The sequence below is a fragment of the Neoarius graeffei genome, chromosome 2 (genome assembly GCF_027579695.1).
Source record: "Neoarius graeffei isolate fNeoGra1 chromosome 2, fNeoGra1.pri, whole genome shotgun sequence".
NCBI classification, from domain to species: Eukaryota; Metazoa; Chordata; class Actinopteri; order Siluriformes; family Ariidae; genus Neoarius; species Neoarius graeffei.
In genome coordinates this window covers 74,636,736-74,705,920 of record NC_083570.1, presented here as the reverse complement: position 1 = coordinate 74,705,920, position 69,185 = coordinate 74,636,736, and the positions used below count along the sequence as shown (strand labels likewise).

Here is a 69,185-nt window from a genome sequence, read left to right as displayed (position 1 = left end):
GGTCAGCCCAGCACTGCGCTTTCACACTGGAAATACAGCCAGCACTTTTCATTACTTTAAATAAAAGGCAAGAGTGTTTACGTGCAATGCACATTATGTCGAGGAACAAAGCGTTTGTCCTCGTCAGTGGCCAGTAATTAGTAACAATTTTAATAACTACAAAAATATATTACATTTGATAGATGTCTTATCTCACATTGTCCCACAAAAATATTAATATAGTGTAGATAATGTTACTAATTGGTTCTGTTAAGTGTCCATTTCAGTCATTAAACACATTCAACATTCACTTTTATTATGATTACACTAATTGAATTTGATTTTTTTTTTGAGGGGGAACAAAATGTAACGGAATAATTACTTTCCCTGGTAATTAGTTACTTTTATGACAAAGTAACTCCGTTACTAACTCAGTTACTTTTTGGGAAAAGTAACTATAACTAATTACTTTTTGAAAGTAACGTGCCCAACACTGTTCAAGAGTATAAACAAAGTGACTACAGGCTGAAATTAGCATGTACTGCTATAACCTGGGACAGACATCTGTCCTTACCACAAGGATAATGTTTAATTTGTGCACTGTCCCTTTTAAAAATAAAATAAACTCTAAGAACAGTGTTTGTAGTTTGTATGTACGAACAGAAGTGTTCGTAATAAAGTGGGCGGCTAAGGTGAAGTGTCATGCCGACCGAGGCTGTTTTTTTTTTTTTTTTTCACAAAAAAAAGAAATTCACAAAATTCTTTCACAGTGAGCGCTAGAAGGGTCTCCTGAATAGACGGATGTAATTTTTTGTCTGTAGTGTTAAAACTGAGAGACTTTTCTGTCACTTTTATAATGGGTGTCAATGAGCTAAGACACACAAGGTATGGAGTTTTCTACTGTTTTTTATGAAGGAGCAGGCCTCGAACAATGACAAATAACTCGACAACGGAAGCAGCTATTCACAAAATTCTTTCACAGTGAGCGCTAGAAGGGTCTCCTGAATAAAATGATCTATTTTTTTGTCTGTCGTGTTAAAAATAACGACACTAGAGCGATTTAAAAATGAGTGACTTTTCTCTCACGTTTATAATGGGTGTCAATGAGGCCTGTCAGCTGCCCTGTCCTCAGTTTGACGCTTGTCATTCAAAAACTGTAAATCCTATCGTTTAGGTAGACACATTGTGTGAATCAGGACAAGTTTTCCTACTACTTTTGAGAAAATCATGTCTGTAGAGTGAAATTTGTGGCTGAAAACACAGTTTAAGCGAGAAAGTTTGAGCTTTATTTTCAACCTCTCTCCACTCTAAGTTAACGAGCTTCACTGGTGTGTAACGCAATAGACACCCATTCAAAAGCCGGATTTTCTCCCAGAACCCACATGGCGTTTGAGCTGGGACTGATCCGAAAGTGTAGAACCTAGCAGAAAAGTTGAATGCCAGATCCACAGAGGAGAAGTTTTCCTATGTTTTAGAGTTTGAATCACGTCTCTAGGTTAAAGCATGCCAGAGCAGCAGACGTTTGAAAAACGTTGAAAAAGTGCTTTTTTTTTTTCAATTAATTCCATAGAAATGAATGGGTTTTTTTTCGAGAAAAAACTGTAGAGAAAAGTAATAGCATAGCGAGTCCGATCGAGCCGCACGTTTTGATATATTGTTTGTCTGTGTGCGACGTACGGTTATTGAGTTATTCGAAATCAAAATTTGCGTAGGAATAATAATAAGAAGAAACACGTAGAAGAACAATAGTTGCAGTGCTTTGCACTGCAACCTAATGACTAAATCATAACTGGCTGTTTACTGTTTTTTTTTTAAATTTTGTTCTTTTTTGAGGCATCGTCTATTTGTTTTGTTTTAATATTTTTGTTCTCCACTGTGAGCGTGGTATTAGTAGTAAACTTGTGTAGACATATGGATATACATATATAATTAATTATATGATCTAGTCATAGAGAATTGATATCTGAATAGTTGAATAATTAATATACTGTGTGTGTGTATATATATATAAAATACACACACGTACTGTACGTGTGTGTGTGTGTGTGTATATATATATATATATATATATATATATATATATATATAAAATACACACATTATATATACACATACACACACGTACTGTACGTGTGTGTGTGTATATTTATATATATTTATATATATATTTTATATTTATATATATATTATATATATTTATATATATGTGTATATATGTGTATATATATATATTTTATATTTATATATATATTATATATATTTATATATATATGTGTAGTGTGTGTGTATAATATACACACATACTGTACATATGTACAGTATGTGTGTATATATATATATAAGGAAGCTAGATAATCAATTTACTTCAGCCCACTACTTTACGGACATGTAAACTCAAAACTGCTTAGTGCATCCTTGTTTGTATTTTTTGTTTTGTTTTCTTTTGTTTTGATTTTGATATTTATGGTTTATTTTCTAATTTAGTGGCTTTTTACTTGTTCTTGTTGCAAATGCTGTTTTGCTTGTTTTCTGTTTATTTATTCATTGTTAGTTTATTTCGAACATGTAAACAATCATCATCATCAACTAAAAAGACAACTCATTAACAGGCTATCTCTTGATTCAAAAAATATACATACAAAAATTTACTGTAATAGAAAGTGTTTAACTATACAAAAAATTTTTTTTGGTTTAAATTCAAGTTTTGTATTTCAATAAAATATAAATGAAGTAGTATTGTAAAAGGTTTTTTTTTGTTTGTTTTTGCAGTTTGAGACTTTATTAAATAATTCAACTGTCAATAAAATCTATTTCAACTATATTACTCCTTTTATATAGAACATACCAGGTCCTTTTTATTTCTAAGTTTCTCCCTTTCCCTATTTTATCATTCCAAGCACATATTTCTTCCTACTCCTGTGCATGCCAATCAATAACAGCAATCAGCCATAAAGTGTAATGTGTTTGTCTCATTAGCATTTAGCATCGCCCACAAAACTCCATATAAGGTAAAGCTTCTAGAGAGCTAAAAGTGCAAAATGAGTGCAAAACAGTGAACAAAATGGAATTTCTTGAAGAGAGATGTCATAGCCTCCCATAATTATCCCTTAATTACTCAACATCTGTTAATAATCCTATGCAATTCTTTGCCCACACAATCTAATCCCATCACTTTTGAAAATGGATCTGTCAAGTTTTCTCCACCTCAGAGACAAAGGACAAGAGCGTAAACTTAACACTTTTGGGAATTCTTGAGCACATTCAGCAATTCAGTATCGTTCAAAATCAAATCACACTCTGCTTTGAGAATTTTCAGTAAAGCTTGATTTATAGTTTAGTCACAAAAACTCTAAATACGTTTTTATAATAATAATAAATTTTATTTATAAGCGCCTTTCAAGACACGTTTTTGTATGTTTAAGTCTTCTCATTGTGACACATTAGTGAGTCTTGTTAATGTAAATTTACACAAACTGTAACTGAACATTTTTCCCAACTAATGGTATTTTCACAAATAAAATTTTGCCTTGTGTAAAAGCTTCTATATTTACGACTAAATTTGTTTGTATCCAGTTTGATCAATGAGGCCCATTGTGTGAATGTTTGGGTCTTGTGTCTGCTGCCATTTCTGGCAGCATCTTCATTCTTTTAAACAATATGAGACATGGTGGGAAACGTCTCATATTGTATAAACTACAGTTTCATGTGTCGTTAGGTATTTCTGTGTAGAATATTGACAATTTCTTATGTCATACTAACCTTTTTATTATAAACCATTTTATTATACACCATTGGCATACATGATGAGACTGAACATTACTGACCTTAATGCCTGACTTTGTTTCCTCTTCCTGAAATGTGCCAGAAAGAAAAATGCAAGCACAAAAATCATTAACTACAGAAATGCTGAAAAAGCAGTATCCAAGTGATTACCAGGGGCCCATGACCAAGGCGTTAAACCTTTAATGAGATTACTCCTAAAACAGTTTATACTATACTAGGAGGAAATATTAAAAAGATGTATACAGTTGTGGTCAGAAGTTTACATACAGTGACATAAATGTCATCTTGGATATGAATGTCATGGCAATATTTGGGCTTTCAGTAATTTCTTTGAACTGTTCTTTTTCTGTGGCAGAATGTACATCATACATCTTTAATTAAAAAAAACACGAATTCGGTGCATAAGTTTTAATTTTCTTTGGGTTTTCTGAAATCAACACAGGGTCAAAATTATACATACAGCACACCTAATATTTGGGTAAAATGTCTCTTCGCAAGATTCACCTTGACCAAACATTTTTGTTTACCATGAACAAGCTTCTGGCAGAATTCTGGTTGGATATTTCATGACTCTTCATGGTAGAATTGGTAGAGTTCAATTAAATTTTTTTTCTTGGCATGGACTCGACTTATAAGCACGGTCCATATATTTTCAATAGGGTTGAAGTCGGGACTTGTTTAAAGCTTAATGTTAGCCTGCTTTATCCTCCACAACCAGCTCTGATGCGTGTTCGGGTTCATTTTCCTGTTGTAATTCCCAAGTCATGTTCAAGTTTCTGATGGTTTATGCTGAAGAATTCTGAGGTAGTCCTCCTTCTTCATTATTCCATCCACTTTGTGCAGTGAACCAGTTCCACTGGCAGCAAAACAGCCCCAGAACATGATGATCCTACCACCACCACTAGCAGCTGGTACAGTGTCCCTCTGTACATGGTGGTCATTGTGGCCAAACAACTCAATCTTTGTCTCATCTGACCATACAGCTATCCTCCAGAAGGCTTTTTCTTTGTCCGTGTGGTCAGCTTCAAATTTTAGTTAAGCTTGAAGGTGTCAATTTTGGAGCAGGGGGTTATTTCTTGGATAGCAGCCTCTTAGTCCATGGTGATCTGAACTGTAGACAGTGATCCCTCAGTTTTCAGTTCATGGCAGGGCTGTGCCGTGGTGGTTCCCAGGTTGTTCCTGACCATCCGAACCAATTTCCTTTCAGCTGAGGGTGACAGTTTGGGTTTTCTTGAAGCAAAGTGGCTTGGCAAAGTGACTACACCTCACAAGAACTTGGATACAATTGTTTGAACTGATCTTGGAATTTGCATTTGTTTAGAAATAGCTCCAAGAGACATTCCGGAGTTGTGTACATCTGCGATCCTCTTTCTCAGATCTGCACTGAGCTCCTTGGACTTTCCCTTTTTACTGTGTGTTGGTCAGTCCAATGAGTGCTGTAAACAAACCCTTTTTATGAAGGCACAGAGAAGCTACCAGCTGTAGTCAATCATGATCACTAACAGGAAGTTAAGAGACATTTGGAAGTTTCGGCACCTCTGAATTAATAATCTAAGTATGTAAATTTTTGACCCTGTGTTGATTTCAGAGAACCCAAAGAAAATTAACACTTGTACACCAAATTTTAGTGTTTTTTTTTTTTAAATAATAAAGATGTATGCTGTACAGTCATTCTGCCACAGGAAAAAGAACAGTTCAAAGAAATTACTGAAAGCCCAAATATTGGCATGACATTCATATCCAAGATGACATTCATGTCACTGTATGTAAACTTCTGACCACAACTCTGTGTGTGTGTGTGTGTGTGTATATACACACACGTATATGCATACCCATATACATTCATAATTACACATACTGTATAAATAAATAAAACGTATTACTTAGGGCACAACATCTGCCAACAGCTACCTCTGAGTTAAAGAATTAGTTTTGGATTTTGCCACCAAACTGTACTCCTGTTCAGTCTGTTAGCCATGACAATAAGAGGTGAATACTCTTTCCCCTTCCTTCAGGAATCCTGATGTTATTTCAAATGGCTGAAGTTTTTCCTTCTGTATTCTGATAGGCTTTTGGAACATAATTTCACAATTTGAGTGTAATTCAACTCTAACTATTTGACACTGACTGGAGCAGTTAGTTCCAGTCTACTAATTTGATTGGTCAAGCATCGTTCCAAGAGTAATGATTATATTTATTATAACAGCAGTGGGATGTTTCTCTGTTTGTATCACTCTGCTTGTCTGTGTTCGATACATAAAATTCCAATTTGAGCAATAGTTTATTGCATTTAAACCGTTACTACGCTTACGGGATGTCAGTCAGTCTGTGTGTTGCATTGCAACATACAACCCTCTGTCCAGCTGTGTCTTCTTTGGGAATAAGTTTCATTGACAGAGTCAAAAATAAACAAAATATTGAGCTGTATTGTGTCTGAAATGTCAGTTACTCAATATTACTTTCTTGTTTATAGAACATTATTACTGTTGGTGTCATAATACTGTTATTATTAATATTTTAATATTAGGGTTAATAATATTACTCTCTTTTATTGTGAAACATATTAAAGAAATCTAAAAACACTTTCATTGTTTGCAATTATTTTGTCAAGCTATAGCTATTAATTTCATTTAATATCACTAAAAGTAAAATTCCCCTCCTAGAACTGCCACCTTATTGTGGTGGAGGGGTTTGTGTGCTTGAATGATCCTAGGAGCTATGTTGTCGGGGGCATTATGCCCCTGTTAGGGTTTCCCAAGGCAGACAGGTCCTAGGTGACAGGCCAGACCAAGAGCAGTTCACCAAAAAACCCCTATGGAGAAAAAATCCAGGACCGTGACGTCGCCCGGTAGGACGCAGCCGGGGCCCCACCCTGGAGCCAGGCCCGGGGTTGGGGCTCGTATGCGAGCGCTTGGTGGTCGGGCCTTTGCCCATGGGGCCCGGCCGGGCTCAGCCCGAAGAGGCGACGTGGGCCCGACCTCCTGTGGGTTCACCACCCACAGAGGTAGCAGTAGGGGTTTGGTGCAGTGTGGATTGGGTGGCAGTCGAAGGCAGGGGCCTCGACGACCTGACCCCCGGACACAGCGGCTGGCTGTTGGGACATGGAATGTCACTTCGCTGGGGGGGAAGGAGCCTGAGCTTGTGCGGGAGGTTGAGAGGTACCGGCTAGAGATAGTCGGGCTCACCTCCACGCACAGCTTGGGCTCTGGAACCCAGCTCCTCGAGAGGGGCTGGACTTTCCACTTCTCTGGAGTCGCCCATGGTGAGCGGCGGCGGGCTGGTGTGGGCTTCCTTATAGCTCCCCAGCTCAGCCGCCATGTGTTGGAGTTTACCCCAGTGAACGAGAGGGTCGCCTCTCTGCGCCTTCGGATTGGGGAGAGGGCTCTTGCTGTTGTTTGTGCCTACGGGCCAAATAGCAGTATAGAGTATCCGGCCTTCTTGGAGTCCCTGGGAGAGGTACTGAGGGGTGCTCAGACTGGGGACTCCATTGTGCTACTGGGGGACTTCAATGCTCACGTGGGCGATGACAGTGACACCTGGAGGGGCGTGGTTGGGAGGAACGGCCTCCCCGATCTGAACCCGAGTGGTGTTTTGTTATTGGACTTCTGTGCTAGTCACAGTTTGTCCATAACGAACACCATGTTCGAGCATAGGGGTGTCCATAAGTGCACGTGGCACCAGGACACCTTAGGTCGGAGGTCGATGATCGACTTTGTAGTCGTGTCATCTGATCTCCGACCCTATGTCTTGGACACTCGGGTGAAGAGAGGGGCTGAGTTGTCAACTGATCACCACCTGGTGGTGAGTTGGATCCGCTGGCGGAGGAGGAAGCTGGACAGACCTGGCAGGCCCAAACGTATGGTGAGGGTCTGCTGGGAACGTCTGGCCGAGCACTCTGTTGGGGAGGTCTTTAACTCCCACCTCCGGGAGAGCTTTTCCCAGCTTCCGAGGGAGGTGGGGGACATTGAGTCTGAGTGGACCATGTTCTCTACCTCCATTGTGGACGCAGCTGTTCGGAGCTGTGGCCGCAAGGTCTCCGGTGCCTGTCGTGGCGGCAATCCCCGAACCCGGTGGTGGACACCGGAAGTAAGGGATGCCGTCAAGCTGAAGAAGGAGTCCTATCGGGCCATGTTGACCTCCGGGACTCCTGAGGCAGCCGACGGGTATCGGCAGGCCAGGCGTGCTGCAGCTCGGGCAGTTGCGGAGGCAAAAACTCGGAACTGGGAGGAGTTCGGGGAGGCCATGGAGAAGGACTATCGGTCGGCCTCGAAGAAATTCTGGCAAACCGTCCGGCGCCTCAGGAGGGGGAAGCAGTACTCTGCCAACACTGTTTACAGTGCGGGTGGGGAGCTGTTGACCTCGACTGGGGACATTGTCGGGCGGTGGAAGGAATACTTTGAGGATCTCCTCAATCCCACCGTCATGTCTTCCACTGAGGAGACTGAGGCTGATGACTCAGAGGTGGACTCGTCCATTACCCAAGCCGAAGTCACTGAGGTGGTTTGCAAGCTCCTCGGTGGCAAGGCACCGGGGGTGGATGAGATCCGCCCTGAGTATCTCAAGTCTCTGGATGTTGTGGGGCTGTCTTGGTTGACACGCCTCTGCAACATCGCGTGGCGGTCGGGGACAGTGCCTCTGGAGTGGCAGACTGGGGTGGTGGTCCCTCTTTTTAAGAAAGGGGACCGGAGAGTGTGCTCCAATTATAGGGGAATCACACTTCTCAGCCTCCCAGGGAAAGTTTACTCCAGGGTACTGGAGAGGAGAATTCGACCGATAGTCGAACCTCGGATCCAGGAGGAACAATGCGGTTTTCGTCCTGGTCGCGGAACACTGGACCAGCTCTATACCCTTCATAGGGTGCTCGAGGGTTCATGGGAGTTTGCCCAACCAGTCCACATGTGCTTTGTGGATCTGGAGAAGGCATTCGACCGTGTCCCCCGTGGTATTCTGTGGGGGGTGCTTCGGGAGTATGGGGTTCGGGGCTCTTTGCTAAGGGCTGTCCGGTCCCTGTACGAACGGAGCAGGAGTCTGGTTCGCATTGCCGGCAGTAAGTCAGACCTGTTCCCAGTGCATGTTGGACTCCGTCAGGGCTGCCCTTTGTCACCGGTTCTGTTCATAATTTTTATGGACAGAATTTCTAGGCGCAGCCAGGGGCCGGAAGGAATCCTGTTTGGGAACCACAGGATTTCATCTCTGCTTTTTGCGGATGATGTTGTCCTGTTGGCTTCTTCAAACCAGGACCTTCAGCATGTACTGGGGCGGTTTGCAGTCGAGTGTGAAGCGGCTGGGATGAGAATCAGCACCTCCAAGTCCGAGGCCATGGTTCTCGACCGGAAAAGGGTGGCTTGCCCTCTCCAGGTTGGTGGAGAAGTCCTGCCTCAAGTGGAGGAGTTTAAGTGTCTCGGGATCTTGTTCACGAGTGAGGGAAGGATGGAGCGTGAGATCGACAGGCGGATCGGTGCAGCCTCTGCAGTGATGCGGTCGCTTTACCGGTCCGTCGTGGTGAAGAAGGAGCTGAGCCAAAAGGCGAAGCTCTCAATTTACCGGTCGATCTACGTTCCGACTCTCACCTATGGTCATGAGCTTTGGGTAATGACAGAAAGAAAAAGATCGCGGATACAAGCGGCTGAAATGAGTTTCCTTCGCAGGGTGGCTGGGCGCTCCCTTAGAGATAGGGTGAGAAGCACAGTCACTCGGGAGGAGCTCGGAGTAGAGCCGCTGCTCCTCCACATCGAGAGGAACCAGCTGAGGTGGCTCGGGCATCTTTTTCGGATGCCTCCTGGACGCCTCCCTGGGGAGGTGTTCCAGGCATGTCCCCCCGGGAGGAGGCCCCGGGGAAGACCCAGGACACGCTGGAGGGACTATGTCTCTCGGCTGGCCTGGGAACGCCTCGGTGTTCTTCCCGAGGAGCTGGCCGAGGTGTCTGGGGAAAGGGAAGTTTGGGCTTCCATGCTTAGACTGCTGCCTCCGCGACCCGGTCCTGGATAAGCGGAAGAAGACGAGACGAGATCACTAAAATTTAGGATTATCAAACAATTACAATATTGTCATTATTGTTGGTGTTTATAGGTATTACTACAACCCCGATTCCAAAAAAGTTGGGACAAAGTACAAATTGTAAATAAAAATTGTTAGGACTTGGACTGTTTTGGCCTCTAGAGGCCGCTGTTATTTCCTTTTCGTGTCATATTTATTTTGGCCTCTAGAGGCCGCCACTGTTCCTGTGTTTTGTGGGTTTTTTTTTTTTGTTAATTGCCTGTTAGTTCTAATTATCTTCACCTGTGTCCTTAATTAGTTTGTGTATTTATACCCCTGAGTTCAGTCCTCTTGTCACGGAGTCTTTGTGCTGTTATGTTTATCTCCAGTTTCCTTTGTACTGTGTTTTGTGGATCTTCTGAGCTTTTGCATTTTTGCCTTTTTCTTTTTGAATTATACTCTTTGTTTTTGTTTTTTTTTGTTTTACCCTGGATTGTATATAGTGTACATAGTATAAATAAACCTTTTGTTACTTTTTCTACTTCCGCCTCACGCCTCTGCATTTGAGTCATTCCCCTGGTGGCCTAGTGGGGGTTTGCTGGATCATCACACCAACGAACCAGGTTCGAATCCCAGCAAAACCCTAACAGAAAGACTCCGTCATGACCGACTCAGCAGAGGCTGCTTCAACTGTCTACCCGGCCAACCTTCAGGGAATTATGGCAGCTTTGACACGCTTCGGAGCGACCATGGACGCTCATGGACGTACGCTCACCAGCCAACGTGAGGCCCTTGCTCGCCACGAGGAACTGCTTCAGCAAATTGGGAAAACCCTGGCACAGCTGACATCTCTGCCTGCATCTCCTGCTCCTGATCCAGTTCCTGCTCCTGATCCAGCCCCCACTCCTGCTCCAGTGCCTCCTGCCATGCTGCCTTCTTCACCTCGCGAACCCAGCCTTCCTGCACCACAGAGGTATGACGGCAAGCACAGTGAGTGCCGAGAGTTCCTTACCCAGTGTCAACTCACCTTTGAGCTTCAGCCTACCACCTACACTACGGATCGCCGCAAGATTGCCTTTTTGATCACCTTATTAGCTGGTAAGGCGCGAGCCTGGGCTACTGCTATCTGGCAAAGACAGGGACCTGAGTGCTTTGATTTCCAGCTGTTTTCTGAAGAGATGCTTCGGGTCTTCGATCAGGCAGACATCAGTACCGACGCAGCCCGAAAGCTCATGTCCATCCGGCAAGGAGGAAGCGTCGCAGATTACGCCATCTCGTTCCGAACACTCGCAGCTGTAAGTGGATGGAACGAGACTGCCCTGGTGTCAGCCTTCCACCATGGTCTGTCTGACCCCATCAAGGACGGTCTGGACTCTATTGGATGCCCAAGTGACCTCGAAACCCTCATCTCACATGCTATTCGTCTGGACAACAGGATGAGAGAACGCCACCAAGCCTTGAGCCTCCCCAGCCTCCCTACCTCTACCTGGAGACCGTCTACCTCCTTCAGTGACTGTCCAGAACCCATGCAAGTGGGTCGTACTCGCCTCTCCGCATCTGAGAGGGGGCGCAGAAGGAGGGACAAGTGCTGCATCTACTGTGGCAAGCCTGGTCACTTCCGAGCATCATGTCCCGAACTCTTGGGAAAAGGACCGCCCCGTCCAGCTGAGGGAGGGTTGTGACGGGGCCTACCCTCTCTCCCGGACTCCCTGGCCAAGGAATCTACATCCCGGTCTCCATCTCCTGGGGTGAGTCTGTCCACTCTTGTCAAGCTTTGATAGACTCAGGGGCGGCTGGGAACTTTATGGATATTCACTTCGCCCAAAGCATCAATATACCTACTGCACCTCTTGAAGTCCCTCTGTCTGTGTCTGCCCTCGATGGCCAAGCGTTAGGTGATGGAAGAGTCACTCAAGTTACTTCTCCAGTCTTCCTCCAGTCTCAAGGTCACAAGGAAGAAATATCCCTGCACCTGATTCCTTCACCTGAGTTCCCAGTTATTCTAGGCCTTCCTTGGCTTACTCGCCACAACCCTCGCATAGACTGGGTAACAAGCCAGGTTGTGGAATGGGGCCCTGCATGCCATGCCTCTTGTCTGCTCTCTAGCTCTCCTGTGTCTCCTGCCGAGCCCCCTGATCTCACCGAGTTATCTCAAGTTCCCACAGAGTACTGGGATCTCAAGGAGGTATTCAGCAAGAGCAGGGCCGCCGTTCTTCCTCCGCACCGGGCCTACGACTGTGCCATCGACTTGCTCCCTGGGACTACCCCTCCTCGTGGCAGACTGTTTTCCCTCTCTCAGCCAGAACGCAAGGCTATGGAGGAATACCTCAAAGACGCCCTGGTCTCTGGGTTCATTCGACCCTCCACCTCACCTGCTGGTGCCGGCTTCTTCTTTGTCGGCAAGAAGGATGGGGGGCTTCGACCATGTATTGACTACAGGGGCCTGAACAAGATCACTGTGCGCAACCGATATCCCCTTCCGCTGATGTCCACTGCTTTCGACCTGCTCCAAGGCGCCACCGTCTTCACCAAGTTGGACCTACGGAACGCATACCACCTCATCCGTATCCGACAGGGAGACGAGTGGAAGACTGCCTTTAACACCCCGTCTGGGCACTACGAATACCAGGTGATGCCCTTCGGACTCACCAACGCACCAGCTGTTTTTCAGGCCCTAATCAATGACGTCTTAAGGGACATGATTAACCTGTACGTCTTTGTCTACCTCAATGACATCCTTATCTTTTCCAAGACCGTGCAGGAGCACCGCCACCATGTCCGCCAGGTTCTCCAGAGGCTGCTGCAGAACAATCTGTTCGCCAAGGCCCAGAAATGCGAATTTCATGTTCCCGAGGTCTCCTTTCTGGGATTTATTGTACGGACAGGCCAACTCCAAATGGACCCTGCCAAGACCCTGGCCGTCCGGGACTGGCCTACTCCCAAGTCCGTTAAGGAGGTTCAGCGGTTCTTAGGATTCGCTAACTTCTACCGCAAGTTCATCAGGAACTCCAGTTCTGTGGCAGCACCCATGTCAGACCTCACCAAAGGGACAGGTGGATCTTATGGCTGGTCTCCTCAGGCAGAAAAGGCGTTCAAAGACCTCAAGGCCTGCTTCTGCACGGCACCCATTCTGGTCCTCCCGGACACCTCCCAACCATTCATCGTGGAGGTGGACGCCTCGGACAGTGGTGTCGGCGCGGTACTCTCTCAACGTTCGGAAGGAAAGCTGCACCCCTGCGCTTACTTCTCCCACCGCCTGAGTCCTGCGGAGTCCCGGTACGATGTGGGGGATCGAGAACTGCTAGCGGTCAAACTGGCCCTTGAGGAGTGGAGGCACTGGCTGGAGGGAGCGCAACATCCATTCCTGGTTTGGACTGACCACAAGAACCTGGAGTACCTCCAGCAAGCCAAGAGACTGAACCCTCGACAGGCTAGGTGGGCCCTGTTTTTCAGTCGGTTTGACTTCACCCTCTCGTACCGTCCCGGCTCCAAGAACACCAAACCTGACGCACTGTCCAGGCTGTTCTCTGCCACTAACAGGGAGAATGAAGTCGGGCCTATTATCCCGGTGTCCCGGATTGTGGCCCCTGTCCGCTGGGGTATTGAGGAGGCTGTTCGACGAGCCCAACGCCAGGACCCCGGTCCTGGGACGGGGCCACCGGGCCTCTTGTACGTCCCACATCAAGCCTGGGCCAAGGTTCTCCAGTGGGGTCACTCTTCCCCTCTCACCGCCCACCCGGGAGCTCGGAGGACCCTGGACTTCCTGAAAAGACGCTTCTGGTGGCCTAACATGGAGCAGGAAGTAAGGTCATTTGTCCTGTCCTGTGAGGTTTGCACCAGAACCAAGAACCCATGACAGCGTCCCCAGGGTCTCCTGCATCCTCTGACCATTCCCCGGCGTCCCTGGTCCCACGTGGCAGTCGACTTCATCACGGGTCTCCCTGAGTCACAAGGTAACATGGTCATTTTGGTCATTGTTGACAGATTCTCCAAGGCCTGCTGCTTCATACCTCTGTGCAAACTCCCCTCTGCTCTTGAAACAGCGAAACTTATATTTAATCATGTCTTCCGAGTCTTTGGTCTTCCACAGGACATCGTCTCAGACCGAGGGCCCCAGTTCTCCCGAGTGTGGCACGGGTTCTGCAAGGTCATCGGAGCCACTGCCAGCCTCTCCTCTGGGTTTCACCCACAGTCCAATGGTCAGACGGAGAGGCTCAACCAGGACCTGGAAACCACCCTGCGAGGCCTGGCTATGGATAACCCGACATCGTGGAGCACCTGGCTGCCATGGGCAGAGTATGCCCACAACACCCTGCAGTCATCGGCCACCAAGCTGTCGCCATTCCAGTGCCAATTCGGGTTCCAGCCACCTCTGTTCCCGGACCAGGAGGAGGACGCGGGGGTGCCCTCGGTCAACCAATATGTGAGACGGTGTCGCAAGACCTGGAGCAAGGTCAGGAAGACCCTCATACAGACCTCCAGAACCAACCAGACTCAGGCCAACCGCCACAGAAGACCTGCACACACTTTCCGCCCTGGGCAGCGGGTTTGGCTGTCCACTAAGGACCTTCCGCTGCGGGTGGAGAACCGCAAGCTTGCTCCTCGCTACATTGGCCCCTTCAAGGTGGTCTCCTACCGGCTCCAGTTGCCCCGGACTCTGAGGATCAACCCCACTTTCCATGTTTCCCTGTTGCGGCCTGTACTGACGTCTACGTATGCCCCTGCCCCTAGGAACCCCCCACTCCCCCGCATCTTCCAGGGGCAGACTGTGTTCACTGTGCATCGCCTGCTTGACTCCCACCGGGTCCGCGGCGGGTTGCAATATCTGGTGGACTGGGAGGGCTATGGTCCTGAGGAGCGCTGCTGGGTTCCTGTTCGGGATGTCCTGGATAAAGAACTGTGTCGGGACTTCCATTCGGCCCATCCGGATCGCCCTGGGAACGTCAGGAGATGCTCCTAGACGGGGGGGTCCTGTTAGGACTTGGACTGTTTTGGCCTCTAGAGGCCGCTGTTATTTCCTTTTCGTGTCATATTTATTTTGACCTCTAGAGGCCGCCACTGTTCCTGTGTTTTGTGTTTTTTTTTTGTTAATTGCCTGTTAGTCCTAATTATCTTCACCTGTGTCCTTAATTAGTTTGTGTATTTATACCCCTGAGTTCAGTCCTCTTGTCACGGAGTCTTTGTGCTGTTATGTTTATCTCCAGTTTCCTTTGTACTGTGTTTTGTGGATCTTCTGAGCTTTTGCATTTTTGCCTTTTTCTTTTTGAATTATACTCTTTGTTTTTGTTTTTTTTTGTTTTACCCTGGATTGTATATAGTGTACATAGTATAAATAAACCTTTTGTTACTTTTTCTACTTCCGCCTCACGCCTCTGCATTTGAGTCATTCCCCTGGTGGCCTAGTGGGGGTTTGCTGGATCATCACACCAATGAACCAGGTTTGAATCCCAGCAAAACCCTAACAAAAATGGAATGCAATAATTTACAAATCTCTAAAACTGATATTGTATTCACAATAGAACATAGACAACATATCAGATGTCGAAAGTGAGACATTTTGAAATTTCATGCCAAACATTGGCTCATTTGAAATTTCATGACAGCAACACATCAAAAAAAAGTTGGGACAGGGGCAATAAGAGGCTGGAAAAGTTAAAGGTACAAAAAAGGAACAGCTGGAGGACCAAACTGCAACTCATTAGGTCAATTGGCAATAGGTCATTAACATGACTGGGTATAAAAAGAGCATCTTGGAGTGGCAGCGGCTCTCAGAAGTAAAGATGGGAAGAGGATCACCAATCCCCCTAATTCTGCACCGACAAATAGTGGAGCGATATCAGAAAGGAGTTCGACAGTGTAAAATTCCAAAGAGTTTGAACATATCATCATCTACAGTGCATAATATCATCAAAAGATTCAGAGAATCTGGAAGAATCTCTGTGCGTAAGGGTCAAGGCCGGAAAACCATACTGGGTGCCCGTGACCTTCGGGCCCTTAGACGGCACTGCATCACATACAGGCATGCTTCTGTATTGGAAATCACAAAATGGGCTCAGGAATATTTCCAGAGAACATTATCTGTGAACACAATTCACCGTGCCATCCGCCGTTGCCAGCTAAAACTCTATAGTTCAAAGAAGAAGCCATATCTAAACATGATCCAGAAGCGCAGACGTCTTCTCTGGGCCAAGGCTCATTTAAAATGGACTGCGGCAAAGTGGAAAACTGTTCTGTGGTCAGGCGAATCAAAATTTGAAGTACTTTATGGAAATCAGGGACGCCATGTCATTCAGACTAAAGAGGAGAAGGACGACCCAAGTTGTTATCAGCGCTCAGTTCAGAAGCCTGCATCTCTGATGGTATGGGGTTGCATTAGTGCATGTGGCATGGGCAGCTTACACATCTGGAAAGACACCATCAATGCTGAAAGGTATATCTAGGTTCTAGAGCAACATATGCTCCCATCCAGACGACGCCTCTTTCAGGGAAGACCTTGCATTTTCCAACATAACAATGCCAAACCACATACTGCATCAATTACAGCATTATCGCTGCGTAGAAGAAGGGTCCGGGTACTGAACTGGCCAGCCTGCAGTCCAGATCTTTCACCCATAGAAAACATTTGGCGCATCATAAAACGGAAGATACAACAAAAAAGACCTAAGACAGTTGAGCAACTAGAATCCTACATTAGACAAGAATGGGTTAACATTCCTATCCCTAAACTTGAGCAACTTGTCTCCTCAGTCCCCAGACGTTTACAGACTGTTGTAAAGAGAAAAGGGGATGTCTCACAGTGGTAAACATGGTCTTGTCCCAACTTTTTTGAGATGTGTTGTTGTCATGAAATTTAAAATCACCTAATTTTTCTCTTTAAATGATACATTTTCTCAGTTTAAACATTTGATATGTCATCTATGTTCTATTCTGAATAAAATATGGAATTTTGAAACTTCCACATCATTGCATTCCGTTTTTATTTACAATTTGTACTTTGTCCCAACTTTTTTGGAATCGGGGTTGTATTATTCTTAATTAGGTTGTTTTAATGGTTGTTGATCTACACATTCTTTGCTGTTAATTTCTAAATAAGAGTTACATTTGTGCCACATATTGCTTTTAATTAGCCCGTGTAGTGCATACAACATTCAGACAGAGTACATTTACAGGAAAGAAGATTATCACTGCATTGTTGAGTGCCTCAGTGAGACTGGCCAGAGTAGGCTGAAGTGACACAAAAAGGCTATTTCAAACATTGCCTGGTCTTTTTCACTTATCCAGTGAACGTGTGCCCATTGTAGACTCCGATTCCTGTTCTTGGCTGACAGACGTGGAAACACTTGTGGCCTTCTGCTGTTGTAGCCCATCTGCCTCCACATTTGACACGTTGTGCATTCTGAGATATTTTTCTACTCACTATGGTTGTAACATGCGGTTATTTCAGTTACCATAGCCTTTTTGTCAGCTTGAACCAATCCAGTTAAAGATGGGGGAAATAAACATCACCTGGTCTTTTTAAAATCTTCAACTGCCATTCATTGGATTTTTTAACACCATTCTGTGTAAACTCTTCATACTGTTGTGTGTGAAAATCCCAGGAGATCAGCAGTGTCCGAAATACTCAAAACAGCCCATCCGTCACCAGTATTTAAAAAAAAAAAAAAAAAACTGAGATTACTTTTTTTTTAAATAAACTGTGGGCATCTTTCTACAGTAACTAGCCTTTATATAGATGTATAGATGATCAGTGGAAAATCCATTCTGGTTCAGACAGTTTTTTCTCGAACCATGGCTCTGCAGGTCACACACAATCAGGGAAATTTTTTATTAAAGCTTTAATGCTTTGCCTTATGTCCTGGGCTGACCAAAGAGTATTTAATAATACTCTGTAATACTTTATACATGTATAGGCTTTAGATTATGTAACTGTTCCATTTGCCTGCAATACCCAATTTTGCACAAATGGCTGTCTACATATATTGTGTCTATTCAAAGTAGATTTCATTACTGTAATCACACAGCCTTAATAAAGCACCACACTTCATATAAATATTAATGTTCCACTCCATATTTCTGAGTGTTTACTTGACAGAGTAAAGACTCTCAGCAAGAAAACTAACCTTTAATTCACTTAATTCATACACTTTCTTAAAATATGGTGCTCCTATTCCTAATAGTACAATACAACTAATAGTTGTGTTTCTTCAGCACAATGATAGCCAGTGATGCATCAGATACTGCCAGGGTATAGACAGGAAGTAGAAAAATAACTAAAGTGGAACCGATGTGCTGGAATCAATAATGTAGGGAAAATGAAAATGTGTACAATGAAAAGTAACATCCATCCATCCATTATCTGTAGCCGCTTATGCTGTTCTACAGGGTCGCAGGCAAGCTGGAGCCTATCCCAGCTGACTATGGGCGAGAGGTGGGGTACACCCTGGACAAGTCGCCAGGTAATCGCAGAGACAAACAACCATTCACATTCACACCTACGCTCAATTTAGAGTCACCAGTTAACCTAACCTGCATGTCTTTGGACTGTGGGGGAAACCGGAGCACCTGGAGGAAACCCACGCGAACACGGGGAGAACATGCAAACTCCGCACAGAAAGGCCCTTGCCGGCTGTGAGGCAACAGTGCTAACCAACTGCACCACCGTGCCGCCCCATGAAAAGTAATAGTAAATCATAAATAGATACACAATATGGCCAGAAATATGTGCAGTTCCAAAGGCATATCATAGAGTCCGGAATAGATATAAGCGGTATATCAGCAGGGAAGCAAACCGGAATATCTTTTTTTGAATATACTAAAGTTATCAAAGTTATCATTCTATCCACATTCACTGGATATGAGCAATTGCGCACTCTGATTGGCTACTCTACTACTAGGCTATCAGCTCATATACTGAGAGTAGAGAAAAACAAAATGGCGTTTTGCTGAACCAACCGAGGATGAAATAAAAACTCTACTCAAAAACAAAACCACAAAAAAGCAACAAAATAAGGAATGAAAGTATTTGATGGTAAGAACATATCTTTTTTTTCAAGAATTATTATTATTATTATAGCATTTTTCACAAATTGCTACACCGGTTTGTTTACATTCTTCATCTTTATGCATTAAAAATTGTTGAGCTTTTTTTAGCCTGGTTCAAAAGCTCAAAGAAGTTTGAAAATTACACAACTGAAATGTCCAAGGAAGAATTAAGTAAACATCTAAAGCTGTTTTATCCCTTGGCACGACAGCATGATGGCACTTTCTACAAAAAACAACACCACTAAAGTCAATTCGTTCAGTCATTGATAGACTGACACACAGAAAGGCCCTCGCCAGCCGCTGGGCTCGAACCCAGGACCTTCTTGCTGTGAGTCAACAGTGCTAACCACGACGCCACCCACTTACAGGGTTGCAGGCAAGCTGGAGCCAATTCCAGCTGACTATAGGCGAGAGGTAGGGTACAGATTAGATTAGATTAGATTAGATTAGATTAGATTAGATTAGAACTTTATTGATCCCTTTGGGCGGGTTCCCTCAGGGAAATTAAAATTCCAGAAGCATCATTACAGGATAAACAGAGAATAGAAATAGAGAAAAACTTCTAGATAAATTAAATTAGGTATTTGCATATACAAATATAAAAAAGAATAAGATATGGGGAAGAGGAAGGGGGAAAAAAGTCCAACAGAAGAGGTATTGCACATTATATTGCACATTGTCCAGTATTGTTTATTGTTAGGCTAGGCTACTGCTCCTTCTGGTCCTCTGTCCTCCTGTTCCCCCTCCCCCAGACAGGAGTTGTACAGTCTGATGGCGTGAGGGACAAAGGAGTTTTTAAGTCTGTTAGTCCTGCACTTGGGAAGGAGCATTCTGTCACTGAACAGGCTCCTCTGGTTGCTGATGGTGTGCAGAAGGTGACTGGCATCGTCCATGATGTTCAGCATTTTGTCCATAGTCTTCTTCTCTGCCACCATCACCAGAGAGTCCAGCTTCATGCCGACCACAGAGCCGGCCCGCCAGATCAGTTTGTCCAGCCTGGATGTGTCCTTCTTGGATGTGCTGCCCCCCCAGCACACCACGGTGTAAACCAGGACACTGGCGACCACGGACTGATACAACATCTGCAGGAGTTTCCTGCAGATGTTAAAGGGCCGCAGCCTCCTCAGGAAGTACAGCCTGCTCTGTCCCTTCCTGTACAGGTGGTCGGTGTTGCAAGTCTGGACAAGTTGCCAAGTTATCGCAGGGCTGACACAAAGACAAACAACCATTCACACTTACGGTCAATTTAGAGCCAACAATTAGCCTAACCTGCATGTCTTTGGACTGTGGGGGAAACCGGAGCACCCGGAGGAAACCCACGCAGACACGGGGAGAACAGGCAAACTCCGCACAGAAAGGCCCTCGCCGGCTGCTGGGCTCGAACTCCGGACCTTCTTGCTGTGAGGCGACAGCGCTAACCACTACACCACCGTGCCACCTGCTTTTAAAAGTTGTAATTATCTCATCTCATCTCATTATCTCTAGCCGCTTTATCCTTCTACAGGGTCGCAGGCAAGCTGGAGCCTATCCCAGCTGACTACGGGTGAAAGGCGGGGTACACCCTGGACAAGTCGCCAGGTCATCACAGGGCTGACACATAGACACAGACAACCATTCACACTCACATTCACACCTACGGCCAATTTAGAGTCACCAGTTAACCTAACCTGCATGTCTTTGGACTGTGGGGGAAACCGGAGCACCCGGAGGAAACCCACACGGACACGGGGAGAACATGCAAACTCCACACAGAAAGGCCCTCGCCGGCCACGGGGCTCGAACCCAGGACCTTCTTGCTGTGAGGCGACAGTGCTAACCACTACACCACCGTGCAACCCCTTGCAGGCAAGCTGGAGCCTATCCTAGCTGACTAAGGGCGAAAGGTGGGGTACAGCCTGGACAAGTTGCCAGGTTATCACAGGGCTGACACATAGACACAGACAACCATTCACACTTACGGTCAATTTAAAGCCAACAATTAGCCTAACCTGCATGTCTTTGGACTGTGGGGGAAACCGGAGCACCCGGAGGAAACCCACGTGGACACGGGGAGAACATGCAAACTCCACACAGAAAGGCCCTCGCCGGCTGCTGGGCTCGAACCCAGGACCTTCATGCTCTGAGGTGACAGTGCTAACCACTACACCACCTGCTTTTAAAAGTTGTCTCATCTCATTATCTGTAGCCGCTTTATCCTGTTCTACAGGGTCGCAGGCAAGCTGGAGCCTATCCCAGGTGACTACGGGTGAAAGGTGGGGTACACCCTGGACAAGTCGCCAGGTCATCACAGGGCTGACACATAGACACAGACAACCATTCACACTCACACCTACGGTCAATTTAGAGTCGCCAGTTAACCTAACCTGCATGTCTTTGGACTGTGGGGGAAACCGGAGCACCCGGAGGAAACCCACGGGGAGAACATGCAAACTCCGCACAGAAAGGCCCTCGCCGGCTGCTGGGCTCGAACCCAGGACCTTCATGCTCTGAGGTGACAGTGCTAACCACTACACCACCTGCTTTTAAAAGTTGTAATTATCATAAAAAATAAAGAAGTCTGAACTTTTCATATAATAGTGCCAAGTAGAACTCAGAAAGATTTCCTGGTTTTGTGTACACACAAGAAGACTCTGAGGCCTGAGTATCACTAGGTATCGGATCGAGAGGAGTTGAGCGGTACAGTATCACCCAGCCCTGCGCTGTTGATGTTGAGCTGCGCTTCTCTCTCCCACGTGTCCGCGCGCGCTGTGCCTCTGCTCAGCACAAACATGGCGGACCAGGAGCTGGCGGAGCAGCGGACTCAGGTGGAGATCCTTCAGAACGGAGACTCACACGAGCCGCAAGACGAAACAGATCACGCAGAGGACGCGTCGAAGAAGAAAAAGAAGAAGAAAAAGAAGAGTAAAGCGGCGGTTGTAGGTAAAGAAACTCAAGTGATAGAACAAGCCGTGTTTGCTAACTACCGTCCAGCTCCACTGCTAACTTAGCCTGAGGAGCACTGAGCAGTTTCCCAGCACAGAGCTGACCGACTCTGACTAAAAGTTCGCTTAACTTCAGCAGGAATGCCCTGGGCCCCGTGTGGAGTGGTGTTTAACTTTATTTAGTGTTGTACAAAACACTTGACTGTTTGTTAGAATAGTCAAATATGCTAGCTTAAGCAGCTAATGCTAGTTATAATGTAAAAGATGCTAGCATGCAGTAGTACCGGTAAAAAACTGATACAGGCCGCATTCACCGGGTTCCCAAACCCGAAAACTAGCAAAATAAATAGTACACGACATAAAACTATATCACAGTTACACCCTTTGAGTAGTTACACACACACACACACACACACACAGCTGTAACATGCAGTCAGTTAAGTTTTACTGTCGTGTTTTTATTTACTGCCCCACACTGGTTAGCTCGTATTTTAGATCAGGGATACTCACCTAAACTTTGTGAAGGACTATTTAAATAAAACTCCTGGTTTTATAAAGCTCCAGGTTAACAGATGATATGACAAGGTCAGGGATTCGAACCCCATTAGATTAGATTAGATTAGATAATTTTATTTGTACCCAAAGGTAGATTTGGTGTGCAGCCAAGTGATCTCCACTCCTACAAAACATTTAAAACAAAGGACACGCTTAACATACAAACATTTGAAATATTACAGAAATGTTTAAAATGTGGGCGGCACGGTGGTGTAGTGGTTAGCGCTGTCGCCTCACAGCAAGAAGGTCCTGGGTTCGAGCCCCGTGGCCGGCGAGGGCCTTTCTGTGTGGAGTTTGCATGTTCTCCCCGTGTCCGCGTGGGTTTCCTCCGGGTGCTCCGGTTTCCCCCACAGTCCAAAGACATGCAGGTTAGGTTAACTGGTGACTCTAAATTGAGCGTAGGTGTGAATGTGAGTGTGAATGGTTGTCTGTGTCTATGTGTCAGCCCTGTGATGACCTGGCGACTTGTCCAGGGTGTACCCCGCCTCTCGCCCGTAGTCAGCTGGGATAGGCTCCAGCTTGCCTGCGACCCTGTAGAAGGATAAAGCGGCTAGAGATAATGAGATGAGATGTTTAAAAACAGTAAACATTAGACAATACCAAAGTAGCACATCCTAGAGTGACATAATGTCACATTGTGTAAAAAAAAAAAGACATACCAGCCATGATAGATTGATGAATATGTAATAAAATGAGACTGATAAGATCCTTAAATATATAAAGAAATTAAAAATTAATTATAAAATAAATTGTGCTATTACAGCCTATGTTTAGAAGTTATATTATTAATCTCTCTAATAGCAGAGGGGACAAAACTTCCTCTGAAACGCTTTGTCTTGCAGACAGGTAGGTTGTATCTGTAACCAGATGGAAGGAGCTGAAATTCCTTATACAGTGGGTGAGAGCTAGTCTGGTTAACACCAGACCATATCACAAGTGAAATATGGTCTGGAATCCGCCTATTGAATTTCTCGTAGGGGAGGTGTGGTTTACGATTGTCAATGGCCGTTTATTGGACGTTGCGAATGTCTATCATTTGGCGAATACGTGGCCCATGGCCAATCATGGCAGTTGTACCCGGTGACGTAGTTAGAGCGACGAAGAAGAGAAGACAAAACAAAAATAGGAAAACAATGGCACCAAACGATTACTGCCGTTTGTGCAAGACAAATATGAGAGAAGCTGGTTTGGTTAGTTTGGTTCGTATCGCTCGCCGCCATGTTAAATGTGATCCGTAAACAGTCCCAAATAAACAAGCTTCCGTTTGTCGAGTAGTACGCGTCACCGTCTTTCCACCCCTCCCCACTCTCTGATTGGCTCCCTAACTCAGGCGAGCCTTTAGACCATAGTTTCCATGCTGTCTTTTCAGATCGGAACGATTGTGCAAAGCAGCATGGGATTTCCCAGGCTAGGTGAGAGCTATCTTCCAAGATGGAACCAGCTATCCTCTGCAACTGTCTGGTGTACAGGGTCTCAGGACTAAAGGCCAATTTATGCTGACAACCCAGTCCTCGCAGATGGCATCTGCGAAGCCCCCCCCCCCCCCCCCCCTTTGCAGACGATCTGCGTGCACCTCTGAAAAATTGTGACCACCGCAGACAGCATCGCAGACAAGAGGGCTCTGATTGGTCCACTCTACATCCGCTGTACACGCACTTCTGCTTCCCTACTTTCCCGGTTTTTGTTTTCACGACTGCCATTTTTAAAAACACGAGCGATGATGGAGCAGCACGAAGAGCGGTTGATTGAGGATGTGAGGAAGTACGTACATCTGTACGACTCCAGTTCTAGTCATTATAAGTAACCGGAGGATAAACACTCCACTAACCACACCCACCAACTACTCCTAGCGATTTCGCGACTTCGCGCCTCCTTGCGTTGTGGCGGTGAATAACATCGCGCACGCCTATTACTCCCCGCTCAACGATAAATTACAACTGTCTGCGAAAAGCTATCTGCAAAAGCCTTGTCGCAAGAGCATGCAGAGGCCTTAAGTTGTGGCTCTCCAATCAGCCTGCCAGACCACTTAACTATTTGAAAAAGGGAATTCTTGTTTTTAAAAGACAGGTTGTTGAACCAGCATGCCAAGCAGAAAGATAAGATAGATTCAATAAAAGCACGGTAAAAGAGGGTAAGCAAGGTTCGATCAGTGTGAAAGTAAGACAGTTTCCTCAGACAATGCAGACGCTGGTTGGCCTTTTTAAAAACAGCTTCACAGTTTACCTCAAATGTGAGCTTGTTGTCAATGGTGTCAAGGTATTTGTACTTGTCTACACTCTCCACTTTCTGACCATTAATTTCTGTGGGCATCTGGATCTGGTTGTGTTTTCTAAAATCAATAACCATGTCTTTGGTCTTCGAGATATTTATCTGCAGGAATGATTTGTTACACCACTCTATAAATTCTTCCACTATTGGGCCATGACCTGCCTCCCCGCCTTGCAGTAAGCTCACAATCACTGTATCATCTGCATATTTTAAAATAGATCTGTTCACTGTATTGCATATTTGTATATAAAATAAAAAGGAGAGGGGACAGTACACATCCTTGTGATGACCCAGTGGAGCTGCAGGTCTGGTTAGACAGGGTGCTGTTGATCCTTACGCTCTGTGTTCGATTTATTAAAAAAGTTTAAAATCCACCCCAAAAGGTTGTTACTCAAGTTGAACTGCTCCTCAAGTCTTTCTATTAAAACATGCGGTTGGATTGAGTTAAAAGCAGACATAAAATCAATAAACAAGAGCCGAGCATGGGTGTCTTTCCCTTCTAGATGCTTAAAAATCAAATTTAAAAGGGTGGCTGTGGCGTCCTCAACTCCCCTTCGTGGTCTATAAGCAAACTGCAAAGTGTCCATATTCGGCTGTGTTTTCATCATGACTTCCGATTTTACTAGTTTTTCAAAGGTTTTCATCACTATGGATGTCAAAACAATAGGTCTGAAGTCATTCAGCACTTCAGGGCAGTTGGATTTGGGGACTGGGACTACCACAGCGTCCTTCCAGCATTTTGGCACATGCTGTGTTTCTAGGGACTTATTAAATATGTGATGGAATATTGGGGCCAGTTCTTCAGAGCATGTTTTGAGAAGGCGGCCGCAGATAGCATCCGGTCCTTGGCTCATTTGTGGTCCCCATCCGGTCCCCATCACCACTAAGTTGCCACTGCTGGGCCTTTAATGGGCATATCCTGGACCAATTTAGTGTTTTTTTTTAATATATGAAAGTATGTCCCTTTAGGGTTGTTTTACAATCAGGGTCCGCAAGCTAAAAATCACATTTAACACTTATTATCTTTGATATCAAAAGGCTTGACTAAATAAGCTTGGTTGTTTATTGTAGCCCTGTGATAGCTCTATTTACCATGCAAAAAAAAAAAAACCCTTGGTGATGACGTTATTTTTGGTGAATGTATGGCAATATATGTCATATTTAGCAAAATTACTCGTGTCATTTAGAAAAAGTGCTTTTTTGACCACAGGTAGCTCCAAAAGGGATGCACTTACATCATTCTTTATACCATAAAACACATATTTGGTTCCATATCATTGGAAACATAGTTAAGTTTTAATGTTGAATGCCAGTAAGTTTTCAGACTATTTTGATCAAATTAGTATGTAACTGTGTCAAAAAAATGTCCTCTCCGAGACAGCTAATTTTTCAATATAAAATAACATATCTAAAATGATTATTTTCATCCTAAAATGTGGTCAAGATATTGGGACATAAATATTAGAGACAACTAACACAAAGCTTACAGCCTTATATTTAAAAGCACTATGGAAGTAGTGGATTCTGAATTGTCAAAAAAAAAAGTCCTCTCCGAGAATCACTTCATTTGTTTCTCCCATCTTATTGAGGTTTTTCACCTGACGTCACAGGGTCACGTGACGCCCCGGTGTCCGCCGTTTTGAACGGCAAGCTAGCTAATGTCAACATCATAGTACCTAGTATGTTACTGTAGCAACGTTTACGTTCAGTCATTTGGATGACTGTTAAAACCTTTCAGTCTCAAGTTTTTCCTTTACTGTATTTACTAGTTTACTGAGCCAGCCAGCCCCGGAGCGCAATCCATTGATTAACTTTCTCCTGTATAGCCATGACTGAGTGGAATACTCTGCCATCAGAAATTATTTCTTGTAGAAGCCCACACACCTTTTCACATCTTGTTAAGCGCTGGCTAGTGTCAAGTCAGGAGTGTACACATCCATGAAATGTGTGTGGGTGTGTGTGGGTGTATCTGAGGGTGGGGGGATGTTGGGTAAGTGTGTGTATGTTAATGTTTGTGTTGTGGTTGTGGGTGATTGTGTGTTGGGTGAGTGTGTGTTTGTACAGCATGTGTGTTAACGTCTGTGTGTTATGGTTGGTGGAGATAGTAGTTTAGCTTTACAATCTGTGTTCTGTAATTTTATTTGTTTTTATTATTAATATGTTTTTTTTTTTATTCATTATTCCATCAACCTGCCCAGGGACTGCAGGCGGAAAGTAGCAATCTGCTATAACCTGGCACAAAGCATACTATCTTGTTGTACAGGATTAATGTTTTTTTTGTGCACTGTCCCTGATATGAAATAAATTACAATTACAATCTCCAGTGAGTGTTTGTAAGAATTTCATTATGAAGCTAATTTTTTTTTTTAAACATTTGTATTAAATTTGCATAGTTTTTTTCATTAGTTGTCTCACTATGGGAAAAAAAGGCTTCAATCTGAAACACAAAAGTTATATATTGACATTGTGATTCAGGTCCTAATTTGTTGGTTGGTGTTGTATTTCTTGTTATTCCTGTGAGAAGGTTGTTTGCCATGCTGATGACATTAACACAATTACAGTGCAGTTTAATAGGAGAATAAATTGTCAGGGATCTCAGACATAAGAAACAAGTGTTGCCAGGCAAAACAAACCTCGCCCGGTAGCACTTATGATGAATATGAAGGAAGATATCACGAAAAAAAACAATTTTAACCTTTTTGGTGACCTTGCCCTTGATTTTGACCCTGTGTTTGAACATACTTGGCCAATAAACATGGTTCTGATTCTCTGCTGTTCTCAGTCAGTCAGAACACATTGTACTGCTTACTGCTCTCGGCCAATCAAAACACACTGTACTGCTCTCGGCCAATCAGAACACGCCGTACTGCATGATTGTTACATTCTTATAGCACAATGGCATAGTGGCTGCCGCCTCTATATGAAGCAGTAGCCACAAAAACCTTGATCTTAACCGGATGACCCTCAAAATGTTGGGAGGTTCTATTTGAGACCAATGCCCATCTATCCTGAAAGTTTCATGAAGATTGATCCAGCAATTTTCCCATAATATCATTAACAAAACAAACAAAGAAACCCTACCGAAAACAATACCTCGACCCCTGGTGGACTCCGTCCCGGGCGAGGTAATAATGGTTAGGTTTCTCTGTTAGCTCCTAAAAACTATTATTAAAAAGCAGTTCACTTGAGTCACAAGACTTTTTACATTTGTGTTTGTGATTGCAAGTAACAGGAAATGCAAATGGGGAAGGAGATGCTGACATCAATAAAGTGATAAAACAGTTGGAGCAGCAGGCCTTGGATGACCAAGAGAAGGAAGAGGATGGCGAGGATGGTCTGTTCATTTTTTCCGTGTGATGTCATGCACCATGAATAGTTCTGTCATGATTTTCTGCTTATCGCCACATACTATTGATCCATTATGTGGAGATTGTTTTTTTACATTTGTTAAAACCTTTGCAAAGATGGCGAGGAAACGGAGTCAAGTGGAAAGAAGAAGAAAAAGAAGAAGAAGAAGAAGGGTGGTAAGTTATTTATTATATAGTTTTGTGTATGCAGTGATCTAACAGTGTAAATGCCCAGCAATTCATTATTTACATAATTTGCCCTTTTTAGGCAAGGTTCAAACAGACCCTCCATCTATTCCCATCTGCGATCTTTATCCAAGTGGAGTTTACCCCAAGGGACAAGAATGTGAATACCCACCTTTACAAGATGGGTAAAGATCATCAACACCAAAGCCCTCACCCATTGTAGTTGTCTCATGCTGTATTGTCTAATATTGCGAAATCATGGTGACGTGGTCCTGTGCTCCAATCAGGCGTGATGCTTCGTGGAGAATGAGCAGTGAAGAGAAGCGCGTGTTGAATCAGGCCAGTGAGGAAATGTGGAATGATTTCAGACAAGCCGCCGAGGCGCACCGGCAGGTCAGGAGCTACGTGATGAGCTGGATTAAACCAGGCATGACCATGATCGACATCTGGTAAGTTCACGGGTTTGCTTTCACCCTCTTAATACTTCCACAGTTGAGTACTATTCAAAACGAGTGAAAGCACCCATCAGCCCTGTTTTCGATATTCTGACCTATTGCTGTTATTTTATTATTCTAGTCAGAAGCTGGAGGACTGCTCCAGGAAGCTAATTAAAGAGAACGGGCTGAATGCGGGGCTTGCTTTTCCTACCGGCTGCTCCCTCAATCACTGTGCTGCACACTACACGCCCAACGCTGGCGACCCCACGGTGCTCCAGTACGACGATGTCTGCAAGATTGACTTTGGCACGCACATTAATGGTCTGTAATGTTGCGAATGAGAGAACTGCATCGTTTATCTGCTTGTTCTCATTCTTTTTTTGTTATCTTGTATTTCTTTTTTCATTAAGTTTAATCTGTGACTTTTGTCTTTACAGGTAGAATTATTGACTGTGCCTTTACTGTCACTTTCAACCCAAAGTATGATAAACTGCTGGAAGCTGTTAAAGATGCTACAAATACTGGGATTAAGGTAAATCTTCACAAGGAGATATGTTATTTACCAGCTGGGAGGTCCGTATCGTAAAATACCGTGACCGAGGTATTGAAAGTACTGAGCGAGGCCCTCTGAGCCGAGGTCACGGTATTTCACCATACGGACCGACCTTAAGCTGGTAAATAATTTATTTTTTTCTTTACCAAATTCTAACAGAAAACGAGAGCACCCGAAAGGGAAAATAGAGCCGGGGCGAGCCGCCATTTTGAATCCTCATTCACGGCTGTAATGCAAATGGCTTCCTCCTCGGTATACAAGTGCACTTCCATGGCAGGGGAAAAAACTACATTTTGCCACCTATGTAGTTCCCTATTTATACAAATAGGAGTCATTCAGGATTCAGCCATGTTTTTGCTCGGCGTTAGCAACAGTTACAGGTTTTAGCTTTCTACTGAAATGTTTTATTTCTTCTTCCTCAGGGTAGTAAAAGTCGCTTTTGCTGTGAAGACTGTCTTTATCGCTATCCGTGATGTAAAATTAATGCTATTTTCCTGAGAAATGCGAAAATAAATGTTGACAAAAATTGCTACTGTGTTGTGAATGAGTGAGTCGCCAGAGGTCCGTAACCGTGGTCCGTAAAGTAGGATACGGACCCACTCGCCAGCCAATCAGAGCGCAGGATTTGATGGAAACCGGACTGCGAAAAAAACAATCAAGTTTATTCCACGAAATCGAGTAGTACATGAGCTGATAAGCCATGTGTGACAAGATTGAGTAGAATACTGGTTTTATTCTATTCACATTCACTGGATTTTGAGAAACGGAGCATTTTTATTTTTTGCAAATTCAATAAATAAAAACGTTATACAAAACGTCCGACAAAATCATTTCTACTTAGAATGTAAACAGACCGATGAAATGACAGTAGCAATTTGTGAAAAATGCAAAAAAAAAAAAAAAATTGAAGAAAAATCATTCTTACCATCAAATACTTTAATTCCATATTTTGTTGCTTTGTATTTTTGGTGATTTGTTTCATCCTCGGTTGGTTCAGCAACATGCTCTGCCATTTTGTTTTTCTCTACTCATGGTATATGAGCTGATAGCCTAGCAGTAGAGTTGCCAATCAGAGTATGCGATTGCTCATATCCAGTGAATGCGGATAGAATAATTACAGTTTTTATATAGATCATAGTTTGTAGTAGTTTGTATTGAGACAAATAGCTTTCTTCAACACAGTAAATATTGTGCTATTTGATATGTGTATTTTAATTTCTAATTGCGCGTCTGGGTGTATCAGTGTGCAGGAATTGACGTCCGTCTTTGTGACATTGGAGAATCCATTCAGGAAGTTATGGAGTCTTATGAAGTGGAGTTAGATGGGAAAACATACCAAGGTATCTTTTTCTGTGCTTCAGTACAAATGATTGCCAGTAAAAGTAGGCATAATTGCAGGTTAGTAATGTTTTGTTGCATTGTGTTTCCCCTCCCTTCCCCCCAATAGTAAAGCCAATCCGCAATCTCAACGGCCACTCAATTGGACAGTACAGAATACATGCAGGAAAGACCGTGCCGATTGTCAAGGGTGGAGAAGCAACCAGAATGGAGGTTAGTGTCACCATTACCTCATTAATTTCTTACGATTGGATAATTTGAAAATGACCTTCCACTAAAAAAATTCATAGTCTTAAGAGTAAGCTTTAATAAGAACTGTATACACATTCGTTCCTACGTGATAGAATGGTGCATGAATGTGGGGGGGGGGAAGCCTTCATATAAATGGGTAACTTTATATTAGTGTATTGATTTATTTGTGATATTAGCTTCAGGCCTGCCCACTGATTTTAGCACATCTCACTCAGGTGGGGCTGGATAATATATTTATAATATTATTGTCTTACTGTATAATACAACATTGTGATAAATTACTCCCAAGTTTATAATTGTCAGAATATTTTATAGCCCTGATGACTTGGTTGTTCAAGCAGTAGTGCCCCTTCTGCTGTGTCATAAACAACATGCAACGTAAAGAATGAGCTATTCAACTATCGTTAGCTACGGTAGCTGGTTAAAATACAAAGCTTTGAAACTGAAGGATTCACTGGACTGCATGCTGAATATGAGCTTTCATGGAGACTCTGCCTGCCAAATCTGGCCTGGCACTCCTGACAAAGCGCTGACTCTGAATTATTATTACATGGCTGTCACGGTGACTCACAGCAGCTCGGGAGCGTTGGGTTCTAAAGGATTTTTCTCCTCGTTATCACACTCCTCCATCACATTTCTTTTCAAATGTTAAAAAAAAAAGGGCTGTAGCTTTAATACTACTTTTAATTATTTCACTTTTTAGTTATTTCATGCTGAGGCCTCTGAGCATTTTCATTATTTAAGCAAAAATGTAGTGGGTGTGTTTTATTTATTTATTTATTTATTTATCTTTAATTTTTAATCCCCTGCTGGCCGAAAGGCCCGAAGGGGGATTATGTCGTGGCGATGTCCCGGGAAGGGCTCTCACCTTCTGAAATCAACTCCTCTCACAAATTTTGGAGGAATTTCACGAAACTTGGCAGGATTCTTTGTTATATGTTGGTAATACGCATATTGTAATTGCGTTAAATTGGGTCACGTTTTACGAGAGTTACAGCCCTTGATTAACAAAATTGTAATTTGACAATGTCATGAGTGTTTTTTCTCCTTCTGAAATCAACTCCTCTCACAATTTTTGGAAGAATTTCACAAAACTTGGCAAGGGTTTGTTATATGTTGGTAGTGTGCATATTGTTGTTCAATTTGGTTGCATTTTACCAGAGTTGTAGCCCTTGATTAACAACCTTGTACTTTGACAATTTCATGAAGGTGTGCTCACCTTCTGACATCAACTCCTCTCACAATTTTTGGACAAATTTCTCTAAGCTTGGCAAAAGGCCTTATTATATGACGGTAATGCGCATATTGCGATTTAATTTCGTTCGTGAAAATTTTACCAGAGTTGTGGCCCTTGATTAAACAATTTGTACTTTGACAGTTTCATGAGGGAGTACGTTCTTCTGAAATCAACTCCTCTCGCAATTTGTGGAGGAATTTCACCAAACTTTGCAAAAGGCCTTGTTATATGACAGTTATACGCATATTGAAATTTCATTTAATTTGGGCAAATTTTACCAGAGTTATGCCCTTGATTATTAGCAAACTTGTACTTTGGCAATTTCATCAAGGTGTGCTTGCTTTCTGAAATCAACTTCCCTCGCAATTTTTATCCCCCGCTGGCTGAAAGGCCCGAAGGGGGATTACGTCGTGGTGATGTCCGTCCCAGGAAGGGTACTCACCTTCTGAAATCAGATCCTCTCACAATTTTTGGAGGAATTTCACGAAACTTGACAGGATTCTTTGTTATATATCAGTAATGCGCATATTGCAATTTCGTTCAATTCAATCACGAGTTGCCAGCAGGGGATATTGTGCTCTCAGAGCACTCTTGTCCTAAATATGAATGTGCCCGTGTTGTTGGAGAGGATCTTTATCAGCACAGGCAGGTTACTGAAATTATCTGTGATGTATCATAAGTGCAGTAAATAGTCTATGTCCAGCCTTTTTGCATCCTTCCAGATTCTCTATGATACTGTAGAGATTGATACTGGTGAGTGCCAGACTAAACCCCTAGAACAAAAAGCTAAACCTTTTTTGAGGGTGTGTCTAAACATTTATTATCTTCTTTACACTTGTTTATCGGCTTCAGGCAGCTTGTTAGAACTAAGGTGTGCCTAAAACCTGCTCTTAACCCTCCTTCAAGTAACTATTCAATTTGACACGAAACACGTGTGTGCACAGGAAATGAAACAAATGTGCACTTTACACAGACAAATCCAATAAAATCTTGGGAACTGTAATCCTTTAACCATCAGTTATGTATGTTTTGTGTGTTAAGTCTCACTGCTTGACTGTTTACAGGAGGGAGAGGTGTATGCCATCGAGACTTTTGGAAGCACTGGGAAGGGCATGGTGCACGATGACATGGAGTGTTCACATTACATGAAAAACTTTGAAGTTGGACATGTGCCCATCAGGCAAGTTTTCAGACTTTCTCAAATTATGAGAAAACAAAGCTGCCTTGCGAATAAAGAAATGGAAAATAACAAGGAGTGTTTTATCACAAATAACAATGCAGCCATGATCTTATTCTGTAAAGAGTGCAAAGAAACCCCAAACATTTTTCCATATTAGTTTTTAATATTGATATTTTCCACAACTAGAATGTTGCTATACAACGGTCACAATGCCGCATTCAACAAAATTTTAACCTAACCATAGAAATTCACTCTTACAGATAGTTGGATGGCCACAGCAACTTATTAATAGTGTTGTTTAAGGATATTTTGATAGCTGGGGACAAATATTCTAGAACGCATCCTAAAATGTGTGCTGTAGATATTCTTATTTCAGTTTTACAGTTTAATTTCCATGAAAACTATTAAATAAGTCAGGACATGTCCTCATTTATGTCTAAACAAATGCTCAATAGTATGCAAAGACCTTGCCCTGTAAACACTGCAGTAGCAGATGGAGATGTGGAATTGTGAGAAAGAGAGTGAGTTGTCAGTAAAATCAATTTCTCAATAGTTTTATTTCACTTCCTTGTGTTCAACAGTAGTATTTTCCTCTTCCTCATTGGGAAACCTAATGCCATTTCTTCCGCATGAGACATACCATGGGCGAGAGGGAAGAGACTGCCATGGCCTGGTACTGATCTAAGGCGAGGTGGTTGAAAACCCCTGTTCTAAGAAACTGAAAAGAACAAATTTGCAAATGATCAAATTGATACTTAGAAATTGTACATACAGTGCCTTGCAAAAGTATTCATACCCCTTGAACTTTTTCACATTTTTCCACCTTACAACCACGAACTTAAAAGTTTTTTATTGAGATTTTATGTGATAGACCAACACAGAGTAGCACATAATTGTGACGTGAAACGAAAATGATAAATGGTCTTCAAAATTTTAAACAAATAAAAATCTGAAAAATGTGGTGTGCATTAGTATTCAGCCCCCTGTCTTCTGATACCTCTAAATACAATCCAGTGCAATCAATTGCCTTCAGAAGTCATCTAATTAGTTAATGGAGTCCTACTGTGTGTAATTTACTCTCAGTATAAATACACTTGTTCTGTGAAGGCCTCAGTGGTTTGTTAGAGAACACTGAAGAACAAACAGCATCATGAAGACCAAAGAACTCACCAGACAGGTCAGGGATAAAGTTCTGGAGAAGTTTAAAGCAGGGTTAGGTTATAAAAAAATATCCCAAGCTCTGAACATCTCAAGAAGCACTGTTCAATCCATCATTCAAAAGTGGAAAAAGTATGGCACAACTGCAAACCTACCAAGACATGGCCGTCCACCTAAACTGACAGAGCGAGCAAGGAGAGCACTGGTCAGAGAAGCAGCCAAGAGGCCCATGATCACTCTGGAGGAGCTGCAGAAATCCACAGCTCAGGTGGGAGAATCTCTGCACAGGACAACTATAAGTCGTACACTCCACAAATCTGGCCTTTTTGGAAGAGGAGTGGCAAGAAGAAAGCCATTGTTGAAAGACAGGCATAAGAAGCCATGTAGGGGACACAGCAAACATGTGGAAGAAGGTGCTTTGGTCAGATGAGACCAAAGTTGAACTTTTTGGCCTAAATGCAAAGCGCTATGTGTGGCGGAAAACTAACACTGCTCATCACCCTGCACACACCATCCCCACTGTGAAACATGGTGGTGGCAGCATCATGCTATGGGGATGCTTTTCTTCAGCAGGGACAGGGAAGCTGGTCAGGGTTGATGGGAAGATGGATGGAGCTAAATACAGGGCAATCCTGGACGAAAACCTGTTGGAGGCTGCAAAAGACTTGAGACTGGGAAGGAGATTCACCTTCCAGCAAGACAATGACCCTAAACATACAGCCAGAGCTACAATGGAATGGTTTAGATCAAAGAATATTCATGTGTTAGAATGGCCCAGTCAAAGTCCAGACCTAAATCCCATTGAGCATCTGTGGCAAGACTTGAAAATTGCTGTTCACAGACGCTCTCCATCCGATCTGGCTGAGCTTGAGCTATTTTGCAAAGAAGAATGGGCAAAAATTTCAGTGTCTAGATGTGCAAAGCTGGTAGAGACATACCACAAAAGACCTGCAGCAAAAGGTGGCTCTACAAAGTATTGATGCAGGGGGGTTGAATACTAATGCACATCACATTTTTCAGATTTTTATTTGTTTAAAATTTTGAAGACCATTTATCATTTTCATTTCACTTCACAATTATGTGCTACTCTGTGTTGGTCTGTCACATAAAATCTCAATAAAAAATTTTTAAGTTTGTGGTTGTAAGGTGGAAAAATGTGAAAAAGTTCAAGGGATATGAATACTTTTGCAAGGCACTGTACTTGAGCCCTTTTTACACAGATATTCCGTATTATTAGTCTATCCATGTTCACTGGATATGAGCAATCGTGCGCTCTGATTGGCTATTCTACTACTAGGCTATCAGCTTGTATACCGTGAGTAGAGGCGAACAAAATGGCGGAGTGTGTTGCTGAACCAACCGAGGATGAAATAAAAGCTACTTGAAAACAAAACCCCCAGAAATACAAAAAACCCAACAAAATATGGAATAAAAGTATTTGATGGTAAGAACGTGTCTTTTTTTTTTCCCGCCCCCCAAGAATTATTATTATAGCATTTTTCACAAATTGCTACTGTCATTTCGCTGATTTGTTTACATTTTAAGCGGAAGTTATTTTGTCGGACATTTTGTACAAAATTTTTATTTCTTGAATTTGCAAAAATTAAAAATGTTCTGTTTCTCAAAATGCAGCGAATGTGACTAGAATAAAAGTTGTTCCACTCAATCTCGTCATACGTGGCTTATAGCCAACTTGGTGCTATGTGCCTCGTTGGTTATCAGCTCATGCACAACACGATTTCGTGGAATAACTGTTAAATACTGATGTAAAGAAGATACTTCAAAAATCTGGCTTTAGTGATTTACACCGAACCAAATAAAGCCGGCATGAAGCTGCGCTAGTGGTGTGTTGTGGTTATTTTTTATTTTATTTTTTTTATTAAGGTGTTAGATTTGTGAGCGGGCGTCCCAGAGGTGTGATGTTAGAATGGAGCGTCGGCATCTAGAGTGACACATCTCCGTGTCAGAAATATGAATACCCTGATCATACCAGCTCTGCTTTAAAAATGACGGCAGGTGAACTCAGCGTTGAGGTGCTTTTGTTCGCTGTGCACATTTATACCGCTCTTCAAACACAAGCAAAGTGACTGAGTGTCCTATGCAACATGTCATCACTGCGATTAAATAATTCACATTTAAGGGATGTAACAACATCCATCCATCCATCCATAAAAACATGTTTGTGTCCTTTAGCCAAGCTGGCTTTTCGAGGGGGGGGCTGTCTGTTTCAGAAAACTACATGCGCGCACACACGGGGAGAGAGAGAGAGAGAGAGCACCCTGTCCTACCATGCCACCTGTCCATTTTACACAGATGTCAATTCCAGCTCTGTTACTACCAATCAGTCTGGCCCAGAAACAGAATAACACAGATCCCCATTTCGCATTTGGGCATTTTATACAGAACGCGAAGCAGAATAAAGATTCCTGCCTTGAACAGGTCGTGTAAAAGGGGCTTTGAAAGCACAAACTCTTTTTAAAATTCTCGGCTGCGTTTAGCCTGTTTACCAAACCACTGTAGAGTTTCTTTAGATTCAGCAGGAGTTCTGGAACTCAGTTACTATGTTTCCTCCCACACCTCCTGTTTCAAAAGGAAAATACGGGTGTTGTAGTACTATCCATTGTTTTCAGTAGCCCCTTCTACTGCTACCTTAAACATGATGTACTTTGTGGCACTTAATTGCAGTAAACAATGCAAAACAAAGGTGTTTTTTTTTTTTTTAAATATCCCTGCTCTAAGGGGGGGGGGTTACCTCTGTCCAGCCGTCCATATTTCTGTCTGTCTGAAACACCCTTTTTCTCAGCAACCACAAATCATTGCCACTTGGTACTAAACTTCAGCTTGGGGTTCTGTGCCGTGTATACCGTTTTCAGGTTTGTCGCACATCAACTTCCTGTTTACCAACTTGATGTATTTACGAAACGTATGAAAATTTTGTAAATCCATCCTATATGTTTCGTAAATACATCAAGTCGGTAAACAGGAAGTTGGTGTGCGACAAACCTGAAAACGGTATACACGGTATAGAACCCCAAGCTGAAGCTCAGTACCAAATATCAAGCAGGTGTGATTTTGTAGTTGCTGAGAAAAGTGTTATGAAAATTTTGTAAATCCATCCTATAACACTTTTCTCAGCAACTACAAATCACACCTGCTTGATATTTAGTACCAAGCTTCAGCTAAAGGATAAAGATGTTATTTACCAGCTGGGAGGTCCGTATCATGAAATACCGTGACCGAGGTCTTGAAAGTACTGAGCGAGGCCCTCTGGGCCGAGGTCACAGTATTTCACCATACGGACCGACCTTAAGCTGGTAAATAATATATTTATTTTTTTCTTTACCAAATTCTAACAGAAAACGAGAGCGCCCGAAAGGGAAAATAGAGCCGAGGCGAGCCGCCATTTTGAATCCTCATTCACGGCTGTAATGCAAATGGCTTCCTCCTCGGTATACAAGTGCACTTCCATGGCAGGAAAAAAACTACATTTTGCCGCCTATATCGTCCCCTGTTTATACAAAATTGAGTCATTCAGGATTCAGCCATGTTTTTATTCGGCGTTAGCAACAGTTACAGGTTTTAGCTTTCTCATGAAATCTTTGTTTATTTCTTCTTCCTCAGGGTAGTAAAACTGGCTTTCGCTGTGAACACTCGTTATCACTATCCATGCTGTAAAATTAATGCTATTCTCCTGAGAAATGTGAAAATAAATGTTGACAAAAATTGCTACTATGTTTGTTGTTGCTGTGAACGAACGAGTCGCCAGAGGTCCATATCCGGGGTCCGTATCGTAGGATACAGACCCACTCGCCAGCCAATCAGAGTGCAGGATTTGATGGAAACCGCACCGTGAAAAAAATAGTCAGTTAATTGTCCTTTGATGTTACTATATTTGTGCAAAATGACCTGTTTCTGCACTTGGACTAGCAGATTAATACGGACACCTTTTTCTCTTGGATGTGATGGTATTTAATTGTGTAAATGACTGTTTCTGTCATTGGAACCAGTGGATTCAGATAAGCATTTTATTCCCGTGTTTCTTTCCAAACGACATGTTAATCAACAAATGGTTGAAAAGATAGATTTGTGAATGGTTTGTACTCATATGTAAGTATTCAGACAGTGAGGCACAACAAATTCTCCCCAGGGCCTTATCGCATCATGGTATAGATATAATGCTATATTGTCTGAATATGATGCTATCTGTGTTAATTTTATAATAGATTATACAGTGATTTTGACGCTATTTCAAGAAGCAAAATGCTGTTTCAAAATGACCGTTTACTAGGATGCTATTTGAAATCCCTGGGGAGAAAACTGCTCTTTATTTACTTGTTTCAGGGTTAATTATTTGTTGAAGTCAACATTCATAATAAGTGTCCTATTCCTTCGATTCCTTGCATTCTGATATAAGTGAGAGCGGGGGGGGATGCGTAAGTGAGCAGTAGCTCACAGTTGATCTTGTTTGACTTACCTTTTAATGTACATCCATTTCATTATTTTATATTTGGAAATATGATGTATAACAGCACACGCAGAACGCATTTCAGCCAACCTCTCTGACTGTGTGGCTAAAACTGTTGGGTTACTTGGTCCCTGTGTACAACTATGCAGATATTTTTGAAAACGTAGCCGTTTCTCTGCGTTTTGGCTCTGGTCCGCATGAAAATTAGTCTGGTTAACACCAGACCATATCACAAGTGAAATATGGTCTGGAATCCGCCTATTGAATTTCTCGTAGGGGAGGTGTGGTTTACGATTGTCAACGGCCGTTTATTGGACGTTGCGAACGTCTATCATTCGTAGCCCATGACCAATCATGGCAGTTGTACCCGGTGACGTAGTTAGAGCGATGAAGAGGCGAAGAAAGACTGAAACGCCAAACGCTGTTCTTTTTTTAAAACAAACTTTCGCTCTAAACTATTCGGAACAGTGTCTAAAGCTTGATCGAAAGTTTGGTTCGTATCGCTCGCCGCCATGTTAAATGTGATCCGTAAACAGTCCCAAATAAACTACAAGCTTCTGTTTGTCGAGTAGTACGCGTCACCGTCTTTCCACCCCTCCCCACTCTCTGATTGGCTCCCTAACTCAGGCGAGCCTTTAGACCATAGTTTCCATGCTGTCTTTTCGGATCGGAACGATTGTGCAAAGCAGCATGGGATTTCCCAGGCTACATGAAAATAGTGCGTTTTGTCAGTTAGGAAAATCCCCTCTATTTTCAGTTTGCATGTGGGCTGGAAAAAGTCAGCATCAAAAATGTCATGACAGTGCCTAACTGCACTTACCTGTTGCAGATTTGCACAGTTATGAACTGTTTCTAGTTGTTTTATTACTACACCCTCATGTGGACATGCCAGAATATGATGCATCCTGTACGCTGCTCCTGAATCCACACTCCAGCAGTATAAACCACACTGCAGACACAGATTTCAGATAAGATCTGAGAAGTCGTTCCCCTTCTGTGGTGTAGTGGTTAGCACTGTCGCCTCACAGCAAGAAGGTTCGGGGTTCGAGGCCGACGAGGGCCTTTCTGTGTGGAGTTTGCATGTTCTCCCCGTGTCTGCGTGGGTTTCCTCCGGGTGCTCCGGTTTCCCCCACAGTCCAAAGACATGCAGTTAGGTTAACGTGGGGCTGCCTTGGGCTGAGGTGCCCTTGAGCAAGGTACCTGACCCCTGACTGCTCCCCGGGCGCTCTAGTGTGGCTGCCCACTGCTCTGTGTGTGTGTGTGTGTGTGTGTGTGTGTGTGTGTGTGTGTTCACTGCTTCAGATGGGTTAAATGCAGAGGATGAATTTCACTGTGCTTGAAGTGTGCATGTGACAAAGGTTTCTTCTTCATGTCACACATTTATACCTGTTTGTTGTTTTTGTTTCAAACTTTTGGCCGCCCGTGACCCTGAAGAGAATAAAGCAGTTACTGAAGATGAATGAAGGTTAAAAGTTTTAACCATGTTTAACCATCCCCCCCCCCCCCCCCCCCCCCCCACACACACACACACACACGCACGCGCACACACTCCTCATTGTCTTCTGATCTGTACACATCTCTCCATCTTATTCTTGAGTTGTTTGACGTGACCTTTTGGGTTAAGTCAAATGAAACTTCATGTGCACCGGGGTATAAAGAAATACTTAATTGCTTATAATTCCTCAAGACGACACGTAATGCAGACGTATTTACAACTATGGATAGAATAAAATAATCTAGTCACCTTATTGGCTGGCATGCTCATGTGAGTGGTTTCAAAACGCTTTTGTGTGTTTATGTAAATGGAGATATTTTCAGAAACGGTGTTCGTGTGGGCAGAGTTTTTAAAACGGAGAGGTGAAAATACGCTTTCAAAAATATCTGTATACATGTGGACAGGGCCGCAGTAATATATGAAACTTTTGTGTGTTCTGTAATTATGAACTGTGTTATATGGAATGTTCAAGTAGCCATTCTTAATCAGCATGGTCCTGTTTTCTTTACCCTCACAGGCTGCCAAGGGCCAAGCATTTGCTGAATGTTGTCAATGAGAACTTTGGCACATTGGCATTCTGCCGTCGCTGGCTTGACCGTCTGGGTGAAACCAAATACCTGATGGCACTGAAGAACCTGTGTGACCTGGGCATCATCGACCCGTACCCACCTCTGTGCGACACTAAAGGCTGTTACACGGCTCAGTTTGAACACACCATCCTACTGAAGCCAACCTGTAAGGAGGTGGTCAGCAGAGGCAACGATTACTAAAACTAGTGCTCACCAATTTCTCAAAATTTCACTGATACACATGTTCATGTTGTTGTTCAAGTTGCTTAAGGGGCTAAATGCATAGCGGGCCTGTGTCAGAGCTTTAAATCTTCTGGAAACATTGTATGGAAATACAGTGCTTTTTGGTGCTGGCATTCTGAAAGCCATTTGCATTTGCCACGAAAACAGTCCAGTGCTCTCATTCCTCACCTACTGAGCAGCCTCACGATGAGGACATGTCAAATTTTGAAAAATTGGTGGACTTCTCTTAACATATAGCATGTGTATGTTAGCCCAGGGAAGACTACGATTGACCCATATTATTAAACCATAATGCAAAAAAGTATTTAGAAAGGGTGTGGAGAACATCATATTCACTGATATATATATGTATGTTTCTTTTATTTGTAGCCATATTTGATTGCATTCTTTATTAGAACCATGCACAGAGTAATAAGACCCTGTAGAAATTGGATTGCTGAAATTGTTTATTCGTAAAACAATGTACATACAGCTTATACATGCATTCATGCTTTTTGCATCTAGGGAAAAATAATCCTTGCTTCACTTGGACTAGAACAAAAGATGATGGCTATGGATAATAGCCTTGAATGTTTTGGCTAAACTTTTTTTCAGACTGAAAACAGTCACACCTCTCTGGGTAACGCACAATGCTGTTTTATTTTGAATTACAAATAAAATTTGTAAGAAATTAGTCATTCTCAGCTTTTGTAAGTAAACTAAAATTTAAAAGTGAAGTTTTTTTCTTTAATTCAATCTATACAATAAAAATAACTAATGTCATCGCACGGTGTTTATTAACTTAAACAAAAGTTAAGAACCATTAAAATCATTGTAAATAGACTGCATATTTAATATTTTAGGCATACAAGTTATTTGTATGCATCTTGAATATGAAACACCATTATTATCAACCAAACAGTCAACAGAACAACTCGGTTCCATTAAAGGGTGATACAAATTAAAAATAAGATGAATAGAATAAATGCTGAAATTATAGTAAGCACATATTTGTCTGATGTTGACTGAATTGACCTGTATAGTGGCAGGTTTTTTGTTGCTGCTTCTTCAGCTGTTCCCAGTGACACCTTTCTGTTTTAGCCAGCATTAACTTTTTTCAGCAGTTTGTGCTACAGTAGCTCTTTTGTGGGATTGGACCATATTGGCTAACCTTCGTGCCCCATGCGAATCAATGAGCCTTTAACACCCATGACCCTATCGCTGGTTCACTGGTTGTCCTTCCTTGGACCACTTTTGGTAGGTACTAACCACTGCATACCGGAACACCCCACAAGATGGGCCATTTTGGAGATGCTCAGACCCAGTCATCTAGCCATCACAATTTAGCCCTTGTCAAAGTCACTCAGATCCTTACACTTGCCCATTTTTCCTGCTTCCAACACATCAACTTCAAGGACTGTCTGTTCTCTTGCTTCCTAATATATCCCACCCTTTGACAGGTGCCATTGTAATGAGATAATCAATGTTATTCACTTCAGCTGTCCGTGATCATAATGTTGTGGCTGATCTGTGTATATTCAATCGAATACAAAGACAAGATATTTAATGTTCAAACTGATCAACATGATTAATTTTTTTGTAAATATACACTTACTCGGGGTGGCACGGTGGTGTAGTGGTTAGCGCTGTCGCCTCTCAACAAGAAGGTCTGGGTTCGAGCCCCGTGGCCGGCGAGGGCCTTTCTGTGCGGAGTTTGCATGTTCTCCTCGTGTCCACGTGGGTTTCCTCCGGGTGCTCTGGTTTCCCCCACAGTCCAAAGACGTGCAGGTTAGGTTAACTGGTGACTCTAAATTGACCGTAGGTGTGAGTGTGAATGGTTGTCTGTGTCTATGTGATGACCTGGCGACTTGTCCAGGGTGTACCCCGCCTTTCGCCCGTAGTCAGCTGGGATAGGCTCTAGCTTGCCTGCGACCCTGTAGAACAGGATAAAGCGGCTAGAGATAATGAGATGAGATATACACTTTTAATTTGGTGCCTGGAGAACATTCCCAAAAAGTTGGGACAGGGACATTTTTACGACTGTGTTACATCATCTTTTCTTTTAACAACTCCATAAGTATTTGGGAACTGAGGGCACTAATTGTTGAAGTTTTGAAAGTGAAATTCTTTCCTGTTCTTCCTTGATATAGGACTTCAGTTGCTTAACAGTCCGGGTTCTCTGTTGTATTTTGCACTTCAGAATGCAGCACGCATTTTCAATGGGAGGTAGACAGGCCAGTTTAGCACCTGCACTCTTTTGCTATGAAACCATGCTGTTGTAACATGCAGAATGTGTCTTGGCATTGTCTTGCTGGAATAAGCAGGAATGTCTGCCTTTGGATGGCAGTATGTACCTTTCAGTATTAATGTTGCCTTCACTGATGTGCAGGTTATCTAGGTCATGGAACTAACACACCCCCATGCCATCACAGATGCTGACTATGGCCAAGTTTATATTAGACCGTATCTCTCTCGTTTTCTTCACGGATGCACTGTCCGTTTACATTAAAACGCCGGGAAACGGGAATCCGCCAGGGTCCACGTATTCAATCCAGATCGTGTCTGGTCCGGTGCTGTGTAAACATTGAGAATACGCGGATACGCTGTGCTGAGCTCTAGCTGGCGTCGTCATTGGACAACGTCACTGTGACATCCACCTTCCTGATTCGCTGGCGTTGGTCATGTGACGTGACTGCTGAAAAACGGCGCGGACTTCCGCCTTGTATCACCTTTCATTAAAGAGTATAAAAGTATGAAAATACTGATGCAAATACTGCCCATTGTGTAGTTATGATTGTCTTTAGGCTTGCCATCCTTCCACTTGCAAGTGGTGAGTGACTTGCGCACAGCGGCTCAGTCCCGAATCACTGCTAATGTGCTTCACTCGCGCGCTCTGTGAGCTGCGCAGGGCCGGAGTGCGCACCCTCCAGAGGGCACTCGCTGTTCAGGGCGGAGTGATTTGGAGTGCAGCCGCTGAGGAGGAAGCGATGAGCCGCACTGACACATTTCAACTTGCGTGCCGAATTAGTCATGTGATTAGCGTATCCGTGTATTGGCGTTGCTGTGTGCACGCGAATCATGTATTGGCGTTGCTGTGTGCACGCTAATCATTTTTAAAAACGTTAATCTGATGATCCGCTGATACGGTCTAATGTAAACCCCACCTTATGGTCTTTGTGCTGGTAACAGTCTGGATGGCCCATTTCCTCTTTTGGACAGAGGACATAACGTCCATTATTTCCAAAAACAATTTGAAATGATGACTCGTTAGACACAACACACTTTTCCACTTTACGTTTGTCCATCTCGGATGAGCTCAGGCCCAGAGAATTCAGCAGTGTTTCTGGATATTGTTGACATTTGGCTTTTGGTTGCATGGTAGGTGCAGCGACAAACTATGTTTATCTGAAGTGTTCCTGAGCCCATTTAGTAATATAGTTTATACAGTCATACCAATTTTTAATGCAATGTTGCCTCAAGGAACGAAGGTCACAGTCATTCAGTGTTGGTTTTCGGCCTTGCCCTTACGTGCAGAGATTTCTCTGGATTCTCTGAATCTTTTGATGATGACATGGGTTGTTGATGGTGAAATCCCTAAGTCCCTTGCAATTGTATATTGAGATGTTCTTTAAATCAGTGTTTCTTAACTGGTGGGTCGCGGAGGGGTCCTGGGTGGGTTGTGGAGCTGTGGTGTAAAAAAATGCTAATTCATTGATTCACTAAAAAAAAAGTGCAACTTTTTTCTGCGACAAATTACAACTCTTATTTTGATAGACGATTCCAGCTTCGTGTCATCTGTTGCCATAGACGCAGAATGTTTATGCGACATAACGTGCGTGCTAGTCATTTGAGTGGTGAACATCATGTCGAAACGACGGTACGACCCCGAATATTTGAAATATGGATTTAGTTGTGTTGAGGACAAAATGGTACAGAAACCCATCTGTGTGGTATGTGGTGAGACACTTGCACATGAGAGCATGAAGCCGTTGAAACTAAAACGTCACCTGGACACAAAACACCCGACGGTCAAAGATAAACCAGTTGAGTATTTTGAAAGACGGCGCCAAGAACTGAGGGCTTCGCAAATGCGGCTAACAACAACATGCTCCACACAAATGCAGGCACTCCGTGCGTCTTACCACGTAGCTCATCGGATAGCGAAGGCCAAGAAACCTCACACCATAGCAGAAGACCTCATTTTACCTGCTGCTATGGATATGGTCAGGGAGATGGTCAATGAAGCAGCGGCAAATAAGTTGACAATACCGCTATCGAATGATACTATAAGTAAGCGCATTGAAGACATGTCTGAGAACATAAAAGAACAGGTTACAAGTCGTATCCAGACAAGCACCCACTTCGCATTGCAAATGGATGAATCCACAGATATTGCCAATCATGCAATATTACTCGTTTATGTGAGACACGTTTGGGAAGGAGACATACAAAAACAGTTTCTCTGCAGCCGAGATCTGCCCACCACAACAACTGCGGATGAAATTTTCAACTCGGTGGATTTGTACTTGGGCTCAGTGGGTTTGACCTGGGGCAACTGCGTTGGGATCATGACTGATGGTGCAGCCTGTATGACAGACAGGCATTCGGGAGTGGTGAAAATGCTCTGAAGAGCACCATCTCTGCACATCTCAACAAACTGCAAACGCAGTTTAATGACTACTTCCCGGAGAGTGCACAGAGCAGAGAGGAAGAATGGGTGCGTGATCCCTTTGAAACCGATGTTGAAAATGCTGCGCTGCCAAGTGAGGAAGAGAACCAGCTGATCGAACTGTCGTGTGACCAGTCAATGAAAACAAAATTCGGCAAAGTCACTCTGTGTCAGTTCTGGTGCAGTGTGACAGCTGAGTATTCCACGTTGGCAAGCCGGGCAATTAAAATCTTATTGCCCTTCAGCACCACCTATCTTTGTGAAAGTGGCTTCTCCACTCTTGTCCAACTGAAATCAAAACAGAGGAACAGGTTGGACACTGAACACGATCTACGAGTTGCTCTGTCTACCATCCTACCTGATTTTGAAACCCTGGTACTTAGTAAAAAACATCCCCAACACACTCATTAAAGGTGTTCCTCATTGTACAGGCATACATGGCATACGTGAGAATATAGGCAAGTGTTATTTTGCTAATTGCTGCGTTCATACTTGCTATTCATTACAAACCAGAATGGGAATCTTCCCAACCCTGTATTGAAAGCCCAATACCTGGTCTTTTTAATGTCAAGAAATAGTTGTTGTAGCTCAAATTCATGTTGCAATGTTCATACAGCCTACTATGTTAAATGTATAAAGTTAACGTCTTGATTAAATGAATTAAAAATGTAAATATTTTGCCTATGTTTATTGATCAGACATACAGCATATAATGGCCATGCAGATGCAAACACAGGTATAATAATAATAATAATAATGTTATTACATATGGTTATATTTTGAGAATTACATTAAATTGACTTGAACGCTAAAAAAATTGGGTCGCGACCTAATGACCATGGAAAATTGTGGGTCCCAAGACTGTTCCAGTTAAGAACCACTGCTTTAAATTGTTGGACTATTTGCCTTATCCTTGCTTGTAAACAACTGGACCTCATAACAATTAACCTGTGTTTTTCTCTCTCTCTGGCATATCACTGCAGTGACATGGCTGCTCTGACGGCTTTAACGAGGTTTCAAGGGAAGAATTGCACTAGTGGTTTCCTGTTGCCTTCTACTGGATGATTAGAGGTTTTCTCCTCTCAAGCATTCACACCTATGGGCAATTTAGGCCAAGTTTACATTAGACCGTATCTGTCTCGTTTTCTTCGCGGATGCACTGTCCGTTTACATTAAAACGCCTGGAAACGTCGGGAAACAGGAATCCGCCAGGGTCCACGTATTCAATCCAGATCGTGTCTGGTCCGGTGCTGTGTAAACATTGAGAATACGCGGATACGCTGTGCTGAGCTCTAGCTGGCGTCGTCATTGGACAACGTCACGGTGACATCCACCTTCCTGATTCGCTGGCGTTGGTCATGTGACGCGACTGCTGAAAAACGGCGCGGACTTCCGCCTTGTATCACCTTTCATTAAAGAGTATAAAAATATGAAAATACTGCAAATACTGATGCAAATACTGCCCATTGTGTAGTTATGATTGTCTTTAGGCTTGCCATCCTTCCACTTGCAAGTGGTAAGTGATATGCGCTGGGATCACACACACAGCGGCTCAGTCCCGAATCACAGCTTGTGCACTTCACTCGCGCGCTCTGTGAGCTGCGCAGGGCCGGAGTGCGCACCCTCCAGAGGGCACTCGCTGTTCAGGGCAGAGTGATTTGGAGCGCAGGATGCCTGCGGAGCCGAGCGTATCCATGTATTGGTGTTGCTGTGTGCACTCAAATCGTGTATTGGTGTTGCTGTGTGCACACTAATCGTTTTAAAAATGTTAATCTGATGATCCGCTGATACGGTCTAATGTAAACCCCACCTTAGAGTAGCCAGTTAACCTAATTGCATGTCTTTGGACTTTAGAGGATACCAGAGCACCTGGAGGAAACCCATGCAGACATGGGGAGAACATGCAAACTCCACACAGAAAGGGTCCCCCCTCAGCCACTGGGCTTGAACCCAGAACATTCTTGCTGCGAGGCGATATTGCTAACCACTATGCCACCAATTAACCTGTTTACCTGTATAATGTTCCAAATACGTGTGTTTTGAGCACTCCACAACGTTCCGAGTCTTTTGTTGCCCCTGTCCCTCCATTTTTTTGGAATGTATTGCAGGCATCAAAATGAGTGTATATTTATTGAAAAAAAGTCAATTAGCTTGAACATTAAATATCTTTGTATTATATTCAGTTTAATTTAGTTTGAAAATTATTTGAAAATCATGGTATTCTGTTTTTATGTTTCACACAGCATCCCAGCTTTTCTGGTATCAGGGTTTTATTTGGTCATCACACCCATTATGTGGGTCTTCCCCAAACTGTTGCCATGGAGTTGGAAGTATGGCAATAATTTTTGTGCTGCAGCATTAATCATACTTTACTGAATCTAACTGGCCCAAACCTGTTCCAACGTGACGATGCCCCTGTGCATAAAACAAGGTCCATGAAGATTTGTTTTGCCAAGGTTGGGGTGAAAGAACTCGAGTAACAGCAAAGGGGGCTATATATGGAATGGAATGTTCACAAAGCACGTGTGGGTGTGATGGTCAAGTGTCCACATACTTTTGGTCATATTCCTGATACTGACATCACCGTCTCTAACGTAGTTGTGTATCAAATCTGGGTCTGTAGTCAGGAATGTACACTGATTGATAAACACCTAGTACACTGAAGATTGAAACAAAATTATGCATGGAAAAGTTAGCTATAGCTTTTTTTTTTAAATATCACCTAGTCTTTCAAGGTGGAACAAAAAAGGAGCGAGTGTCTAAGCACAATATTTTAGTCAGTACATCTAATACACTCATACCAGCTACATACACACTGCCATGCTGCTGCTAAATCAGGATAACAGATGTACGGCTATCACCCAAATAATAATAATGAGGTCCATTGTGGTCCCTTTCCATTGATGGAGGTAGAGGTGAGCTAAAAGTGTGCGTAGAAACAGATTAGCTGCAATCAGTGATTTGTATAGGTACACAGAGCCCATGGTAAGTGAGTGTACTATAAGGCAGACTTGCACAGTAAATGAACAACTGAATGTTCTTTGTGGTACTAAAGATTCCAGAAAGCTTGTAAACCATCTTGGGTCCAATGAAACAAATCCTGTTCATTTAATACATGGTTGATATCTTCTTTACTTAATTTCACTGATCAGTTTTTTTGGTCTTTAACTTCATGCCAGTAGTTTTGTATACATCCAGTTTAAGTTTTTTTTTTCCTGCATGTTTGGGATTCGTTTCTGTTGCTCTTTGTTTTAAAATTTTTGGATGTATGAATAGTTTTGTTTTTCCATTTCTGTCAGAACACCTGCTTGTGATCAGACAAAAAAAAGCACTCTGGGCACTTCGCCCCAGAACAGAGAACAGCTAGTTTAGTGTTAAACTCAGCTTATTATCTATGAGATTGGCTGCCACTCTATAAGAAGGTCTATATTGGACTATTTCACATACGACTAATTAAATTTTATCCTGAAACCATCTGTGAGCCACACAATATTCTGAGGGTGGCTGAGATGTTTTCCGTCCTCCTCCAACTAGTCAAATGTTATTGCCATTGTGCTTCACTAGGGGGTGCTGCAGCCCCCTTAGCGCCCCACTTCCCACACTTCTGCTTTTTTTCCATAAACCTCTGAGTTGAATCACTGAAATCATATAGTATCAAACATTTCCCAAGCCCAATTATTTAACAATTATTCGCCGAAGGCAAAGTGAATATCGGTGAATCATAACCGAGATGAAGTCAAGGTTATTATTCACCAATATTCACGGAGTCTGAGACAGATAATTGTTTTAGTATAAATACACAAGTGATATATATATATATATATATTTTTTTTTTAAATGATTTATTTCAGTCTTCAAAAGTGGTATGCAAATGTAAGGGTACTATCTCACTGGGCTGCGACTAGTTGGAGACACAACAATTGCGATAAAATATGCGAATTAGCGACAATTTTCACTTGGAATCACACTGAATTGATATTCGCTTATTTTATCGCAATTGTTGTGTCTCCAACTAGTCGCAGGCTGTTGCAGCCTAGTGAGATACACTCGCACTTCCTGTCTCACGGAAACTGACTTGAGAAGGGTTCGTGACGGCTTTGCGACACCAGCGACGCATTTGCGGCTATTTTGAGAGAAATTTTGTCGCACAAATTTTTTTGAACATGTTCAAAATTTCAGCGACGAAGGAGCGACACTTTGCGACTCGTGCGAGGAAATTGAGAAGCCCCGCGAATGTTTCAAGACACTTTTGAAACTCTCTCGCGAACAACGGTTACAATTTGTCGCAAGCTGTCGCAGCCCAGTGAGATACTGGCTTAATGCACGCAGGGTTGTGTCACTTATAGACACCGACTTGCATGAAATACTTTGTTTTGAAATCGATAAAATAAATCACAATTCCACCTTACCTTTGAATAGTTTTAGACCAAATTTCATAGCAATTTTAGTGCTTTTAGGAACAGGATTTTCTTTCATAATTTGTAATTCCTCCTCACTTATGGTAACAAAGCAATTGGCCGCCATTTTGCCGATTCGCTTGAGATGATTATCGAGAAATAGTCTGAATTTCTCAACCAATCAGCGCATGCAATTTTCTGTAATCACCTGCATATTTTATAATAAAACCTAATAATTATCAGTGAGAGTGATACAATTTTTGGTTGGTTTGTTTGGACAGCTGTAATTTTTGAACGGTGGTGTAGTGGTTAGCGCTGTCGCCTCACAGCAAGAAGGTTCCGGGTTCGAGCCCCATGGCCGGCGAGGGCCTTTCTGTGTGGAGTTTGCATGTTCTCCCTGTGTCTGTGTGGGTTTCCTCTGGGTGCTCCGGTTTCCCCCACAGTCCAAAGACATGCAGGTTAGGTTAACTGGCGACTCTAAATTGACCGTAGGTGTGAATGTGAGTGTGAATGGTTGTCTGTGTCTATGTGTCAGCCCTGTGATCACCTGGCGACTTGTCCAGGGTGTACCCCGCCTTTCGCCTGTAGTCACCTGGGATAGGCTCCAGCTTGCCTGCGACCCTGCACAAGATATGTGGTTACGGATAATGGATGGATGTAATTTTTGAACATTAATGCTTGTATCAGTTAGTACAACATAGGTAACAGGAAGTAGTATCGTAAATAATGATTTAATAAAGTATCTTAGCTTGGATTTAAAAAAACAAAACAGAAATGCACCTTGGGGGTGGGGTAGAGTTGGAGAAAAATCCAAAACATCTATACTATTGTAAATACAAGCACAAGAGCATACCTATAGAGATCTTGCATGTGACGTCACAGCCGATCCAGATTGTAACAGACGCCATCTTGTCGGTCAAACGCCATATTTCCGCCTTCTACTTCTCGTTCTACTTCTGCTTCTACTGCTACCTTTTCTTCTGGAAAACCCTACTATATACAATTCTACTACAACGGCTGCGGCTACAAGCTCTCCCTACCTGTGCAAGTTTTTTAATGTTTTTTGTGTGTATTTTTGCGTGTTGATTGTCTGTACCGGACTTCAATATCCACTACAACCGTATGGACTTACTGGACATTGGTTTCCAGCAGAAAATGACAGTTTGTAGCGATTTCCATCACATGCACAACATTCCGGATGAGATAGCGAGACCAGCAGGGTCTCCGTGGATTGTTATCGGGTCTGGCAGGCAAAGGAGGTGGCGTCGGGAGAGGAAGCAAAAGCGAGGCTGCAGAGCCGGCCTGTTGACTAAGCTCAGAAAACAGCCACTCAAATCTCCACTGCCGCCTCTACCTCTCCAACGCCAGATCCATGGTAAACAAGACGGATGATTTGGAATTACAGCTGGAATTACCTTATTCTATTCTATAATCGGCTGGTCAGTGCTATACTAGATACTACTGATATATCTAGTATCAGTACTAGTAATACTTAAGTGACTTACCCGTCCAATGAGGATTGTTATTTTCTTGTTTACAAGATGCCACATCTGAGGGCAGCTGACAAATCCTGAATTTCTGTAAAGATAACTCCAGAGATTTATAAGCACGCAGTGCTTCACCACTGAACAGGGAGGGAAAGTTAATGAGGTAATTATACACATCTGGGTATTCCACCTCTGGCAGTTCAATATCCACTGACACGGTCGTGAAAACTACGTCCGGTAAAGGCCCGGTCCCACTGGCCGATGGACACAAAACGTATGCAAAAAGGACACAGCGGACGAGCAAAATTTCGGGGGTGGTGCTATCCGTTTCCATCCGCTCCAGAAATGGACAAAATTGGCGAAAATTTGCGAAAACAGAACGGAAAAGAACGGACGTGGGTAGTATATAGCGGGGATGTTAAACGCATGTTCATAGGAAGCCTAGCGGATGAAAGCGGATGGAAGTGGATGACAGCTCCGAAGGGGTTACCGGTGATAACTGAGAAGCGGATGCAGAGCAGAAAGAGCGGATGCATAGCAGATGAAGGGAATGCATCACGTACGCCTAACGGAAACAAAGGGGATGTTGCGCGGATGTATATCGGATGCAGACCGTTCACTGCGCATGCGGGGGGTATGAATTGCGTCTGCTCTGCGGATATAAAGGGATGCAGCACGCACGCCGTCAGCATAAAGCGGAAAGACGTGCTGGTGGCTACATCGATACATCTCTACTACTAGATGATTTTCTCCCCCTTTTTATACAAAATATCGATTGTCCGCTAGGTGTCCTCCTACATACTCTAGACATACTCCAGACATCCTAAATATACGAGATACATCCCAGATATAAACGCTTTGTCCGTTTTGAATACTTTATATACGAGATGCATACGCTTACATCCTTTCTATTTCCGTGCTACTAACGATGAATCGACGTTTCATGTACCTTATCTTTCCTCCCTCTTTCCGTTTTCAGCTGCAGCGGATGTGAGTTGCGAGGATGCCCAGAGGATGCAGAGAGGATACAGCAGACGTTTAACGGATGATAACGGACATAGAACGTTTGTTGCTCGTATATGTCGCGGACTGACATCGTACACGGCGGAAAGTTCATCCGTTCTAAAAGTTTTGTGCAGCTCAAAACTTTTTGCGCGGATGAAATCACAGTGGACGGATGCTCGATGGATAGAGCGTATGAAGCACGTATGCAATGAGTACACAACGGATGCATAGCGTTTTCCAACGGATGGCAAAGATTTTTTTACGTTTTACATCCTCTTTGCATCCGTAAGTGCAGTGGGACCGGGCCTTAAGCGATAAGGGTCACTAATCTGTAGGTCATTTATTTTAGACATGTATCTAGTTATCTGTTCATTAGAAAAATGAGCCATGTAGTCCGTCGGTTGAAATTGATCCATTCTGTACACGAGTGCAGCAGTATTCAGCTGTGTTTTTTACCGACAAGATAGCGGCTATGTACTTTCTGGTCACATGACTGCAAGATCTCTATAAGCTACAGTAGCATCCATAGAAATAATTCACAGCTTGTAAACCTACTGAACACTCCAGAGTGCTGACAGCTGTCCGTGCCTAATTTGATTATTTAAGATCAGTTAACGTCATCTACATGGAGTTTACACACTGATTTTGTTATAGGTGCTGAATTTTCCACTATCTAACTTAAGCTGTCACTTTTAGAGTTAATAATTAATCGATTACAATGGCAACTTTTGTAATTTTAAAATAACACAATTTGGGTGAATATTTGATGAAATTTAGACTACGGCACATTATTCATGACTAACTGGATAAATATATGAAATAACTGGTTCTTAATTGGACAAGACTCTTACTATTTAATTGCATTTGCTGAATGAGGGTGGTGGGTTTTTTTTGTATTCAATAAGTCATTGAACTAGTTCATGTCATTTTAATGCTTTTTCTTTTACCTTCATGAAGGAGGCAGCATCTCAGAGAGGAAAATTTTTTATGAACATCTCAGTCCATAACAGACAGTAATTATGCCATTCCTTTTTTATATTCATATGTGTTTCAACAGTTAAAAGTACAGGTCAGTTCAGGCTCTGTGTGACCTGTAACGTGATGCAGAGCTGAAAGACTGAGGGAGAACAAAGAGGTTGTAGGGCACTGAAGAAAAAAAAAACAGCCAGTAACATACGAATGTGTTTTTCAAATCTAGTAGATTTACACAATCCAGTCACTGAAAATGTACAGTTATCAATCCACTTTCCAGAAACTTATATTTTAAAGTGATAGTTTGTTGGAGTCAAAAGCAGAACCTTTTTAGAAAAGTTCAGAAGCTTTCAGTCACACTAGTAACCTGCGGGTGCACCCTTTTGCGATTGCATTGAAGGAGCCAGGCTCCCCGCATTCCCCGGTAGCGCTTAGCCAGCAACACATAAAGCACTGGATTGACACACGGGTGCAGGTACTGTAGCACTGTGCAGGTAAAATAGAACATTTCCCAAGCTTGGCCATGCCTGTAGAGACCCAAATACACACACAGCTCCAGGACATATCCAGGCAGCCAGCATACAGAGAATGTCCCAGCTGCCAGGAACACCATGAGTGAAGCTCGCCTTGTATTCCGCGCACTAGCCATAGACATCACTGGGCTCTTGTGGAGAAACCGAGCCAACCGCATGTAATTTACAGCAATAACCAGCATTGGTACAAAGTAATACAAAACAAACTGGCTTAGTATGACTTGATAGTGGTGCTCTTGGATGGTGGGCAGGCAGAAGGCAAAGTTGGTGAGCCCAGGGCCGAGACGTTCTTTAGTGGCAAATATACGCAATGGCAAGCTGATAAAGAAACTCAGACCCCAGGCCAGGATGAGCATCAGCACAACGAGGTCTGTAGTAGGTGGTTGGTAAGGGTTGGTGATGATCATGGCTCGGGCCACCGAGACAGCACATAGTGAGTAAGTGCTGGCAGCCAGAGAGAAAGCCAGCAGGAACTGGTAAATCTTACAAGATGTGTCACTTAGAGGCCAGGAGAAACTGACAGCCGAGTGCAGAGTGAAGGGGATGAGGAGCAGCGTGAGGAAGTCAGCCAAAGCTATGCTGAGGATCAGCACGTCCAGACGATTCTTGCGCAGGGTGTTGTGTTTGGCAAAGAGGGTGAACACTAGTAAGTTAGCACCGAAGCCCACACCCAGGATCACACCACAGGTACAGGCGAAAATCACACCATAGAGATTCCTGAAAACCTGCAAGTCAATAGCTTAAGTGTTTAACTGACTTATTAAAACTTTTTTTTTTTCTGGACCACTTATTTTCATGCAAAGTGCTTTACATGATTATTAACATTAAGATTAACATAATTTATCCAAATTACTCACCATACTTGCTCAGTATGAAGTACAGAAGCCTGTATTTCACCAAATATCCTTGCCCACTGAAGAACAAAGCTCAAAAAGTACCATCACAATAAAATGAAATGTGCTTTTGTGCTGTGAAACTGGTCTCATCAGCTCAGATCTCAATGGTAAGAGATGAGACTGCCCATCAGGAAGTTCAGGCAGTTAGTCGCAACTGATCTAGGCATGTTTAAAGAGGCAGAAGCAGATTTATGCCACAAGGGCGATAGTACATACGCAGGCCCAAAAGTCTCATGTATGCTTTAATGCTTTCAGTAGATAAGTATACATGTTAAATAAAAAGATACACTAAACACCTACCTTCAAGATAATACATATGCTGGTTTTCTTTCAAATGTTCAGACATAAGTTGTAGAATATATTTTCTGGTATCATATAATCAATTCTTCTGCTAGGACAAATTGATTTGGATGAATCAATATCCTTTCCAGTGACAGACGGTTATCACTCTCTGCTCTTTATTACAACTTCTCCTAAAACACTCAGGATGTTGACATAAGGACACACAATCTTTTGCTTCCATTAACATGTATTTTAGTGCATGACTGTTACCACTTTATTTTCACATTAACACCAATATGTGGTTGGAGGCACCGTGTGAAATGGAAAATACATATTTGCAGCTATACAAAAGAAAATACAGTACAAGGGGTTATGGATTAGAAATCACTGATGTTTTGAGGACTTCCATTGCCATGGACACTTTTTTGTTTAGGAATCATCACATATCTCTTCATCACATTATGCTCATGCATTTTATTGATGATGCTGAAAATGGAAAGCATAGCAGGAGCTATTTTTGTCACAGAATTGGAGAAAAACTCGTATCAAAAGAATACTGACATACAGGAGCATAGCACAGCTTTCTAAAGTGCATTGTTGGAAACTTGTAGAAAAGAGCAGCATTGTGATACCTTTATAGAATAAATACACAGTCCTAATCAAATAAATAAAAAAAATATGATTGATTAGTGTAGTACATGAAAAAAAATGCAGATGACTTTTTTATCATATCAAATATGGACTTCTAGCAGACGGCACAATGGCACAGCAGGTATTTCTGCTGCCTCACGGCTCCAGGGTCCCCAGTTTGATCCTGAGCTGGAGTTACTGTCTCTGTGGATTTTAGCCGGGTTCTCCAATTTCCTCCCACTTCCCAAAAACATGCCCAAAGGCAAATTAGTTAAGGCAAATTGCTCCTATATGTGAATGTGTGTGCATGGTGCCTCGTGATTGTACCAGCGTCCCATTACATTTTCCTACCTCGCATTCCCTGGATAGGCTCCGGATCCACTGGGACCCTGATCAGGATAAAGCAGTTAGTGAAGAATGAATGTATGAAAATACAGACTTATCACCAGTAAAAATAACAGCCTTAAAGACTCAATACACCGTCAAAAATAGGGGTACAGTAGGAGTCCATTTCTGTCCCCCAAAGTACAATCTACACTAATGTACCCCCTAGGGTTCATTATTGGACTTCAAGGTAACTATATGTACCTTTTTAGGTCTAAAAAGGTACATATATGTTCCCAGTCAGTATAAAAATGGTAGAAATAAATACCTTAGAGGGTACTGCCCCAGTGACAAGCCGTTGTACCCCTAAAGGTACAATGAAGTACTTTGTCTTCTGAGAGTGAAGTAAATTTATGTAACTGTGAGTCAGACAGTACACGGAACAATGAATTATACCTATGCGGCATTGTGTGTTATACTGACAAGAGACACTAATCTATGGTAAAAAAAATATGAATTTTAGTGTCTGATGGTGTCATCGTCTCTCGTTTCACAGTCGTCTCCTCACGTACTATCAGTTATTAATGAGCTCTTAATGCTACTTGGGCATGTATTGGGCATGACCATCCTCTTCGTTTATTGATCTCTCTCCACTTCCCCAAACATACTCTCTTCTTTCTCTTAGTGGCAGCTGGCTGCTCTTTGTTGGTCTCCTGTGGCAGGGTATCGATTGTGCCTGTGCTCTCAAGCTGAAAGTCCAAAAGAAAGTCTTTGGTGCTGCTGGCAGCTTTGGGAGCTTGGGCACCCCAAGTTACAGGCTGGAGGTTGGATCCACTGCTGGATGGAGTGTCCCACACATTGGCAGTGTGTACCTGTTCAAAAAGCTCCTGCAGCCAGAGTCGTCTCTTCCTGTCCTGCAGATAGCGCCCTCGGTCATGCATAAGTTGGGCTTGACTCACTGACCGTCTCCTAAAATATTAAAAACAAACCCACTTATTATAGACATTTGCTTGAGCTTTATCTTTTTCCATACAGTATATCCATATAGTATGAGGTACATACAGTGCCTTGCAAAAGTATTCATACCCCTTGAACTTTTTCACATTTTTCCACCTTACAACCACGAACTTAAAAGTTTTTTATTGAGATTTTATGTGATAGACCAACACAGAGTAGCACATAGTTGTGAAGTGAAACGAAAATGATAAATGGTCTTCAAAATTTTAAACAAATAAAAATCTGAAAAATGTGGTGTGCATTGGTATTCAGCCCCCTGTCCTCTGATACCTCTAAATACAATCCAGTGCAATCAATTGCTTTCAGAAGTCATCTAATTAGTTAATAGAGTCCTACTGTGTGTAATTTACTCTCAGCATAAATACACTTGTTCTGTGAAGGCCTCAGTGGTTTGTTAGAGAACACTGAAGAACAAACAGCATCATGAAGACCAAAGAACTCACCAGACAGGTCAGGGATAAAGTTCTGGAGAAGTTTAAAGCAGGGTTAGGTTATAAAAAAAATCCCAAGCTCTGAACATCTCAAGAAGCACTGTTCAATCCATTATTCAAAAATGGAAAAAGTATGGCACAACTGCAAACCTACCAAGACATGGCCGTCCACCTAAACTGACAGAGCGAGCAAGGAGAGCACTGGTCAGAGAAGCAGCCAAGAGGCCCATGATCACTCTGGAGGAGCTGCAGAAATCCACAGCTCAGGTGGGAGAATCTGTGCACAGGACAACTATAAGTCGTACACTCCACAAATCTGGCCTTTTTGGAAGAGGAGTGGCAAGAAGAAAGCCATTGTTGAAAGACAGGCATAAGAAGCCATGTAGGGGACACAGCAAACATGTGGAAGAAGGTGCTTTGGTTAGATGAGATCAAAGTTGAACTTTTTGGCCTAAATGCAAAGCGCTATGTGTGGCGGAAAACTAACACTGCTCATCACCCTGCACACACCATCCCCACTGTGAAACATGGTGGTGGCAGCATCATGCTATGGGGATGCTTTTCTTCAGCAGGGACAGGGAAGCTGGTCAGAGTTGATGGGAAGATGGATGGAGCTAAATACAGGGCAATCCTGGAAGAAAACCTGTTGGAGGCTGCAAAAGACTTGAGACTGGGAAGGAGATTCACCTTCCAGCAAGACAATGACCCTAAACATACAGCCAGAGCTACAATGGAATGGTTTAGATCAAAGAATATTCATGTGTTAGAATGGCCCAGTCAAAGTCCAGACCTAAATCCCATTGAGCATCTGTGGCAAGACTTGAAAATTGCTGTTCACAGACGCTCTCCATCCGATCTGGCTGAGCTTGAGCTATTTTGCAAAGAAGAATGGGCAAAAATTTCAGTGTCTAGATGTGCAAAGCTGGTAGAGACATACCACAAAAGACTTGCAGCTGTAATTGCAGCAAAAGGTGGCTCTACAAAGTATTGACGCAGGGGGGTTGAATACTAATGCACATCACATTTTTCAGATTTTTATTTGTTTAAAATTTTGAAGACCATTTATCATTTTCGTTTCACTTCACAATTATGTGCTACTCTGTGTTGGTCTATCACATAAAATCTCAATAAAAAACTTTTAAGTTCGTGGTTGTAAGGTGGAAAAGTGTGAAAAAGTTCAAGGGGTATGAATACTTTTGCAAGGCACTGTAAGGTTATTCTCAGCTGTTAGTTTAGTCTTGCTGCTCATCTGATTTTTATGAGGTTCTCTGCTCTAGTCCTGAGGTATCTCTTTCTTGAGTCTCAGAATTTCCCAGCTACCAACATACTGTGCTTAATACTTACTGATTATTTTTTTATGATAGGTTTTTTTGGACATGTTTTTGGAGAGTTATGTTTTCTTAGCCCTTTCTAAGGTTTCCTTCAGAGAAACGTTCAAAGAACCATTAAAAGGTCTAAGAGGCTTTTTTTAAGTTTCGATAGATAAAATATAGTAATTTTAAATTATACAACCAGATCTCTGTCACTTTTCCCATGTAAGAACTGACTCTCCAGTCTTATTCAGCCACCTGTAGGATAGTCATTCTAGTGCTAGCTGAAATTTTTCCAAAGTTCCAGTCCAGACCATCCATCAGGGAGCAGATTAAGAGCTCAGTGGAGCAGAGAAAATTTTTGAAACTGTGCAGAGCAGTTGGTCTCCTGTTCTGGAGTTGAAAACCCCACGGTTTGAGTAATTCATGTCAAATGAATGCTCCCCTTGGAATCAGAATTTAAAGTGTAAATATTGTGTTAGGTGTGGTCAGTCCTCTCAACAATCATGTTTATTTTTAATCAACAGTGTTTAGGGGGCATCAACACGTACATTCTGTTGCTGAGGGCATGTATGGGTTGTCCTTGGACAGGTAGAGGGATGCTTAGTAAGAGCACTGCAAAACTCCACTGCCTTAGCATCATGCTCGTCCACAAAGCTCTTTCATCTGGAAAAGAATCAGACGACAGATAAATATGTTTTTATTTTTAAAGTGCTTTTACTGATTTAAGATTATGCTCATAAATCATCTATATATCAGTTTCGAGATGCATTTTGTAGTTCAATCCTGGTTGTTTTCTTCAAACATATTTAAGTGATCTTTTTATGATACAGTGCTTCATTTATTATGCACTATATCACAAGGACGAGATAAGATCTGCTAATTACCATAAATGTAAACGCTTCAATTACTGCAGATATACTTTATTAATGATAAAATGGTAAAATGCTACATCATAATATATGTCTCGTAAATATAATCACAGTAAGAAACTAGTTTATGTAAACTAATCTATTTAGTGTAATATCTAATATCTAAACTTATCTATGTTGTATAAATTGCTATACTGAAAACAATAATAGTGATTTCCAGGGTTTGAATTTTAGTTGATTAGGCAGCATGATTTTTTTTTTTTCATGGAAAACATACTTACATGTACTCCAGCAGAGTAGTTCAACATGTACTGTGTCTCATGGCCATTTTGCTGTACCCCATACATGTAGCCGTGTTCCAACTAAACCATGTCTGGATCACATTAGCTCTTGGCTGAACAACGGTATATCCAAGTGTAGAACGTCCAGCAATCAGTAAGCCAATCTCAGCTGAAGTGTTTTTGCCTCCAGATGCGTGGTGGAGAACCTGCTGGCTGGTCACGCTGCTGAATGGGATTTATGGCACTCACTCTAAGATGTGGGCGTCTCTGATGCTCTCCAATGGTCCACCAAACAAGTCTAACAGAATGAGCAGGGAAAATGAGAGAGAGAGAGAGAGAGAGAGTGCTGTATACGCCACTGACTGTGTGTGTGTGTGTGTGTGTGTGTGTGTGTGTGTGTGCGTGCGCCAAAACGTATACCAGACTGACACCACACACACTCTGAGAAACTCGCAGGCACACACCTTCAATGGAAAGAGGTTGGCTCGCAGGCTCCCAGAGAGGGGGATAGGGGAACACTAAATAATGGACAGAAGAGGGCACAGTAGCTTAGACCTGTTCCATTAAAGTTTTAGCGGTTAGACTAACTTTTTTTAAGTGTTTATTTGATTTCTGGTTAACCAGGGTTTCATGATTACTATGGCAACTGAATTTATTACAGCCGTGATTAAGGTCAGTACCATTTCAGTTCAGGAAATCAGACTGTAGTCATGTCATAAATAAGCTGAACAGAACAGAAGTGGAATTTTGGAGCCAGAGCTGGTAGAAAGGTGTACTCACTGAGCAGAGAGAACAGAGACCCTCCCTTCCCAATAGATGTGCAGAACTGGGTGAAAAAAGCAAACAGTGTTGGCTGACCACTGTCCCAAGAGATCCTAACCATAACCTCAGTGAAACCCAGCCTGTGGGTAGGTCTCCTGCCCTACTAAGCAAACCTCATAGCCATTTAATGGTTAAGGTGGTTTTTGAAAAACACGCAATTCAGTAACACTTCATTTACTTATTTATATAATGTGTTAATATACATTAACTTGTTAATTGATATTAATGGACTCTTTAGAAATGCTGAATTTTGTTTCTGTGTCATATAACTTTTGTTATTTGATGATGGCATGTCCCATAAAAAGCATGTCTCCAAATCAATCTTTCTTTCTTTCTTTCTTTCTTTCTTTCTTTCTTTCTTTCTTTCTTTCTTTCTTTCTTTCTTTCTTTCTTTCTTTCTTTCTTTCTTTCTTTCCCAATTCCTGCCTGCCAACTGTGATAGCGTTCTCTATTCTACCTTTTAACAAAAATATAAAATATTATCAACACTAGCTACAATATAACCAGGTAAGAAAAATAAAATAATCCATCCATTATCTCTAGCCGCTTGTCCTGTCCTACAGGCAAGCTGGAGCCTATCCCAGCTGACTACGGGCGAAAGGCAGGGTACACCCTGGACAAGTCGCCAGGTCATCACAGGGCTGACACATAGACACAGACAACCATTCACACTCACATTCACACTTACGGTCAATTTAGAGTCACCAGTTAACCTAACCTGCATGTCTTTGGACTGTGGGGGAAACCGGAGCACCCGGAGGAAACCCACGCGGACACGGGGAGAACATGCAAACTCCGCACAGAAAGGCCCCGTCAGCCACTGGGCTCGAACCCAGGACCTTCTTGCTGAGGGCGGCAAAAAATAAAATAATATCTTAATATAACTATTTGAGGAGAATTGCTGTTCCTTTTACATGTTTGTTCTGTCTTTTGTGTGTCTCTGGTTCTTTTTATACTACTGTCACCTATATCTTCTATAAGCGTCTCTGAATAAAACATCAGTGAAAATGGCATAAATGTAAATGTATCCTAACTGGTGGAGGACCTTATCTTCTGTTTAGTTACAGTATAGGATGAAAACAACCCTTCAGTGAAACAATAAATTGAAAGTAAGTGACTATTACTGGCGAAGATATTTTTGTTAAGTGGTAAATGTCACTTTTGTCATCTCTAAGCAAGAATAACGTCTAACAAGTGTCAAATATGTTTGTCTCCATCACATCTCATTATATCCATTCTTGTGCAATTTGGCCAATTGTAGCTTGCTCTGTTCTATAAACACGCAAATAAGTAACCGAAAGATTTGCTCTTGGCAGTGTAATATGCAAAGAGCATTTTGGCTTCGGTGAATCCATAGAGCTCCAAGTATAACCACAGGTAATTGAACTCTGTTACCAAGAAAAGCCTTTTTTGTAGGAGAAAAACTTTGTGGTCTGCTAACTGAGACAAGTAAATGAATAAAATGTGTCATTTAACACTCTCTGTGTTACCCCATTGACCACTGGCACTTGACCCTCTCAGCACTTGGACAAACTCTGATACAGCACCTGCACTGGATTGATTCGTTTCTATAACCAACTTTAAGTGAATGATATGTCACTTGAGAAAGAGCATAGCGTTGGTCAACCAAACCACCCAGTATGCAATCTTGCTGTGAAATTATTAAGACTGATGTCCCCAGCAAGGCCAATATTTTTTGTTCTACCACTGAACGTCGGCAATTTATCATTCAAACATCCCACTGGTTTGTGTTGTGTAGGTACTTTTGGACCTCAGTTCAGTGGGTTTGATTTTGTGCCAGAGACAACATGGCCACCTTGCCAACAGACCGTTTAGAGCCCAAGCTGTGAATGCTTGTCTGAGAGTTACAGTAAATCCTTCTGCTAGCAGCACTAAGAAGTTTGGAAACCTACAAGGCTGCTGTGCCCACCCTCCCCAAACCTCCCACCACCTTTTTGCTGCTTGAATCTCACTTCTATATTCTAACTATTTTGCTCTTTACTGGACACTTACATTATCAATTAGCTTCAGATGGGCATACTGTTGTTCTACATAAAACATGGTGAGTCAAGTGAGTTTTTTAATGGGCACTGGGATTCAAAATTTGGGGTGTAATTTCCGAACAAGAACTTTGCAGCCAGTGGTCATAAATTAGTCTTTTGAATCAAGTAGCAAGCATTATGTCTGTTTCTTGCATGGGGAGAGTTGTAAATTTGATTAAAGGCACCAGCAAAAACAGTATATCACACATCAAGACATTGTTTTTCTCTCAAGGTGAGTGAGCAATAATCAACTACATGAATTATTACATATTAAATATACTGAATTAGAGGTTTTGAATTGAAAGCTGACTGTGGTACTTTGCTGTACTCCAAATGTGACTAATATAATTATTGACAACTTTTAATGAGTTCTTCAGACCGAGTATTAATGGTAGATGAGGACATGGCATTAGAAAAAAAGTCAATTTTTTTTTCACTTGTTTCAGAAAAGAAAAGCAGGTGGCATCCTATGTGGTCTATCAAAAATTCTGTGGTGAGTGAAACTCATGCACAAACATGTCTTGATTTTATCTAATCATCCAGAGGGAAAACTCTTCCAGTAAACGGTTGGTTTGTTTAGCAGCTTGCCACCCAACCATACGTAAACTACACAAATATTTACTCCATAATGAAGTACCTCATCTCTACTAATTAATTCAGTCCAATAACAGAACACGACACAATGAATGTGAAAGAAGAAGAAGAGCTTTCTTAGAGCATGTATAATAATAATAATATCCAAAGTTGAAAGCTGATAGCTGAGGTAATTAGCCTGATTTTGGGGGATCATACATCATAGGTGTTACAGGTTCTCGACCTCGTCTTCTGTTGTCGAGAGGGGGGCCTGAGGAGAAGTCTGGGACACGGCACACCGGAGCTGTGTGTGCTGCCGCACAGTAAGGCCTTTTGCTGGCTGCCATGGCGTTGGCGACCGCAGAATTGCAGTGTTTACTTTAAAGCTGGTGCATAAGAGAACAGCAGACCACCGGCACTCGCCACCCGCTGGGCCCTGGGCAAATCCTACGGCTCATCTTTGTTGAAAATGGCTCAGGAACCTGTCGCTTGAACAGGGCCAAGCTAAATTTAGCAACAAACTGAAAAACCTTCCTCATTCTTAAAAAGTAGTTTAAGTTTCCATTGAGAGAAGCGTTCAGTAAAGCAATACAACAGGCTAACAGAGGCTCTTTTTCCTGATTATCTCTAATCACTATGCCTTCTTATGGGTGAGGTAATTTTTTATTTTATTTTATTAATCAATTCTTATATACCATCTCTGTTTCACAGAACAAAGCACCTAGTCTAAGACTGATCAAGTTCTGTTATTCCCACTCGCCATTTTTCTCCTATGTATGCGAGAGGTAAAATATCAAATCCTAATGTGTGTTTGCTCCATGCCAATGACACTTAAATGAACCTGATTCTGAAATAGCATGTGGTTATTTTTATGGAATGGGTTTTAAGATTTGTCTAAGTCAGCAACAGTTGAGAAATAATGTTAGCAACTGTATTCAAGCATAATGGTTCCTGTAATCATGGCATGTTGAATCAATCAACTAAGTTGACTGTTGCTGTGTAGTCTTTATAAGCTAGATCCTGTTTCTTACGAAAGTAGGACGGTTCTGCTGGTAAAGGTAATTGTGCTTGGCATCATGAATGAACACTTTGTGCCAAGCTCGGTACATTGGATCTCCAATGTGGAATTCCAGCGATAACAAGCAGTAGTTACAAAAATGGAAAACGGCAAGGTAACACAGTAGGTGGGCAAAGGCATGGGCTTGCACCTATTCAAGGTCTGCTAAAGTGATCTGACAAAGTTCACACTGCTTTTGAATGCAACCCTATATTGACATGAGTTGACCTTTATCAATATCTGCCAAACAAAACAGCACGATGGCTCAAATAATAATTGGACAAATAAATGGAGAAGTTGCTTGGCACACGATTCATAAGGAGGTGGGCTGCCAGGGTTCGGGAAGGGGCGTCTCACTTTCCTGCAGTGAGAGATGTTGACATCGAGGTGTGTGTCCTATAAGTACAGTTTGGACTGTCAACAGGGGAATATACTGTGCAAAGGCTGCAGGATAGGTTTTTCCATGCCAGGACAAACCTATTCAACTCATGTGAAAAGCTACCATCTTAGTCTGGCCTGACACCAATAGCCTGATGGTAATTAGTTATGAATAACATCCTTTGAGGAGCCTGTTGCTTTAGGGTTTGTCAAGAATAATGTCCTCACTTCTCATTTTGCACCATAGTAGAGCTGTCCTTAAGAGAGTATTTAGTACCACTGATACTTTAGTTTCCAGCCAACAACCTGAACAACTTCACATAAGAGGTGAAACTGAAATTTATATCATGTCACCACCATGAGATGATGGTCATTACATACAACCTGACTTCTGGAGAAGTTTCACAATTGAGTATTAATAGTTTTTAAGAAAAACTGCAACAAAAAAGATTTCCCTTATTTAAAAATTGGATATGAAATACTAAAACCAAAATGTGAAGATTTCAAATTAAAATGGTTGATTTAATTCATTTGATGCTGATTTCATTGCTTTTAAAAGTCATATGATAGACAATGATGATACTCAGGATAAATATATAGCCAACTGATCAGTGCTTGTGACCGAAACTCCTTCCATCTGTGCACCAATAATGAACACTTACGATTTATAATATTTTTTGCTCTTCCTAGCTTGATCCAAAATCAAGGTCAAATGGGCCTGTTCAGGATTTTTATACATGCCACATGCATATTATATGTGGCAGGGTGGAATCATGTAATCAGGTTTTTCTTTTAATTTGTCGCTCATGTGTGTCTTATAACATCATGATTTAGCTGAATGCAGCTAAAATTTCATTGAATGCTGTGATAATTTGTGTTGTATTGCTGAATAACACCAGAAGAACTATTTTTCTTCTTTGCAAGTAAAATCTATTCCAGTATTTGCACAAAATGCAAGGGACTATCATGTAGCAACTTTGTACAAAATATTTATTTATCAGTTCTTTTGACAGATGAACACCATCCTGATTATGCTGTACAGACTTTTGTACCATATTGTTTTCTCATCTCATCTCATTATCTCTAGCCGCTTTATCCTGTTCTACAGGGTTGCAGGCAAGCTGGAGCCTATCCCAGCTGACTACGGGCGAAAGGCGGGGTACACCCTGGACAAGTCGCCAGATCATCACAGGGCTGACACATAGACACAGACAACCATTCACACTCACATTCACACCTACGGTCAATTTAGAGTCACCAGTTAACCTAACCTGCATGTCTTTGGACTGTGGGGGAAACCGGAGCACCTGGAGGAAACCCACGTGGACACGTGGAGAACATGCAAACTCCGCACAGAAAGGCCCTCGCCGGCCACAGGGCTCGAACCCGGACCTTCTTGCTGTGAGGCGACAGCGCTAACCACTACACCACCGTGCCGCCCATATTGTTTTATTTAATGAAAACCCACAAACACAAAAAATGTAAAAGGGACATTTATAAATCTGTCATCAACTCTGTAATTTATACTGCTTTTCTTTTTTTTAACAACTTTTATACACACAATTATTAATAATTGCTTTGTGTGTCTCAGATCCTTTTCCTTAGGGCCCCACTGTTATGCTTTGAAAGACATTTTTTTGTGATTTTTGGCTCATTAGGTATTTTCTGTATAAATGAAATACAGTAAAGGCTGAGGAGGTGTTTCTTAGAAGCTTGACACTTTTAAAGCAGTACTGCCACCACGTTACTGGCAACACCATGTCAGAGAACCTGGGGAAGATTAAGCGCTGAATTTTATGTGGTTTGAAGCAGAATACAGCAGCAGTTCTATAAGCTATAGTGCTACCATGAATACATATGTCAGGTCAGAAAGGTGTTCCACCTCAAACCACTCTTATAACCACAGTGCACTGGAATGCAAAAACACCAGACAGTGGTCAGAATCAACACCCAGACACACACATATACTCTTGGTTCATTGAGTATGTGTAGGCTGTGAAAGTGAGCTGTGAGGAATCGAGCCAGCAAAGTGTACTATTTGGTCAAAGACAGGCAGTGGAATTAAAAAAAAAAAACTGTCCAGAGCCCAGTGACAACTCTGCTCAGACCCACATGTAACCTTTCAGTGTTATGTTCAAACATTAAATATTTATAACTAGGCTATACATAGGAATGCATTTATGACTGTCATATGGCTCATTATTTCTTCCAAGCCCAATTTATGAAATGCCCAAAAAAAGTCAACAGTTTTTTTAAAAAGTAGTTTTTAAAAAATTCTTATGATAATCATGGCTACTCTTAAGCTCTTCAGACTGTTTCAAAGACTTGATTTCTGTGCAACACCTAGTAAGATCAATGATGTAAAAATGTATGACATCCATTATCTGTAGCCACTTATCCTGTTCTACAGGGTCGCAGGCAAGCTGGAGTCTATCCCAGCTGACTATGGGCGAGATACACCCTGGACAAGTCGCCAGGTCATCGCAGGGCTGACACAGACAATCATTCACACTCACAATCAATTTAGAGCCACCAATTAGCCTAACCTGCATGCCTTTGGAGGAAACCAGAGCACCTGGAGAAAACCCACGCAGACACAGGGAGAACATGCAAACTCCGCACAGAAAGGCCCTCGTCGGCCACTGGGCTCGAACCCAGGACCTTCTTGCTGTGAGGCAACAGCGCTAACCACTACACCACCATGCCGCCCCTGTATGACATTTGTTCTTTTTTTATTTTTGCATAATATCCTTTTGGTTTTTCTCTCATTTCCTTCGGCATACTCTATATAAAATAAATAAATATATGGTTAATACACTTGACATAAAACATGAAAAAAACATCTTGGAATGTTAAAAAAACCGTACTAAATCTCAACTCTAATATAATATTTGTATGAATGCCAGCTCATTTATATATATTTTTGCTTATGAGCAATTTTCACTTCTCTGTGGTATGAAGCATGGATTCATCTACAGTAACTGTTTTACAACATTGGATCTGGATACTATCATGGTGGGAATACACCCTGGTTGGGGGAAGGAAATCAGAAAACCCAGAGGAAATCCATACATCCAGAACATGCAAACCTCCATATAGATAGTAACTTGAGCTCAGATTCAAACCTGGAGCTATGAGGTGGCAATACTACCTGCTGTGCCAGCAAGCATGGTCTGAAGCACATGCAATTTATTACATTTAACGCAAACATGTTTTTTTTTCCTGAATAGAATGGTCTCTTTTATATTGCAGGCATTTATTATATCATGTTGTTGTTGTTGGTGGTGGTGTTTTTTTTTTTTAATTCATATCGTATGAAATTCCTGTCCAGAGCTTGTTTTCATTACTGAGCTTCATCATGTGCGGTTGGATCAGTCAACCTCTTTTTATTCTGTGCTGCTGTCTGAATTTCGGTTAATTTGAATTAAGCTTAGTATTATAAACTTGTATCTGGGTGAAAAAATAAATGGGAGAACCTTATAATACTAATGTCACAATTTGTTATTTTGTGTGGTGCACAGCTAGAGTTCTCATTCATACCAAGCACTCCATTCACATCACCCCTATCCTCTCTCAACCACACTGGTTACTGGTTCAGTCCCATATTAAGTTGAAAATTTTCCTTCTCGGGCGGCACGGTGGTGTAGTGGTTAGTGCTGTCACCTCACAGCAAGAAGGTCCGGGTTGGAGCCCCGTGGCCGGCGAGGGCCTTTCTGTGTGGAGTTTGCATGTTCTCCCCGTGTCCGCGTGGGTTTCCTCCGGGTGCTCCGGTTTCCCCCACAGTCCAAAGACATGCAGGTCAGGTTAACTGGTGACTCTAAATTGACCGTAGGTGTGAATGTGAGTGTGAATGGTTGTCTGTGTCTATGTGTCAGCCCTGTGATGACCTGGCGACTTGTCCAGGGTGTACCCCGCCTTTCGCCCGTAGTCAGCTGGGATAGGCTCCAGCTTGCCTGCGACCCTGTAGAACAGGATAAAGCGGCTAGAGATAATGAGATGAGATGAGACATTCAAAGCTCTACATAACCTTGCTCCTCTCTACCTTAGCAAGCTCCTAACCCCTTACTGCCCCTCTCACTCTCTCAGGTCTTCGACTAATCATCATCTTGTTGTCCCATGCACCAGAGTTTCCATCCTGGGAGGCAGGTGCCATGGCCCCCAATTTCTCCATGTCAAGTCCATGTATTTGTATCGTGCTTTTAACAAACATTGTCGCAAAGCAGCTTTACAGAAAAATAAAGACT

General features: G+C 42.6%; 3 protein-coding genes across 4 annotated transcripts; 1 reads left to right on the top strand and 2 right to left on the bottom strand.

The window, feature by feature from the left end:
- The first annotated feature begins 21,510 nt into the window (after positions 1 to 21,510).
- Positions 21,511 to 41,657, top strand: metap2b (methionyl aminopeptidase 2b). 2 transcript variants are annotated; one of them, XM_060914975.1, is made up of 11 exons: positions 21,511 to 21,699; positions 27,757 to 27,858; positions 27,989 to 28,048; positions 28,140 to 28,242; positions 28,345 to 28,506; positions 28,634 to 28,815; positions 28,932 to 29,026; positions 30,291 to 30,387; positions 30,495 to 30,598; positions 32,939 to 33,054; positions 40,690 to 41,657. In XM_060914975.1, the coding sequence occupies exons 1-11, from the start codon at positions 21,549 to 21,551 to the stop codon at positions 40,940 to 40,942; spliced, it is 1,425 nt and encodes a 474-aa protein (XP_060770958.1). In that variant the 5' UTR covers positions 21,511 to 21,548; the 3' UTR covers positions 40,943 to 41,657. The 2 variants fall into 2 exon arrangements, with proteins under 2 accessions (XP_060770958.1, XP_060770957.1); XM_060914974.1 differs by having other exon boundaries at positions 27,751 to 27,858.
- A 12,176-nt stretch (positions 41,658 to 53,833) lies between these two features.
- On the bottom strand, positions 53,834 to 54,971 carry LOC132873896 (galanin receptor 2a). Its single transcript, XM_060909733.1, has 2 exons — positions 54,884 to 54,971; positions 53,834 to 54,751 (listed from the first exon to the last, which is right to left on the bottom strand). The coding sequence occupies exons 1-2, from the start codon at positions 54,884 to 54,886 to the stop codon at positions 53,834 to 53,836; spliced, it is 921 nt and encodes a 306-aa protein (XP_060765716.1). The 5' UTR covers positions 54,887 to 54,971.
- Positions 54,972 to 56,739: 1,768 nt separating this feature from the next.
- On the bottom strand, positions 56,740 to 59,577 carry pthlhb (parathyroid hormone-like hormone b). The gene is made up of 2 exons (XM_060903407.1): positions 59,468 to 59,577; positions 56,740 to 57,127 (listed from the first exon to the last, which is right to left on the bottom strand). The coding sequence occupies exons 1-2, from the start codon at positions 59,557 to 59,559 to the stop codon at positions 56,740 to 56,742; spliced, it is 480 nt and encodes a 159-aa protein (XP_060759390.1). The 5' UTR covers positions 59,560 to 59,577.
- Between the last annotated feature and the right edge of the window lie 9,608 nt (positions 59,578 to 69,185).

Coding starts and splice junctions, on each gene's coding strand:
- pthlhb (XM_060903407.1), bottom strand. CDS start 59,559: ATGATGCTAAGGCAGTGGAGTTTTGCAGTGCTCTTACTAAGCATCCCT. Junction 57,128..59,467: donor CATGCCCTCAGCAACAGAAT/GTACGTGTTGAT, acceptor TTAATATTTTAG/GAGACGGTCAGTGAGTCAAG.
- metap2b (XM_060914974.1), top strand. CDS start 21,549: ATGGCGGACCAGGAGCTGGCGGAGCAGCGGACTCAGGTGGAGATCCTT. Junction 28,243..28,344: donor TACCCACCTTTACAAGATGG/GTAAAGATCATC, acceptor TGCTCCAATCAG/GCGTGATGCTTCGTGGAGAA. Junction 29,027..30,290: donor CTACAAATACTGGGATTAAG/GTAAATCTTCAC, acceptor TGGGTGTATCAG/TGTGCAGGAATTGACGTCCG.